At 47.6% G+C, this 71705-nt stretch overlaps 2 protein-coding genes, 1 non-coding gene and 2 pseudogenes across 4 annotated transcripts in view; 1 reads left to right on the top strand and 4 right to left on the bottom strand.

The window, feature by feature from the left end:
• The window catches only part of LOC136457376 (uncharacterized), an 11452-nt gene extending 974 nt beyond the window's left edge, over positions 1–10478 (bottom strand). The window contains exons 1-9 of one of the 2 annotated variants that reach the window (XM_066457404.1): positions 10076–10478; positions 9515–9704; positions 9348–9410; positions 9149–9251; positions 8806–8910; positions 8651–8724; positions 8439–8568; positions 8188–8281; positions 107–298 (exon numbers count right to left, since the gene is read on the bottom strand). In XM_066457404.1, the coding sequence (XP_066313501.1) occupies positions 107–298; positions 8188–8281; positions 8439–8568; positions 8651–8724; positions 8806–8910; positions 9149–9251; positions 9348–9410; positions 9515–9704; positions 10076–10149 (1025 nt within the window). In that variant the 5' untranslated portion in view covers positions 10150–10478. The remainder of the gene's footprint in view (positions 1–106; positions 299–8187; positions 8282–8438; positions 8569–8650; positions 8725–8805; positions 8911–9148; positions 9252–9347; positions 9411–9514; positions 9705–10075) is intronic. The other variant, XM_066457405.1, reaches the window with a different exon arrangement.
• Positions 10479–48011: 37533 nt separating this feature from the next.
• Positions 48012–48085, bottom strand: TRNAI-UAU (transfer RNA isoleucine (anticodon UAU)). The gene has a single exon. It is a non-coding gene; the product is annotated as a tRNA-Ile (tRNA).
• Positions 48086–53009: 4924 nt separating this feature from the next.
• On the bottom strand, positions 53010–54314 carry LOC136457326 (protein ALP1-like; annotated as a pseudogene).
• Positions 54315–54602: 288 nt separating this feature from the next.
• LOC136457325 (uncharacterized) lies at positions 54603–56206 on the bottom strand (annotated as a pseudogene).
• A 4198-nt stretch (positions 56207–60404) lies between these two features.
• LOC136457375 (zinc finger protein NUTCRACKER-like) lies at positions 60405–62198 on the top strand. The gene is made up of 3 exons (XM_066457403.1): positions 60405–60612; positions 60754–61150; positions 61274–62198. Exons 1-3 carry the CDS (start codon positions 60432–60434, stop codon positions 62196–62198), a joined length of 1503 nt encoding a protein of 500 aa, XP_066313500.1. The 5' UTR covers positions 60405–60431.
• Positions 62199–71705: the final 9507 nt, after the last annotated feature.

Below are 71705 nucleotides of genomic sequence, written 5' to 3'. Positions count from 1 at the left end.
TGGCCCCCAGTCTTTCATGCCTAATTTAGTTACTCCCCACTTCCTGAGTTGCAAATGAATATACTACTTTATAACAGACAATCAGGCATCTACAGAAAAGTATTACCTCTGGGCGATTGATTCAGCCACCATCACACAGCTAGTTTCCCACTCACTTGTATCGAAGTATAATATAAGTGAATTCAGGCATTCTCCCAAAACAAGCAGCAACCCTTCAAGACGACGGTCCAAAAAGAGGGAAATGACAATAACAAGAAGTTCTTCTGCCTCAGAAGGTGAGAAGATGGAACGCACTTTTCTGCACATTAAACAAATCGAACAATGAATTAGAGTTAACTTGGTAAGAAAAATTGAACCTTTCTTAATATCACAATATTTGTCCTATTTCTCAAGGATCAAATGAACACAGAAGCAGGAATTGTTGTTACTGAGAAACAAAATAAATCATTATTAGAACATAGCGACACATTCCGTTCCAGGCAAACCTAAAGTCAAGAGAAGAGCAGGGGGGTTCCTGGCCAATCACAGCATCCACGACAGCAAAAAAAAAGGAAAAAAAGATATGTGTCCTTCGATTGGAGTCCTGCGGCAGCGAATCACCCTGCTGCCTTTCGGTGCTTTTAGGGAAACATTCTTGTACAGTGATTGGCTAGAGTCTGACATTGACACTATGCAAGTGGCTGCATGATTCCCAACCCCATGATGGCAACGCAAACGGACATAGAGGAGCTCTGATGATAGTTTACTTTGCGTGCTGTAGACTCTTGTTCCTTGTTGGTTTGAGTGGGTCGGGTTTTTTGCTCTTCTTGTAAACTGGTTTCCCCAGTTGTATGACGCAGACTGTTATTAGCTTTTAATAAAAGCTGAGATCTTTCTCCTTAAAAAAAAACAAGACTATTACATGGTGAGATACAGATGTTATTTACTGCAGTGCCAATTTACAAAAAAAAAAGTATAAGTGCTACTTTGACAGGAGTTAATTTACAAACAGCGTGTTGTTATATTTGGGGACTGGAAGAATGTTGTTACACTATCTCCAAGAGCGGCACCCAAAATACAAGACCCATTCGACGTTTGGGTAGTGCTACAGGCAAATAGTTCAATACCCATTTTTGGTCTTCAACAACACGACCCAAAACAGAACCCTTTCTGCAAAATGGGTTTCTAGGAGGGAGGATGCTCATATTTTGGTTGTGCCTCTCCTGCTATCAAAATAGGTCTCCTGTATAGGTACTCTATTGGGGGCCGAACTAGTACCATCGAAGACCCATTTTGGGTTTGGGTGCCCTTATGGGTACTCTGTTGGAGATAGATATTTCATAGTGTTGAGAGAAATGACAACATTCTTTCAGGTTAGTAGATTGAACACTTTAGCTTTGTCTGATATGCTGCTGCCATGTTGGCTATACTGATGGGGCCAACATGACTGTTCTAGAGTTCACAAACAACTATGGAGTCACAGAATATAGTAAGATTAATGCATATGCTCATGCCTTTCTAGATATCTGATTGGACCTGTTGCCAAATATCTACGCCCTGCCTGTTCTAGCATATTGTTTGATTGGACCAGTTACACATATGCATACCAGAAATTTGATTAGTATCCCAGTGATTCAGTGACTAGTCAGTTTTTGGGGTCTGCTGTTTATTTGCTTGATTGATAGATTTTTGGCCCGTTGTTTATTTTATTATTTGATTAGGTACATACAAATCGATATGTACCACTACCAAATGGAGGACTGATGAGAGGAGAGCAACCTACCCTAGATGCAAGATGGTGATGTCCTACTCCTACTCAATCCAGTCACACAGAATACTTAATTTGTTTTGATAGGCATGCATATCTGGTCTGGGTGGTTTGGATCTTTCAATTTGCCATTGCTTTACAGGAACAGATAGTTAAGTGTGCCTAATTCTTCCTTTTTTCATCCCATACCCATGGAGAAACCCCACTACAAACTGGGATAGCAAAGTTCCTTATTGAATCCGCCATGGAGAGTAGATTGAATGTCAGTAGGTTTCTAGCTCAAAGGCAATGTGTCCTGTACTGAAAAGGCGAAAATAAATGTTGAGTTGCCATTCATTTAGGGATAAAGAAGAGTTATATGTACCATTTCACAATATATTGTACTGAACTTACATATTGTTGCAGGATGTTTAGGCCAAGGATGTTTTTTGGGCGATAATCATATATGCAGATGAGATGGTGAGCTCAGTTATGTCGCCAATTCCAATATTTAGTCAGGTCTGGGTGACTTATGAAATATTAATCTGGTGATTATCTGATGATTCAAGCAAGTACCAGCTAAGGTTTCTGGGTCAGAGTAACTCCAGCAGGGCCCCTACTTGAGCCCTCGAAACCAAATTTGAGGGCTTGAGGCAAAGAACCAAGGTCCAGCAGGGCCCCTACTAGAGCCCTCAAATTTGAGGGGGCCCTCAAACCTCCACCTCCGGCCCTCATTCCTGGTGGCTCTGGTGCCGGCCCTCAAATCACTGTTTCCGACGGTTACTCCTCCCGCGTGCCGCTCGCCTGCTCGTATCTTCCGGCCGAGCGCGCGTTATCCTTCCCCATCTGCCCAAGCGCGCCCTTCCCCGCGCGGCGGCCTCCCGGTGAGGAGGATCTCCCTGGCAGAGCCACTCCCGACCACGCCCCTCCCCATGGAGCCCTGTCCTCCCTGTCGGAGGGCCTCCCCTCCCCGTGGAGCTGCTCCCACCCCGTGCCCCTCCCTCTTCCCGGCCGCGCCTCGCTGCCGGAGCCCTCCCTGACTGCTGCTAGAATGGCCAAGTTTGTCTAGGAAGAAGATATAGCGTGGCCGATATTGTCAACAGGGAGAAGATAGAAGATAAAGAGAATGACAAGTGGGTCAAATGTGTCATTCTCTCCTAGAATGATTTTGAGGGCCTGTTTTGAGGCCTCCTGTTGGAGTGCAGCCCAGAAAACAGGGCCCTCAAAAGTAGGGGAAGCCCTCAAATAAAAAGTAGGGGCCTTGAGGGCTCCTGCTGGAGTTGCTCTTAGCATATAGAAAGAAGAGTAGGGAATATCCCAAACATTATTCAGAGTATTCTGCAATTTGCACCAATGAAATACAGACTTTGTAAGGAATGAAATGGAGGAGCAGTATTGTAGCTTGAAGATTTCTGCGGTGCTTTGGTCTGGCAACTAAACATGGAGTTTCTTTGGGGCAAGGCTACCTATGCAGATGTAATTTATTGAAACAACCATTGCAACGATGTTTTGCTAAAATGATTATGCCACCTAAAGAATATATACAGGAATTCAGATCAAAGTGACAACCAGCTACCACATGTCCATCTCTTCCACTCAACGACTTGATGTAGTTAATAAGCCCTGCTTCCTAAGCATTTCCTAGATAACTATGCTAGTTAATTATAGTCTTTAAAGACCTTGGGCAGCCCAAGAGGTGTGTACGGCTGCCAAGGCACCTATCTGATTAGCTATGCTCTAGTGAGCTGTTTGTAATCAATGCAATGTCTATCTCTATATATAATCAAGGAGACAGCCTGGGGTTTTAGGGCTGTTCAGGTTAATCAAGTCTGTGTTACCTCCAACATTTGGTATCAGAGATAGGTTAGACACCAGAGAGCCACGAGGCCAACTCCTCACCTTCTCCACCCCATGTCGACCTCTACTGAGCGCGCTGCCAGGCTCAAGGCCAAGGGAATCGGCAATGGAGAGCTGGGCGACTCCTCCGGCCGTGCCGCGCGCTTGAAGGCTGCAGAGGAAGCAGCAGCGCTGGCAGTCCAGGCAGCAAAGCAGGCGGTGGCTGCTGCAGAGGCGGCAGCAAGGACGGCGCAGGAGCTGCGGGCCGAAATTGCTGCTGAGAAGGGAGAAGAAGAGGATGCAGAGGAGGAGGAAGAGGAGGTGGAGAGCAGGAATCGGGGGCTGCGGACTCCGTCGCGAGACAGGAGGCGCTCGCAGTCACCACTGCGGGACCGGAGGCGCGGCCGCGGCGGCGGTCGCTACGAATCACCGCACGGCAGAGTGGTGTACCGCGACTCCGGTAGCAGCACATCGTGGCCGATGCTGGACAAGTCGAACTACTACGAGTGGAGTCAGACCATGAAGCTGAGGATGCAGGCGCGCGATCTCTGGGACGCCATCGAGGGCGGCCCTGTCCAGTTTCGCGATGACAGGCGTGCACTGGAGGTGATTGTCGGGGCCGTGCCCAAGGAGATGGGCATCCCACTCCTCGACAAGGCTACGGCGAAGGAGGCGTGGGACGCCATCGCTGCGACTCGCATCGGCGTGGACCGGGTCCGTCGAGCAACGCTACAGCGCCTACGCCGCAATTGGGAGAACATCGGCGTCAACCCCGGCGAGCAAGTGGAGGATTTCGCCCTGCGTCTGTCAACTCTGCACCAGCAGCTTGTCATTCATGGTGACAAGGACATCACTGAGGAGCGTGTGGTGGAGAAGTTTCTGCGCACGGTGCCAGCCAAGTACGCGCAGATTGTTGTCGCCATTGAGCAGTTCCTCGACTTTGAGGCGCTCACTCTTGAGGAGGTGACTGGAAGGCTCAAGGCGGTGGATAATCGCGAGGAACAAGCGCTGACCGAGCCGGTGGCCATCAACGGCAAACTGTTGTACACCGAGGAGCAGTGGAGAGCGCGCTGGAGGAAGGAGAAGAAGGGAGATGATGCCAGTGGTTCTGGATTCAGGAACCAGCGCGGTGGCGGTGGACGTAGCCGTGGTGGTGGACGAGGACGAGACAGAGGCGGTGGACGTGGTGGCGGACGAGGAGATGGCAATGTTGCTGGCCGCGTCGGCCCCAACACCTGCCTCAACTGCAACCAGGAGGGCCACTGGGCACGTGAGTGTCCCCAGCCGCGCCGTGAAGATGCAGAGCGCGGCGGTGGAGGTGGAAACCGTGCTGGCCGCGGCAGTGGCAATCGTGGTGGAGGTCGTGGCGGCGGAAATCAGGCTGGGCAGCGTGGCGGGCAACCGTTATATCTTGTTGCTCGTCGATGACACCACCCGCTTTATGTGGGCTGTGTTGCTGCCATCCAAGGACGCAGCAGCAGAAGCAATTAAGAAGGTCAAGGTGGCAGCAGAGGTGGAAAGCGGGCGCAAGTTGAAGGTCCTGCGCACCGACAATGGCGGCGAATGCACTGTCGCGGAGTTTACTGCATACTGCGCTGATGAAGGTATTAAACGGCATTTCAGTGCCCCTTATTCACCGCAACAGAACGGTGTTGTTGAGCGCAGGAACCAAACAGTGGTGGCCATGGCACGAGCTTTGCTCAAGCAACGCCAGATGCCTTCTCGGTTTTGGGGGGAGGCTGTGATGACGGCTGTGCACATTCTAAATCGATCCCCGACGAAGGCGCTGAAGAATGCAACTCCTTATGAGGCGTGGCACGGCCGGGCACCAACAGTCGGCCACCTCAAGGTCTTTGGCTGTGTGGCTTATACCCGGCGGCTTACTCAGCTTCGCAAGCTCGATGACCGCGGCGAGGCTGGCGTGTTTATCGGCTATGCGGAAGGGGCCAAGGCATACCGTATCTATGATCCAGTGTCCCAGCGCGTGCGTGTCAGACGCGATGTGGTGTTCGACGAAGGCCGCGGCTGGGACTGGGCATCACCGGCAGCAGGCACATCAGAAGCAGCGGGCAGTGAGTTTACTGTTGAATTCCCATGGGCGGAGGAACTCCCTGAAGCAGGAAGTTCAGCGTCGCCTTCACTATCTCCTCCGCCACATCCTGCATCGCTTGGTTTCTCTCCGGTGAATGCAGGAGAGCCTGCAGCGGAAGCAGAGGAGCCCGCAGCGGAGGCAGAGGCGCCTGCGTCGCCCAGAACACCTACACCAGCTCCAGTAAGTCCTCAGGTTGAGCATGTGACCCCCCTGGAGAATGATGATGAAAGGGTGGATGCCTACCACGACGATGAAGAACTCCGTTATCGGAAGATTCATGACATTATTGGTGATCAGCCAACCCCTCCGCCGGCGCAGCGGCTGTTTGCAGAACTGAATCTCACCCATTCTGGTGAGCCTACAAGCTATGAAGAAGCCAAAGATGATCCAGATTGGCAAGCAACGATGAAGGAGGAGCTGAGATCAGTAGAGCGGAATGGGACTTGGGAACTTGTTTCTCCCCGTCCTGGTCACCGTCCAATTTCACTGAAATGGGTGTTTAAGCTGAAGAAGGATGAACATGGAGCTGTAATTAGGCACAAGGCAAGACTTGTGGCCCGTGGTTTTGTGCAACAGGAAGGAGTTGATTATGAAGATGCTTTTGCACCGGTTGCAAGGATGGAATCAGTGCGTGTTTTGCTTGCCCTAGCAGCACAAGAGGGATGGGCAGTACATCACATGGATGTGAAGTCTGCATTTTTGAATGGAGAACTCCAGGAGGAGGTTTATGTTACACAGCCTCCAGGTTTTGTAGTACCAAGAGAGGAGAAGAAAGTGTACAGGCTGCACAAGGCTCTGTATGGCCTAAGACAGGCTCCTCGGGCATGGAATGCCAAGCTTGACTTGACTCTCAAGCAGATGGGTTTTGAGCAGAATGTGTATGAAGCTGCTATGTACAGGAAGGGATCAGGTGACTCCCTACTGGTAATTGGAGTATATGTTGATGATTTGATCATCACAGGAGTCAACCAGCAGAAGATTGAAGCTCTCAAGGTAAAGATGAAGCAAACCTTTGAAATGAGTGATTTGGGTCTTCTGTCTTTCTATCTGGGAGTTGAGGTGAGACAATCAGAGGGGAGCATCACTCTGAAGCAAACCCATTATGCTAAGAAGATACTTGAGCTTGGTGGTATGGCAGGTTGTAATCCAGCCACCACACCCATGGAAGAAAGGTTGAAATTGAGCAAGGAAAGCACAGCAAAGGAAGTAAATCCAACTCAGTACAGAAGACTGGTTGGCAGCTTGAGATACCTAGTGCACACAAGACCAGATTTGGCTTTTGCTGTAGGGTATGTTAGCAGATTTCTGGAGAAGCCAACAACTGAACATCTTCAGGCTGTGAAGAGGATCTTGAGATACCTGGCTGGTACTCTAGATCATGGGCTCTGCTACACCAGAACAACAGGCAAAGCAAGGTTTGTGGGTTACAGTGATTCAGATTTGGCTGGAGATGTTGATTCAAGCAAAAGCACAACTGGATGTTTGTTCTTCCTTGGAACCAGCCTGGTCAGCTGGCAGTCTGTCAAACAGAGAGTTGTTGCTCTGTCTAGCTGTGAGGCTGAATATGTGACGATGACAACAGCTGCAACCCAAGCTTTGTGGTTGTCAAGACTGTTTGCAGATTTGTTGGGAAGAAAAGTTGAGATGGTGGAACTCAGAGTAGACAATAAGTCTGCTCTGGCTTTGGCAAAGAATCCTGTTTTCCATGACAGGAGCAAGCATATTAGAATCAAGCATCATTTCATCAGAGATTGTGTGGAAGAAGGTAGCATCAAGACAGAGTTCATTCCCACTGCAGATCAGCTCGCTGATATACTGACTAAAGCCTTGGGCAAAACCAAGCTGGAAGAGATGAGGAGCAGGATTGGGATCAAGGAGATCAAGATTAGTTAAAGCAGGTCTTAGGGGGAGAAATGTAGTTAATAAGCCCTGCTTCCTAAGCATTTCCTAGATAACTATGCTAGTTAATTATAGTCTTTAAAGACCTTGGGCAGCCCAAGAGGTGTGTACGGCTGCCAAGGCACCTATCTGATTAGCTATGCTCTAGTGAGCTGTTTGTAATCAATGCAATGTCTATCTCTATATATAATCAAGGAGACAGCCTGGGGTTTTAGGGCTGTTCAGGTTAATCAAGTCTGTGTTACCTCCAACACTTGAATCATTCAAACCTTAGTAGTACATGTTCTATCTCTCTTTACATTGCTATTTGCATTCTAGTTTCTAGTACAACTATTTATCCAAGAAAACCAAATCGAATGAAGCAGCCTTACACATGCAATGGCGTGCGCAAATTACTAGTATTAATACAGCATAAAAATGTCAGACAAAAACAAAGCACCAATACAAGTATCACACTGGACATTCTATTGTATACAGAACTTGACAGAACAAAATACCAAAGAGAGTATACTTTGAATTTCGAAACAAAATAATTAAAGGTTGACTTTACAGTGGTGTCTACCAGTTTAGGCTTGTGTGAGTGTGCAGGCTGAGATACTTAATAAAAATATCCAGTGTATTAAAGTTTTCATACCTGATTTTGCAGCAAGCAGATACAACTCCTAACCAAGCAATGATGTTATGAGGCAGACCATCATCAGAGCCACCTGGTAATGAATGGCCATAAGCTTAATTGGAAATATTCAAAAAAAAAAGAGCTGAATATTTCAGAATCTTCACCATCCCGAGGGTGACAATTCCAAAATGGAGTGCATTGCATAGTAGTGACAGGCTGAGTGGCTGACAGCTAATTAGGAAAGGAAGAAAAACTTGTATGGAACCAACCTGCAGCAGTGCTTCCAGAGGCTGAAGCCTTAGTGCCTGGAGTATCGAATAGATACCCATAGCTCAGCATAGCACGTTTTAGAACAGAGTAACTTGGAAGATACCCAAGGTTGACCAGCGGTTTACCAGCCTGCAATCAGTAAAAGGAAGATCTGCTTGCTGAAGGTTCAACGAAAGAGCAAAAGGAGAACATGTTTCTATAATTATATAACCTCATCCAGGGAAAGAATGCCATCCCAAAAGTCGGCTGCAGAAACTTGTAACTTCTCATTTGATGAATGCAACACTGACATGTAGTGGCATAAGGATACAGCATAATGAGAGAACAGATCACCGGTCTAAACAGAGTACAGAAACCAATACTTACAGTTGGTCAGTGTCCACGATGCTATAGAGTCTTCAACAAAACCACATATGCGAACCAAATTCAGAAGCCATCCATCCAACAGCATGCCTTCGAGGAAACCCTCTCCTACACAAATAGTATGAGGAAGACACTGAAATTAACTGCAAGTGACAAAGCAAAAACCTGGAACAGGAGATGAATAGAGACCGAAGACACCCATTAATGTTGATGACTAACAGATATAACCATACAGCGCATTGAAAGAAAACAAAAGGTTGAACCAATTCAAACACTGGTGAGTTTTATTTTAGTTAAAAATCAGAACATTTCACAGTGGGAACTGGGAAGTGGGAACAGAAGAAACCTTGATGCATCTCTAGATCAAAACCTAGATCTTCAATCGCAGAGAATGATTGCAATAGCTGACAATTTTCGACTCCCACATTGCTAAGATTTGAGGGGGGCTTCTGTAAGGATGAATAATTTAGTGGTTGGTAATCAAAAGGGAAAGTATCTGTAGGACTTAAAATAACAAACAGAAGATAAAGTTAGGGTCATTGGACCTGGCATCCAAAAATTTGCTGACCCCATGGGGGTACATCATCTCTAGCATCCATCACTTTGCCCTGCAAACTCATGAAGATGGAGAAGAAACATCAATCAATCAAATACGAAAAAGGCAGGACGGAACCGGTAGTAGTAGCAGAGGCTGAGGAAGACGATAAATCACCTTTTGCTGAACTTCCTCAAATATTTTGCAAACCGCAATCTCTTGCTGTGTAGCCTTGTCACCTTCCTCACCTGAATCATATCCTCCTTTGGGGCCATGCTTAGACTTGGCAGCCTTAACTTTGAGCTTGTCCTTTTTAGTAGATTGCAAGTAATCGAGTAGGAGATCATCCAAGCCGATAACCTTGCTCCTGAAAGTATTGGGGGAATCGGTAAATCGTCCAAACCGATATTTGGCAGTTGGTGCGGCACGGTGATTAGACAGGTTCCAGCTACATATTACTACATAAAACAAAATCACTACTAGTTGTCTGGCAATGGCAGGTATCAACCATTCCGCGGGGCACCAAAACCCTAAAGCGCAGCGGCTAGACGATGGGGGTGGAGTTGACACTTGACGACGATGGGGGTGGATTTGACACTTGACGAACACCGCGATTGCTCCAGCCGTAGCAGCGCCGGGCACCTAAAAGCACGGCATCTAATCGAACATCGCCATCCGCATGCCTCCGCCCGATGGGGAGGGGAAGGGGAAAAGAACGGAGCAGGTGGATCTGTGTACCTCTTGGCGGGGCGCGCTGTGGGGAGGAGGGGATCGTCCTCGTTCTCGAAGTCTAGGGGCTCGTCCCTCACCATCTCTGGAGCGTACCTGGCCTGGAGGTAGGTCGTGTGGCGGCGCCGGAGGGAGGGAAGGAGGGCGGGAGGTTTGAGGACCGGAAATGTTTTGCCTGCGGCGGCGGCGCGGCGCTAAAGCTAAAGGCAACCAAAGGGCGCGGCCTAGGCTAGTGGGCTGGGCTGGGCCGGGCTGGGCCGCGCCGCGGCCAGAGGGCCACGCCACTGGCTTTTTCTGGCTTTGCTATCGATCGGCATCTTGCGGCCTGCCCTTGTGATTGGGGACGATCAGGGCCAAATTAAGCAGCGGCGTGGGTTCTGTCACCGGCCACCCCTAGAAATAGCGATACGAGCCGCAGCAGGTTCAGGATAACGATGGTCGACGGTGGAGGCCGATTTCATCGCGAGGAAGAGGAAGAAGATGCCGATTGGGAATTTGGGATGAGCGCCAACTCGACGACGTGCTACCAATTTCAGTTGTGGCCTGGGAGAGAGGTCACTGTTCTTCCTTGCGGCTAATTTCAGTTTGGGGGTTAGTTTTTATTGATGGGTTGCTGCACGTTCCTCTTGTAGCGGCAGCATATGCTTAAAAAAAAATCTGGCAGCATATGCTTTTGCCTTTACTTGCCCTTGAACTTTACTCACGTAAACCTAAAAGATATTATTGTTAGATGCACAAGAATTTTCACGGTGACCCTAAAAGATACATATGTGGCGGGGCACCGGCGCCCGCAGCGCGTCTGGACGTATCTCCCAGTCCCCAGCCAACCGAACCGTGGGCTAACGTTATGGCCCACCAACAGGACCATCTCAGCATCCCAGAAGGGGACAGCGTGCGCTCACATCCGTGCTGCAATACCCCGGTGCGTACCATCCGCCGAACCCTAGCACACCCCCGTCGCCGGCCCTCGCTACACCCCATCCGCAGTTTGAGAAGGATGCAAGGCAATACAAGGCGAGGATGAGACACCAAGGCGAGGAGAGAGATGCAAACACCCGATCTACTTTTGAAACATCCAGATACAACACTTGCAACATCGTCTCGAGACAGATGAAACGTTTAAAACATGCATCTGAAACACTTACAAAAACACCTAAAAACACTTCAAAACAATTGTAACACATACGCAACATCCAGGTAAAACGCTTGCAACATATATGTGAAATATATATAAGATCCAGATAAATACACTTGCAACATACGTCAGAAGAAACATCGGTAATAGACATTTGCAACATGTGTGCACAACCATTGCAACATATGCAACATCTCGATCCACTTTTGCAACATCCATACGAAACCCTTGCAACGAACTTCTGAGACATATGAAACACTTGAAACATACACTTGCAACATACGCTTTTAGCGCATGCACAATGTCACCTTGTTGCTTGGATGAATGGAGCTCATCGTTGTGGAGCTCGACACAGACACGGAGCTTGATGCCACGGAGTACGCGGAGGTCGCGGTGCGGAGTTCATCGACAGCACGGACCTCGGTAGTGTAGCTACGACGGGAGGCACGAGTACAGGCGGCGGGCAGTGGCTCAGGCGGGGGCGGCGTAGGTGAGCGGCGCGAGCAGAATTTGTCCTGTGACCACGAGCGAGGGCATGCAACACAAAGCGGCATTGTTTACATCAAAATTTGGAAGAACAATTGCAGGGACTCGAAAGCTCCCAAGATCATGTCATCAAGGAGTCAATTGCGTGAAGACCGGTATCAGCTGATTCGAATGCAACACTGGAATCGGTTTTCTTCAGATAGCGCCAGCAAATAACGACAAGAGCTACTTTGGTTACTATATCATCAGCCTAGGAAATAAAGGCTATGGAGTTGGCAGCGCTGGAGAAATCGTCAACCAGGCGCTCATGATCCCCAGGGTGCACCGCGCCTGGAAAACCGTGGGGTAGAAATCGAAGTTCGTGGCCTGAATGGGCTTGTGCAGCAGCCAATGCCATGGCGGCACCATGACGAACACCATGCAAGGCGACCTTTCTAACATGGTTTGGGATGTCGTGTAGGCAAACCACCGGGACAGCGCCTCTAGCATTGACGAACCCCGCCACGTACTCCATAGCCAAGCGGAGGCTTTCTAGTTAAGCGAACAAATCTAAAAAGATTCAAAGGGGAAATGATCATAATCTTGAAGATGAAATTGAGAAGAAGCAAAAGTTATGACGGATATCTCACCTGTGATTCTGGCCTCGGCCTTGACCAACCTATCCTCCACCGAATCGACCTCAGGAGGCGATCGACATCGGACCATAGCCAGAGCCGATTTTGCAAGGGAAAGACAGTCGGCGAGATTCTGGCCATGCTTGTCGATGGAGGCGAGTAGGTCATCATTATTGACCTACCTCCTTGGATAGTAGGGGAGCTAGTGGTGAGCTATTGACGAAGAGAATCTCAAAGGCTGAATGGAGTCGGCCCTATACCTCAAAGCTATGAGAGCATCACAAGTTGCACCCTCCTGACGATGAAGGCGCTGGCACGATGACATAGCTCCGTGGAGGGCCTCCTCAGTAGACCTCTTGCTGTTCTCCATGATCTCAAACCTATGGGAAAGTAGAAATCGCACCAAAGACACGAAAGGTTTGAGATGAAGCGTGATGTTTTTTGATCCACCACCTGGCCCGTATATATAGCCCGGGAAGGTGAGGAGGTAGATTTCGCCGGGGGTGTGGAATTGAAGTCAGATGCGGAAACAGATCAACACTATGGAAATTCAGGGGTCGGATAATGAAGAGATAATAGATTCGGACTTATTGCTTCCCATAATTATAAAATATCATGGGATGGATACGAAAGATTTGCATTAACCAGCGATCGACCCACCAAGGCTTCTTTGGATTGAAGGGAGTCCAGATCCTCACAAGGACGAAGGTCATTATGAACCGAGTCACATCGGCCCATTGATAAAATTATGCCAGAGAAGGGGAAAAGCCGTCTGCCTAACAGATGCCCAGCTGATTTCTCGGTGACTGGGAAACTGTGGGAAAGAAGCCTGTGGCTTTCCCGATGGGCATTTGATGAAGCAAACAAGGGGAAGGTGTCCACACATTTTAGCCCTTGCAAACAGTAGAACAGCTCTATGAGCATAGAGAGAAGACTCAGGTGATATCATAAGAATTCTTCTAACCGCAGTAGCTGATTCTCTTGCTCAACAAGGCGCTAAGATGAGCGACACAATCACCCTATGCACAAGAATCCTTCTAACCACTCAAGGCCTTCATGGCAAAAAGATAGACCATGGAGGGTCTGGCGGAGTCAGAGGCACTCGAGGAAGCAGATGGAAGAGAAACATGGCTGAATTGTTGAGTTGCTCTCGCTAGAGTCGGATAAACATTTTATTGTTGGCCTAGAAAGATGAATCCAAGCGACCGTGAAGCAATGATGCTCTCGTAAAAGTTTTGAAGCATGAGCTCATGAGCTGACATAGATGATGACAAATAGTAGACCCTAGATCAAGATTCTCCACCCATGACTGCGGACCTATCGGGGGTACAGATGTGATAATTTTAGAATAAAATTACTTTTATCCTAAAATTGGGGGACATGTGTTTACACCAAAATTTAGAAGAAGAATTGTAGGGACTCGAAAGCTCCCAAGATCATGTCATCAAGGAGTCGATTACGTGAAGACCAGTATCAGCTGATTCGAATGCAACACTGGAATCGACTTTCTTCAGATAGCGCCAGTAGATAACGACAAGAGCTACGGTCAGCGTCGAGAAAAACATGTTGAACTCTACAAAAAGGGAAAGATTAGGGTCCAAGTTATCTTAAATTAGGAATGTTTTCTCTTAGGCCAAAAATTATGATGAGTCATGCTTAAGTAGGATTCATGCGTAGGTTCTGGGTATAAATATTAGACCCCGACTATTATAAAGGACACACAATCAATCAAATATAATTTACTTACATTTTTTGGCTCCAGCCACCCCTTAGGAGTAGGAGTAGAGTAGATCTCGATGAGTTCTTCAGTGAGCAGGGCTGCATCGGTTCGGACGACCTCTGGTTTGTTTGTAAGTACCATCATGGCTTATACTTTTGTTCATACGGCTGCATCGATCAGGGGTTTGAATAAGCACCGGTAAGTAAATTTATAGTTATGCGCGTTAGGCCTGGATGGTGCGCTAATGGACACAAGATTTATACTAGTTTGGGCTAAATGTCCCTACGTCCAGTCTGTTGCTGCTTATGTTATTAGCACCGAAAATGATTCGTAGTAGGGGATACAAACGGTCGAGAGAGGGACTGGTCCCAAGTCTCTGATGGAAGGGTCGAAAGGATGTCAAGAGCCTGATAGTAGCTTGACTGTGTGTGATGTGTGTTGTTCGTCAAGAGTCGGTCCCTTCATTGAAGGAAGCACATCCCCTTTTATAGATGAAGGGAATGACTTTACAAGTGAGAGGGCTCGGATGCGTACGCTACCTAGCCTTGTTGTTCACGTCTACCAAGCCTTGTTGTTCGATGTGAGGCGGCCCTAGACCCTTCGTTGGTCAGCCATTGAACCTCGGTCTCTCAATCTTGGATCGAGTGGCTCGAGCCCCCGAGCCCTTGAGGGTCTACTAGGGGTCGGCCGTGTTTTCACGCGCTACCCCGTCCTTGGTTTTCGTGGCTGGAGGGGCTAAGTTGACGACACTTGCCTCGATGGCTTGAGTGTCGCGCTCAATGAGCTCGCTAACGGGTATGTTCGTGTGAAATCCGAATCCATCATTCGCTGATGGGGTCGGCAGAGCCCTCATGTGGCATTCCACTACTTCTAAACCTGCCTCCCGGCAGATGCTCGAGCCGTTTGTTGGGCTCAGGTGGCCCGTTGGCCTCTCCTCAACGGAGATTCTATGGGTCTAGCTTGAGGTTCGAATTGAACGAGAAAGGTCAAGATGTCCCTGTCCGCTTCTGAATGGGGTCGAGCAAGGCCGCTGGGGCTCATTTCGGTTTTTCTCCCCTAGCTCTGTTTGACACGAGGCGGCCTCGAGCCCTTCACAGGCTGGCCTTCGAACCCTGATCAGGTGTCACTCATATTGAATGAGGCGGCTACCGCTTCGTGACGTGACACGAAGCGTTGAGATGCAAGGGTTTGTATACGCAATGTTTGAATGCATGAATTTAACATATAGTTTAATCGAGACGAAAGCGGGGGTCGATAACGTTACCTTGGTGGTATGAGCCATGGGAAGCTCCTACCAGACATGTCCATGCCAGGTTCAGGTCCGACATTTGCGACAAGGCCAGCGTAACCTGCATAAGTATCGTGATTTTTTGTTTTCGTCTCTCGGTGGCTTCTAAGCGATCTGTCAGCTTCCCCCCGAAGGGGGTTCTACAGGCGGACCCCTCCAAACTCTTTTCAGGAAGGTGGGAGCTAAGGTTAGTAGTGTGAGGAATTATGAACGCGATTATGCTGGTGAACCAAAAAACACCATAGCCGTCGGGGCATAGGGTCTGGTGGTTCGTCAAGTTGTACTCATCGTTGTATTCCCACATGCCGTGCTTTTGGTTTCCCAAACGTAAGGAGGGGTCGAGCTAAGAGGGTGTTTAAACAAACATGTGCCCCCGGCAGCCCCCGAGCGATGTTCATGCCCCTGCCGTTGCTGGGGTTGGAGGCCTAGTAAAGAATTTAATACTCAAAGTAAGTAAATAGGGGTACTTATCTTTCAATTGGTCGTTCATTCGTTGTTTTGCCTAGGCCGCCCGATCGACCCAGGAGGCCCGTTGGACTCCCCCTGGAGGGAGGTTCTGTCATTGGGTTGTTCCATGGGCCTTTCGTCTTTCCTCTGCTACTGTGCCCCTTCTTTAAATAGGGAGGGGGAGTGGAGTTCTCGCCCCATTCCTAGCCAGCCTCTGAGCCGCCACCACTTCTCCTTCCTTTCCACCGAATGCGGTGGTTCCTGAGTAAGAGAGGGTGATGCGAGGGAGAGAACAACTCACAGGTCTGCTTGTGAATCCGGAGCGCGATGTCGAGCTGGAGGTCGTCCCATGTAGATGAGATGGTGCGAGCTACCCTTGATGTGGGTGCACCACCGCCACCGATGGAGGAGGGGCACTGGAGGGCATGGAGCCTTGTCGACCTTACCATCGTTTGTTGCGGCCTTTCTTCAGCAGGAAGCGCCTCCTGTCCCAACGTCGTTGTCAGGGTTGGAGCTGATGATGATGGCGTAGTCCCTAAACGCCCCGGCGGAGGGGCACTGCATTCACCGGTGCGGTGCTCGACGTTGTAGATGACGGTGCCTTCGAAGATCCCGCGGTGCGGTGGGATGTTGTCGATGGAGAGCATGGTACGGCGACCGTAGTAGACGGATTATATTATCGATGTCGCTGCAAATACTTCTTGATGCTGTATGGGAGTTTCTAGCGGCCCCTTGTCTTTTTTTCACACGTCTTCTGGTTCCTTCCAAGTAGGGAGCCCTCGGTCGGATGGCTCTAGTCAGCCCTTAGTGCGCCGGTCGGAGAAGAGCGGTGAGCAGGCTTCCCGCGAGCCCTGGTCGTAGGGTCAGAGCACGAAGTAGCGTTTTGGGCCAAGGCTTCCGATTGGAGAGACTACTTGGAGATGGCTGGTGCCTAAAGTGAGTGCTCTGGTTAAAGAGGTGGGCCGAAGAAGCTGATGAGCGGGCGCCTGCTCTTACGGGTAGACCTTCCGGTTAACGACTGGACTACCCTTCTGGCCTGCTGTGTTTTAGTTTTTTTGGCCGTCCCATGGAATATCTATTGTTTTCCTGGGCCGAGCTTAGGAGTGGAAGCCAGTCCTCGAGGGACCCCGGGTCAAACATCATGCTACCAGAGAGCGAGCAGCCTACGCCTTTGTCGGTCGCGCCGTCAGCAGATGCAGCCGGGTCGGTTTAATACCTTTTTTTTAAATACAAGTAGTTAGTAAATGTAAAAAGTTTAAGTTAGTGGGGGGAACCCCTGTGTAAAATGTTCGTGTGTGTTTTAATGATTGCAATCGATTTTTGTTTTTGTGATGGAGTTGCTTCGTTCGGGGAAGCTTGTTCCCTTTCGTTCCTTAGTTCTCCCTTAGCATAATTTGTTTTAAATTTCTTTCTATCTTGTACCTGCCCATTTGTTCCATAGGTCACAACTTTGCGAGCCCGGGGTGTGGCCTGCGAGGCTCGGTCGGTCGTAGCCATAGGAAAAGGCAGGGTGCGATCAGTCGGAATGTTCTAAAGCAAAGTTACGTAAGGTAAAACAAAGAAATGAACTACCCTTCTATTCAGGTAGGAAGGAGTTTCTTCATACAAAACCAAAAGAGTACTTAGGGTAAAAACAAAAACAAAGAGGTAGTAGAGCCCCCTAGTGGAGCCCCAGAGTGCCTCAAGCCGAAAAGTGTTCGGATCGGGGTGCTCTTATAGGAGCATTCGCTAAGTAAAGGTAAGACTGAAACTTAGGAAAAGAAAGAAAGACATAGCTGTTCCAAGGTCATCGGAGAGAGCATCGTCGTTGTTGTCCTTCAGTCGGTAGGCTTCCGGTCGGATCCCTTCGTGCTCCAGTCGTCTGGATCCTTGTCTGCTGTGCCCCCTTCTTCGGTCGCTGTCTCCTCGCTTTTTTCTTCCTTTGGCCTGCCGACCTACCTTAGCAGGCGCCTGAGGAGCTGACAGTCCTTGTAGAGATGGTTGATGGGATAGTTGTGGTTGGTGCACGGGCTCTCCATGAGGTCGTGGAAGTGGCCCGGAGGGTCTTGCTGGGGCTGAGCGCCCGCGTAATCTGCCGCGGCGGCCAACGTGGAGTTGGCCAATCGGCGGTGATCCTTTCTGTTCTTCTTTCCCCTCTATGTGGAGGGGCCTTCGTCTTGATCCTAGCGCTTAGCTTTGCCTTTGTCGTGGCCCCCGTTGAAGCGCGATAGAAAAGGCGCTTGCTAGGGGTGTTGGACAAAGGTCCGTGGTTCTAGGCTATCAGGGCTAGGACTCCGACCGACACTGCACATGTCTTGGTTCGGCGCAAGCCGCGCATAGATAGGCGGTCGGCACGGGGTGGCTGTCAAGTCAAGACGAGGTGCGGTTGTGGCTTCTTGTGCCATAATTGGTGGTTGTGGCGATGACAGGGTGTAGTGCCCTATCTGCTACGTCCTTGTTCCCTAGACAAGGAGCGAGGTCATGAGTCGGTGTCGTGATACGGAGCACTCTGCTTGTTGAACGGTGGTGGTCTCTAATAGTGCTCAGAGGTTCTAGTGGATTGCTCGTCCATGAGGGTCGTTCGGCTCGGGCAGGTCACGTAGGAGCATTGCCGCGGCGGTAACGTTCTGGCTGGCCCGAGCAAACTATGGGGGGTTGCCTGTCGAGGTTGCCTCCTCTTCGGAGATGCTTTGGACGTGCCCCTCAGGGGTTTGCGCCATGAAGAATTCCTGGGAAGGGTGATGGCTCCCCCTGCTAGAGGACGACTCTGGTTCCTCTGTGAGGAGCCCGTGGAGTGTCTCTGGATCGTGCTTAATTGCCCCCATGAACTCGCTGTTCGTAGGCGACTCAACCATGCGTAGTGCCAGAAGGTGGCCAGCGGTTGCCACAGCGTTGTGGAGGCCGAACGGAAACATCGTTGAGGCATGCCGTGTGGAGCATTCCGGAGAGAGGGTGATGTGGCGTGGGGCCTCTCTAGATGACTAGGGTCTAAGGGAGACATTGGGCTGGCCCTCAAGCCTCCAGTAGCTGAAGTTGATGGGAGGGAGAGACTGGACGGCCACGTGGGCTAGTGCCAGCTCTCCTCCCAGTGTGATGATGAAATCTAGGTCACCAAAATGCACGTGTGTGCCTAGGACCCAACTGATTGCATGGTTAGCCATTCGAGGCCTAATTTGGAACATGCAAAGTCCCCTACCTGGCGCACCAACTATCGGTGTTTCGAATAAGCACCGACAAGTAAATTTATAGTTATGCGCATTAGGCCTGGATGGTGTGCTAATGGACACAAGATTTATACTGGTTCGGGCTGAATGTCCCTACGTCCAGTCTGTTGCTGCTCATGTTATTAGCACCGAAAATGGTTCGTAGTAGGGGGTACAAACGGTCGAGAGAGGGACTAGTCCCAAGTCTCTGATGGAAGGGTCAAAAGGATGTCAAGAGCCTGATAGTAGCTTGATTGTGTGTGATGTGTGTTGTTCATCAAGAGTTGGTCCCTTCATTGAAGGAAGCACATCCCCTTTTATAGATGAAGGGGACGGCTTTACAAGTGAGAGGGCTCGGATGCGTACGCTACCTAGCCTTGATGTTCACATCTACCAAGCCTTGTTGTCCATTTCGGTGGGTGCGAAAGGATGATAAGCGCCTACAATACTGTCGATGCCACTGTAGAATGTCAGGATAGCTACAGAGTACTGCCCCGCATAGGGTATGGACTCTGGTATAGTGGTTTTGACTTATGAGCTATGCCTTGCCTTTCTCCGCATGTCTTTTGGTTCCCTTCGAACAAGGAGCCCCTGGTCGGATGGCTCCAGTCGGCCCTCAGTGCGCTAGTCAGAGAAGAGCGGTGAGCAGGCTTCCCATGAGCCCCGGTCATAGGGTCAGAGTCGTAGGGTCGGAGTAGGAAGCCGTGCTGTGGGCAAAGCCTTTTGATCAGAGGGGGCGTCCGAAGGCTGAAGCGAATACTCTGATCTAGTGGACCCGAGGGGCCATGAAGCGGGTGCAACTCCCTTAGGATCATATCGTGGTGATAGCATATCCGTTACTTGTGGAGGACGTGAGTCTTTTTCTAGACCATAGTGGTTGTCGTATGTCTATGTTGCGTTTCATGCTCGAGGGCTTAAGGTGGTGCCCACAACTCTATAGGGCGAAGCACACACGCCCACAACACTATTTAGGCTCTGCTACGCCTGGAAGGGTCTGAAGCATCCATCCCGTCGTTTCGTGATAGTACTTTTCCTATCGGGGCATAGGGTATGGACTCTGGTATAGTGGTTTTGACTTATGAGCCATGCCTTGCTTTTCTTCGCACGTCTTCTGGTTTCCTCCGAATGGGGAGCCCTCGGTCGGATGGCTCCAGTCGGCCCTCAGTGCACCGGTCAGAGAAGAGCGGTGAGTAGGCTTCCCGTGAGCCCCGGTCGCGAGGTTGAAGTCATGGGGTCGGAGCAGGAAGCACGTGCTATGGGCGTTCCTCGGGCGAGACCGAGCTCGTCCCTCGAGGGTCAGGCAAGGCGGAGTCAATCCCTAAGCTCTTGGGCAAGGCGGAGCTAGCCCTTATCCCTTGGGCGAGACCGAGCCTGGCCCTCAGGGGTCGGGCGAGGCAGAGTCTATCCCTAAGCCCTCGAGCTAGGTAGAGCTGGCCCAAAGGCGTTGAGCGAGGCGGAACCAAACTCCCGTCATTCGGGCAAGAAACATAGCGGCGCCCTTGTCCGTCCAGAAGTTTTTAATGTTCGATGGTTATTGGTTCCACCTCCTGGGGTACCCCGATGTTAGGTCTTCGACAATGTGTTAGCCCCATGATCTTATTATTGTATTATGGCCTGCATGATTCTACCTCATGCCCCACTGATATTTGTAATAAGTTAGGGTCATCGAGTTTATCGCTGTTTCTACAGCCTGCATGATTCTACCTCATGCCCCACTGGTCATAACGATAGATGAGATCTAATATGTTCATTAGATTTATCTCTATTAAATGGTTAAATGATGATGAGCTGCTTCTTTTATATAAAAGGGATTCAGTTACTTGCAATCATTGGCTTAGTATAAACTAATTATTGTTGATATCCTATTGCCATTGGCTAACATTTGTCTAAATAACGATATAAATCCTAAATGATAACTGATTTTTCCCACAAACCCATGAGCTTTAACTGATTTATTCTTATGAGTATATTGGAATCGACTATTTAGTCGATCTTCTTCCATATCGGCTCTCAGAGCTGCACATCCGGGACTGGCTGGCAACACCGACATATTTCGCCTTAAATTACTGATTAGCTTTCTCTTCTTGTCAATTGCAGGGTCAAATTGACTGGCACATCTTGAGAGGAGTGCGCAGGATCGATAATCCCTGCATTGAAACTAGGCGGATCTCTAGCTTGCTCGTGTGCCCTCGGCATGGGACAGAGTGGTTGAACCTTCCAGCTTGCTCGTGTGCCCTCGACATGGGACAGACATGGACTAGAAACCGACCAAGATTCGAGGAAAAATAGAGGGGTTGAACCTTGCTATCCACCATACTTGTTTGTTATACACCTAGTACTAGGAACATTTTAGACCAGCAACGAGAACAAGTACTTTGGACTATAATTCAGCATAACTTTCTGTTACTAACTTATGTGCCTTCTAAGCTCCACAAACTCTTTAGATCAGTACAGAAAAAGGGCCTTGTAATCTCGATACCACTGCCTCACAGGTATCATGAACCAGCCACCGGTTGTACCGCACACTACTTGCGTTGGTAAGAACTTTGTAAGAGCTTGGTAAGACGCTTCCACTTGCTGTGAAAAGTGACACCACAGCAACCACATAGTCATTTGATAGGGATAATACTTTTGTGTTGTCTTTTGTTGTCTTCTAACAATGACAGGTTGTTCGTATCCACCGACTTATGATGGTATAGGTGTTGATGAGTACATGGAGTGGGAAATTGCCATAGATAACATATTTGCTACTCGCTTTATGTGTAAAAGGAGGAAGGTAAAAAATGCAGCTAGTGTTTTGCGACATTCTACTTTATCTTGGTGGGAGTCTTTAGATCCTTCTGATAAACCTCAAACTTGGAATGATATAAAACTCCTTATGCGAGAAACCTTTGTTAATCCACCTCCTGTTTTGACTTCATATGCTGAGGGGCACCATTTAGAGGAAGAGTCTGTTGTTACTCCTCTTGCTATAACTAACCTTCTATAGGATAATGTACATAAGCGAGAGGTTGACATGGAAGAAAATGAGGAGCTCACAACCTCATATGCAAATTCAGAACCATCACTTCACAATGCACCTATTACTCCTGCTGAGAACACAGGTAATGCCCATGGTGCTACACTCACGAAAGGTGAGAATTGTTTTAATGTACTAAATTTTTTCACAAACCATGCTATCATAGAGCAATTGTTAGTGGAACCCTCTCTTGATTTATCTCTATCCTATGATAATTTGCTTGAAGTTCCTTGTGATAAAGATGAACTGGTTGATGATGCTTCAGTTTTACATGTTTTGGAACCAGTCACTTGTGCTAAAAATAAACATGTTATTCATATTGCTACTAAAACTGATGAGTTTAAGGTAGACTGGTCCTGAATTCCTGTTGAGTTTAAGGCAGACATGTTATTCATATTTTTAGCACAAGTGACTGGTTCCAAAACATGTAAAACTGAAGCATCATCAACCAATTCATCTTTATCACAAGGAACTTCAAGCAAATTATCATGGGATAGAGATAAATCAAGAGAGGGTTCCACTAACAATTGCTCTATGATAGCATGGTTTGTGAAAAAAATTAGTACATTAAAACAATTCTCACCTTTCGTGAGTGTAGCACCATGGGCATTACCTATATTCTCAGCAGGAGTAATAGGTGCATTGTGAAGTGATGGTTCTAAATTTGCATATGAGGTTGTGAGCTCCTCATTTTCTTCCATGTCAACCTCTTGCTTATGTACATTATCCTACAGAAGGTTAGTTATAGCAAGAGGAGTAACAACAGACTCTTCCTCTAAATGGTGCATCTCAGCATATGAAGTCAAAATAGGAGGTGGAGTAACAAAGGTTTCTCGCATAAGGAGTTTCATATCATTCTAAGTTTGAGGTTTATCAGAAGGATCTAAAGACTCCCACCAAGATAAAGCAGAATGTCGCAAAACACTAGTTGCATTTTTTACCTTTCTCCTTTTACACATAAAGCGAGTAGCAAATATGTTATCTATGGTAATTTCCCACTCCATGTACTCATCAACACCTATACCATCATAAGTCGGTGGATATGAACAACCTGTCATTGTTAGAAGACAATAAAAGACAACACAAAAGTATTATCCCTATCAAATGACTACGTGGTTGCTGTGGTGTCACTTTTTATAGCAAGTGGAAGCGTCTTACCAAGCTCTTACAAAGTTCTTACTAACACAAGCAGTGTGCGGTACAACCGGCAGCTGGTTTGTGATACCTGTGAGGCAGTGGTACTGAGATTACAAGGCCCTTTTTCTGTACTGATCTAAAGAGTTTGTGGAGCTTGGAAGGCACACAAGTCAGTAACAGAAAGTAATGCTGAATTATAGTCCAAAGTACTTGTTCTCGTTGCTGGTCTAAAATGTTCCTAGTACTAGGTGTGTAACAAACAAGTATGGTGGATATCAAGGTTCAACCCCTCTATTTTTCCTCGAATCTTGGTCGGTTTCTAGTAACACAAACGAGCACCATGGGCATCCTAGCCCACGTTCGAGTCTTGGTCGGTTTCTAGTCCATGGTTTTTCCTCAAAAAAAGGCAACAAGCCCTCGGGACCTATCGAATGGACCCAAGAACTATATGAATTGGCCACTGAGAATCTAGAGTCAGTCTCTAGCTAACCCATGCTGGGCCCCCACTAACAGGAATCTGGGGCCCCACTCGGACTAGCCCATTAACAGCTCATCGAGCACCATGTTTTGTCCATCAAGGAAAAACGTGGCATGGCTCAACCGCTCTATTTTATCGAAAAAAACTCGTGAGGGATGATGATCACAAAGACGAGCTGACCCCTTGACCGGACCCCTACAATGTATGGGGGCTTGTGGGAAGTTGTACTCGCAAGGAGACTGAATGCGTGGTCATAGGATGATGGCTTGGATCTTAGGGAGGGGGTATGTATAAAAACTAAGAATAACGTTTCTAAAACAAAAAATGCTTTCTCTTACTAGTTTTGCTATCGTCTCCTCGATCTTTAGTGAAACCTAACCCTGGTAATGGCAAGGGGTCAGGCCTCACTTAGGGGCTGATAAGGGTATATATATACCCTTTTTGGAACAGTCATTATGCCCGACCCTTTCTTACGTTAAAAACCTAGAGGCAAGGTTTGCAGAAACGAACGCTGAGTAAAACCAGTCAGACTATAAGAAACCTACACCCCAGTAGCTATGATACTCTTGCTTACTAGCGTGATCAAAGTTTTTTGCTCGCACCTCGAGCACTACAATCTTAACAACAGGAAGGGTCAGAGCGCTTTAACTCTTTTTACACATAAAAAGGGAGAAAGAACAAATTTGTTCAACCGAAATGAAAGAACAAGCTTGTTTAGACGAAACAGAAGGGTTGGAACTTGTCTGCTTATTACATATGTGTCGCCTAACCTATCTGATGAAACTAACCCCTTGGGGGATGATTTCATCTTCTATCTTGGTAGAAAGGTCATGCGCTAGGGGGCCACCTCCTTCTCGATGTCGTCCAGCTCGGTGTCAGTATAGATGGGCATGAAGCCTTGGCTCATCATCACCAGATCGATGTTCTCATAATGAGAATGGGCAATCATGAATGATCAGTGAACGCCAAAGCGAAGTGTGCCCCTTGCCATATCACATGCCTGATCCATGATCCGGGTGGCATGAACCATGAGCGAGCTTGTTTCTTGCTCTGAGGCTAGCTCGAGCTCATTGTAGACCAGCTAGACGACGATGCGTAGGTTGTCGTGTTTGTTGCTCTCCTTCTAGAGGGTGTCCTTCACCTCACTGAGCTCCTTCTCTAGGCTATGGCTCTTCACCACCTTCGCCCTAAGCTTATCATTGAGACCTGCCCAAGTCACGTACCGATCATGTCAAAAGGCTTACCATGGACTCTAGGGAGAAAGACAACAAGGGAAACCAAAGATTTACCATCCATGTTCGCTCAAAGCTTACGCACCTTATCACGCTGCCGATTCACCTCGGCCTCTAGGTGCCGGACCTCTTCTTTGTGCTGACTGACCTCCATGGCGAGCCCGATAGACACGCCCTTGGCTGCAATCTTTAGGTCCCTTTCCCTCTATAGTCCATCCTCAAGGTGGTCTATCCACTGCTAAGCATCGGCGCGCTCCTGGCGAGCTAGGTCAATCCCCACGCGGAGCTCTTCTATGGCCTAGAGCAAATCGTCCTGCTCCTTCTATAGCCGCTCGGCCTCCACGGTGTCCGTGCGTGCCCTCTCGATTAGGGCCACGGGCTTCTCCTCAGCCTTACGGGCATCATCACAAGCATCCTTCTCCTTGACTCAGAGGTCGACCACCTCTCGGGCGGTAGGGGCAAGCTCAGCCACCTCCTGATGGGCGGCAATGAGCTATGTGGCTAGCCTCTCACTCCACTACATCTCCTTAGCAAGCAACTGGGACTTCTCCTAGCTATGGGCTATAAGGATCTATGAAGAAGACAAGACTTATAGGCATGGAAAGAGAACATGAGGGTCGAAAGTATAGTCATATCATACCTAGCCAACCGGGGTGACAATGTCGCGCATTGAGCTCAGCATGGTGGTCAGGGCACGAACTATGTCCCCAACCTCTGTGTGGATGCTCCCCCATTCCCTCTCCTCTACTGCTTCATTGAGGGTAGCCACCTGGACCAGAGACCAGGATGTCCCCATGCCGACCTCAAGCAGCGCCGACCTCTCTTGCGGCGGCAACTCCTCTAGAGTGGCTCCTCTAGCGAAAGAGGAGCCATGTGATGCGGACATGGAGGCCTGCCCTATTGCCACATCCACGAAGGATGCCTCAGGTATGGCCCCTTCCATCCATCCCACCACGAACATGGCCACCTACACGGACGATGGCTCTGGCTATGCCACCTCCGCCTATAACGTCTAGGACATGACCGACCGTGCCGTGGCCACCGCAGGCGTTCCAGACACGCCCTCCTCTGCCTGCTCTCCCATGGACGTAGCCATAGCTACGCCTCCCTGATCAACACCATGGCCACCCCAACGCCACTCACGCTCACCATCAACATGGTGCCAGTCGGCTCCTAGCACGTTTGCTAGAGGAGGATCTTCTTCGAAGCAAGCCGTAGGAGAGACCCACATCCTCCGACGCTGCTAGGGACATGGCGGTTAGTTCATGGCAAAAATTCATTAAGACAAAAGGATGAAAAAACTCTTGACTCACCCTAACATCATCATGTGAGGACATTTTGGGGCTGGCTTGCCTAACTCTGGCTTCTCCTTATCAGCATGTTGCCGCTTCAAGCCCTCCCTTGGCTCGAAGGCCTCGAACAAATTAGAATGGACGCCTCCCGCTGACTCTAGAGGCATCGCCGAGGGCTTGGATAGAGCGGGGAGACCTATTTTCACTGACTCCGGGGCCACCATCGAAGGCCCAGATGAGGCAAGGCGGCCTGATTCCATTGGTTCCGAGGCCACTATCGAAGGTCCGGACAGGGCGGGGCATTTTGATTCCGCTAGCTCTGGGGGCGTGTCCTCCCCCTCTTGCCCCATGGCATGCCGCAGGAAGGGCCCCACCTACGGCGAGGATGGGTCCTTGTCCCCGGTGGCTAGATCATCCCATGGGATGGGTGACATGGAGCCATCCTCCTCCTCCTCATCTTCTTCTAATGAACCTTGATGCCGCTTCCCTCGCTGTAGCCTCGCTCACTGCTTCGATCGTTGTTTCTTCTCCTCTTTGTCCTTCTTCTTCTTCCTTTATTCATCCATGGCATAGTTCGCCGCCCTCATAGCCGCATGCTTTGGTAGTGGTGCGATAGAGTCCTAGAAGACTAACCCCACTGGCAACTCAATGAAGCCCACGTCTGGCCACATCACGGGATGGCCCATGATTGGGAACACAACATCGGCCTCCCCCATGGCCTCCTTGATGCGCTACTCAACCTCACTGTCACAGAGCAGCCCCTAGGCGAGCATTGTCCTAATGAGCTATGTGCCAGGCATCATCCCATATAGTGGGAGGACATGCGGCATCAGCGGCGCCACCCTCCTCGTGTGATACCCCCCCTGCGATGACGCTAGCCCCGTGGAGGCCGTGGGTCTTTAGGAATGTGATGGCCTTGAGGAGGTCACGCATCCTCTTCTTCTCCTTGATGGGTGGCCCTCATGGCCATGATGGTGGTACCTCTTCGACCAGGTGCCTAGAGAAGATCGACAAGGCAGTGGTAGGGTCATTCTTTAGGTAGAACCAATACGAGTGCCATCCCTTGTTGGATCTAGAGAGCTAGCAGGGCATGTACTTGACCACCCACTGTCCCCAGAGGTGGATGCCCATGCATCCCATCAGCACTGGGGTCTCCTGGCCTCTCTCCTTCTTCTTGATCAAGGAGATAGAGAAGAAATATCTCCATAGCTCGAAGTGGGGCTCGATGCCCAGGTACCCCTCACACATCGTGATGAAGGCCGCGATGTGCTGGATCCTATTGGGGTTTAAGTGTTGTAGCTTGATCTGATAGTGGTGCAGCAGACCCTGGAAGAATGGTTGGGAAGGAACCATGAGTCCATGCTCATGGAAGAGAATGAAGGAGACGTCATAGCCATCGGGCAGCGCCGGTGCATCCTCACAGCTAGGCACAAGCCACTCCATCGCATCGGTCCTCCCACGGAGAAGACCATGCTTGACGAGGCCCTCCATGCATGCATGGGTAACATTGGAGCGGTACCATGAATCCATGGAGGATGGAGGCGGCTGTGGAGAAGCAAAGGCGGCGGTGGAGAAGCAAAAGCTATAGATCTAGGGCTCCTATGGCGGATTAGCAAGCACGGCAGATCCAAATGGCGATAGCGGAGAAACGGAGAAGGTAAGGCTATGGTTTTGGTGTGTAGAAACATGAAGGGGAAGGCCGCTATTTATAGGATGGAGCAGGGTGAGAAGGCGAACTGTCCGCCTAGATTCATGTGCTCCCTACGCCATGTCACGTCACCTCCCTCTGAAGATCACACGCATGCTATCTCTGGCCATGCCCTCAAAGGATACACCGGATGATGGTTCTCCCGATCGATGGGCCAAGAACCATCATAGGTAAGGAGGGATATAGAGCTAAAAACGCTCCTACGACCAATTCATGACCAGGAGTTCGAAGGCTGGCCCTTCGACGGGTTCACAGCCGCTCTGAGGCACCCTTAGAGTGAGGGGTGGAATGGGATGGGCCCACTAGTAGCTAATACCCAGGCACACAAGCACCACAGATAGCCCAACCCATGTTCGAGTCTTGGTCGGTTCCTAGTCCATGGTTTTTCCTCAAAGAAAGGCAATGGGCCCTTGGGACTAGCCGAGTGGACCCAAGAACTATATGGATTGGCTACCAAGAGTTTGGAGTCGGTCACTAGCTGACCCATGCTAGACCCCCACGAACGGGAAGCTAGGGCCCCATTCGGACAAGCCCATTAACAGCTCACCGAGCACCATGTTTTGTCCATTGAGGAAAAACATGGCACAACTTAGGCCCTCCATTTTATCAAAAAAATGCTTGAGGGATGATGATCACAAAGGTGAGCCAACCCTTGACCGGACCCCTGCTATGCATGGGGGCTCGAGGGAAGTTGGACTCGTAAGGAGACCGAACGTGCGGTTGCAGTATGACGGTGGACCGATCGGATCCTAGCGGACTGGAATCAAGAACAACCTTTCTGACCTCCCGAATCCTATGGTTACATGCCCCCTAGAAGGCCAACCATGACAAAAGGGAATCGCCATCCTACCAGGATACGCCGCGGGCTACAAAAAGAAGGCCAAGGCCCTTAGAGACCTCATGTCCAAAAAAGCCTCTAAAGTAGTATTCTACTCCTCCGTAGGCTCAGGGGCTACTGTCAGTTATCCATATTAGGTATACCCAAAGCAAGGAAGTTAGCTCCCCATGCCGACTTCCCTGAATGGCTTGAGACATATTAAAAGGTCTCGCCTGACCTCAAGGCCACGAGCTCTGTATCACCTGACCCCTTGGGTATGGGCTCCGTCTTGCCCGACCCCAAGGCCACGGGCTCCGTCTCGCCTAATCCCTTAGGTGTAGGCTCCATCTAGCCCAAGGTCATAGGCTCTGTCTCGCCTAGCCTTAAGGACACGGGTTCCATCTTGTCCGACGGAGACCCATACCATCGCCAACTACCCCAGGTCTAAGCGTATGGGCCTGGGTCAAAACTCTAATGCCAGGAAAGAGGCTGGCACACCTTGATGTAACCCGTGGCCATGATGGACCATACCTAGGGATTCACATCAAGAACAGTGTCAAGCATGCCGGTGCTATTTTGCCTAATCCTAGTACAGACGCTGATAGGCGCATCAGTTCACCACGACGTCCGCCGGTACGGATTGGAGCGCCATGACCGATAGATGATGGCTGCGCATGGTGCTAATGACGAATAGGACCATGACATGGAGCCGTCCCTGTTGACATCTATAGGATCGGTGGGACCCGCATGAAGAAGAAGAAGGACCCGACAACCCTGGAAGCCTTCTTCTCTCTCATTTTTCTCCTTTTCCTCCTCGGTAACCTGCACCTTCCCTTCATCTATAAAAGGGGAAGCAGGGCGCCCCATGCTTGAGGGGGACATAGAATCAAAATACAAGAGCACGACACGAGCACACGGCTGAGCGGCAAGCGAGCTCTCAGCACCCGTTCACTCCTTCCACCAGAGACTTGGGATCATCTCCATCTCTCACCTGATTGTAACCCCTACTGCAAACCAAGTGCCGGTAACACGACCAGCAGTGAACTGGACGTAGGAACGTTTCGCCCGAACCAGTATAAACACTTGTCGGTGGTCTGATAACACTAACACACTTATTAATTGAGGCATTCCTTGATCCCCATTGTTCCCGGCTACCTCAACTGCCAGGATGCACACCATGTGCCTGGCGGTATTTTTGCCTTTACAATTATTTTGATTACTATCCAAATGATCATGTTTAGGTCTGTGCAAAATTAAGAATGGAGGAGGCGCCTCCCTATTGTAGCTGATAACGAAGTTTTGCTTGATGATGATAGAGGGAAATGGGGAGAGAAATTCAGGCTGGTCTATGCTTGCCCAGGTCGTCTATGCAAAAATAGGAATGGAGGTAACAGTGATATCTCAAACATTAATCTTTTATTTTTAAGCAATAATCTCTATACCGATCATGCATCATTGAAGTTGAGAGCAAACCATATATATATTTGCGTGTATAGAAGAACTTTTTTTACCCTTGCCGATTAAGTGCTTAGATTCTTATGGCCAAGGTAGCATTCTCTCTTTTTGTGTGTGTGTGTGTTTGTGTTTGTTTGAAAAAGGAATATCAAGTAGAGGCAAGAAAGGCAAGCAGCTAGCTGATTAGCAATAAGAGGGAAATTAGCCTAGGAAGGAAGGTATCCTAGCAATTGGATCTAAATGAAGGAAATTAGCTCCTGATTAATAGCATTTGTCAATGTACTTAGTGGAGATCAAGCAATGAAATAATCTTTTCCTACCTCTCTATTCTCACTAACCCTCCTCTTCCACCATAGGGCACACCGCGCACGGGTGTTAAGCCTCAGCTTGAAACAGACCACTAAGGGCTACTTTGGTAGCACCAATTCCCGCTAGGATCCCGACGTCTTCCCGGGGCAAGAAACCCACGGGGACACCTCCCCTGGGGTAATATCCTACCGCGTTTGGAAGCTGAGGAGACGCGGAATCTCGCCCGCTTCCCTACGTTTTCCACGGGAGAGAAATCCATGAGGCAACAGGTCAGGGGCATTTCCCCGCCCCTCGACTCACGACGCTCCTCATCTCTCATGATTGGCGTCGGGAAGACCGTCGCCGCCACCGCCCACGCGACTTCCACTTTTGCCGTCGCATCCACCACCCATGGAGTTCCACTTTCGCCGTCGCATCCGCCACCAAAGTTTGAAGCCAGCAGGTCCGAGTGAGCCCGTCTTCCTCACCACCATAGGCCAGGCAGCACTCCCCAAGCAAGCGTGCTCTCCTTCCGCCCCCTGTTCGCTTCTCCTCCGCCATTGCCTCGCTTCTCCACCATCGTTGTAGCCTTTGCTCTTGGCTTCGATCCGGTGAGTCCATGTCCACTCGCATCTTCTTCACCACTAGGATTTCTCGATCCACCATGGTTTCGCTCGCATCTCTACAGGTGACACCATTGTTTCTTTGTAGATCTTGGGGGATGCTGTTCTCCGCATCCTTCTCTCCAATCTCGCGTGTGGACCTAGAAAAGAGCCATGTTGGGGAGGTGGGGCTCGGCCACTTTGGCTTCACCTACACTGCCAGGGCCAAGAAGGGTGAGCATAAGGTCTAGGACAACACCATCAAGTTCATACCCAAGGTCAAGATGCGAGCATCTATCTGTGTTTTCTTGTTTGCTTTGCTATTTATCCAAGATTACTTGTGATGGTTTTAATTTTTTGAGGGGATTACTCAAGATTTTCGGAGGCTGGCTGCCCATTTGCTACCTTTACTTGAAACATCATTCATTTAGGAAATAGTAGTTCCCCATCTAGAAATATTAGAATAAAAAAGTCATCACCGTAGGATCTTGATCATTCATTTATCTTCCATGGTATTATAAATTGCTACAAAATGGACATCATATATATATATGCTTAGCCACTAATAATCCTCAACGATTTTGCTGATAATATAATCGTGGATGGCTCATCTCGTCTAGAACATAATTGGGTATATCTACAAAGAACTAGGAGAATAATTGGGTATATCCCAACCAAAGAAAGAGATATCTTAGGAAAAGGACTCGAACTGGGTATATCTACAAAGAACTAGGAGAATAATTGGGTATAGTTGGGTATATCTACAATGTACGTAGTTATGTGTTTTATGGCTCAGTTTGTTCATCTAGTAAATGAAGGAACTCTTGTTTATCAGTTTGGACAATGGTTTGAACGTTTGGATTGACATTAAGTAAACTTCATGTTTTGCCTGTACAAGACATTTTGCTGTTAACTGAATGATCTTGAATGACATGTGCTGTTAACTGAGTGATCCTTCTGTTAACTGAGTTTTTCCTTGTGTTTACTTGCAGTGCTCTTGGTTGAAGCAATGCATGATTAGAGGCACTTGAATTCAAGAGTGTTTCTGATTCAGGTTCATTCAACATTTAGCACAGTTTCTAAATGTTTTTCCAATTATTGCTTTGCCTATCAAAACTATTACCTTCATTGTTTGGTTTGTTTTTCTGCTTGTATAAAGAATTTTTTACCCGATCTAGACGATGCTCGTTTTAAAAGTACTTTAGTTAGATTGTATCAGTAGCATTAGTGCACCATCATGTGTCCAAAAGTCTAGTTTGTAGCCAGCAGACCGGTGGCGACCTTAGATTCCTGTGGACATCACTTGCCCCGATGCAAACACTATATCAGAGCTTATATTAGGCAGCAGCAATGCCTTCCATTATCATTTACATATTACATATTAGTGTAGACTTATTTTGAACATCTTTTTGCTGTTGCACAATGATTGCCAGGTGGTCAAAATGCACTTTTGGTCATCATTGTTGGAGCAGATTAGTGTACACTTATTTTAGTGTTGGTAAAGTTAGTAACTTAGTATGAAGTATCGCATTCCTCTTTTTTCCTATGCCAGCAGCTAGCCAAGGTTGGTTTCCTGAAGCTGTCCAGAAAAGTAGTTGGACCAACTATTTTCACCCTATTTTATAGCAAGTATTGTAGTTTCTTTAAAATAAGTAGTAGGCTCAAGGCATACCTAGAGGCACGCACCAGGCCCATGTTTATTTGGAGGAAATACCCAAAGCCCATGTTTGATTTTGCAATCGCAATCACACCCTCTCAAGGTTAGAGTGGTGAACCCCAGTGAATTTTTATTATTCATATCGATCTGTAGGTCCTTTTCTTATTCATATATATACTATAGTATTGTTATTGTTTCTTGCTTTCTTTTAATGCTAGGAATCACTAACTTTGTTGGGTGTGCATCGTCTCTGTTTTAATGATAATGCAAGGCTGGGGTCTTAGGAATTACTTCTAGTTATACGAGATACTTACTTGAGTACTTGACATACAACCCCAGTGACTATTGGCACTGCACTGTCTCCACATTTTTCCTGAATCATCAATAGATGGTGGAATGGTAGTTTTCCTAGCTTACGACTGCTGAGTTTTTAGTTCAAAAATGTTCTTCAACAAATGTCCAATATTTGTTATCAAGTTTTTCTATGACTCGTAGGAATATATACTGAAGTACTTAAAAGGAAATTGGCCTATTCCACGTAAAGGGGAGGCGTCTGACGACTCCATTTGGCGCTGCAGTGAAATGAGGACTGAAACTTGCTTCTGTTCAATTAAATTGGACAGCCTTGGTTCAGAGATCTTCTAGAAGGTGATCTGCAAATCTGAAAGGGACTTCCTTGAGCTTGTGACACTGTTGCGCTACACAAAGAATTTCTACATAAGATGACCGCCAAAAGAAAAACAAATCATGAAGAGCTTACATCTTAATTATATATGTCCGGATCGGGCTTAAGCTCAGTACAAAGCGTCCATATCCACATATTCACCATGTTTGCTTGAACTACTTTTCAGCCAACGAACAATATTTTCTTCTCACAACAAATCAACATAAACCAAATTTCAGCATAAGCGAATAGAGTGGTTTTCTCAAAATTTACTCCAAATTACCATTGCATTATTAAACTTGCAGAAGGTAATAACACCATTTACACTGCGACATGCCATTCATGATAGGTGGTATTTCAAAATCAACTGAAAACCTTCAAGCCCGAGTGAAAAAATGCACGTATCTCTTTAAATCCACTTGCTTTAATTTGATGGTGGTTCATACTACATCTACTAATTGTTTATGACTTGTTAATTATGGCTCAGCCCTAATTGCTACCGTATTTTCATTGCTTACAAGTTAACAATATCATTTTTGTTCTAGAACACAGTAAGCTATTGTTGAGAAGGTACCACACCTGTTCGCTTGAGCTACTTTTTAGTTACAGCACAATGTTTTCCTCTCACAACATTTCAGCATAAATATCAGTATAAGCCAAATTTCAACATAAGCGAACAAGACCAAGGGGAAAAGTGATAAGTAATTTTTTATGTCAAAACCAAATGCTAGTTCTTCTCTCATTTTTTTGTTTGTCAATCAATGCAACTTACGCCTCGTGCCGCTGATACAAAATGTTCTGCATAACCCTCGATGGGAATGGCTTTTCTCTAACACCTTGTCGAAGGGTGGAGGGAGTGAGGGTCCATCATTTTCAATAAGTTTTCTAATAGATCGAGTCCTTAGGGTTAGGGTCTCTCCATGTCAAGTTTTTTGGTTTTAAGATTTATCTCCTCCTCCTTTCTGACGACGATAAGGGGGTAGGATAGAATCATTTTCTCCATCACAGCTCTGTTGAAGATGAGTATGACGACCGCAGTGTCAGCAACTTCATCAGCATGATGATATGGAGACTTTTCTTCCCAGACAGTGATATCAAGGTGGAGATGATGTCGCCACCGTAGAATAATTTTCTCCATTCTCTTCTTGTCAATGAAATATGGTCGGCAGTCTACCTAGGGGTATGCCCAAGGTAGTAGATTATCGGTAGACAGATGCGTAAGCTACAAACAAGATGGTGATGCAAGACAGACATGAGGTTTTATCCAGGTTTGGCCGCCGTGAAGGCGTAATACCTACGTCCTGCATCTGATTGTATTGTTGTATGTCAATGAGAGATATTTTTTAGAGGGGTCCTTTGCCCACCTTATATAATCCAGGGGTAGGATTATAGATCTAGAAACTAATTCTAACCAGTTACAATTACCATAGGTGGCCGGATAAGGATTCCTATTCTAACCGACCAGGATCTTGCTTGATCTCCAAATCTGCCTCGATTCCTTGCGTGGGACTCCGAACAGATCGGCCGGGCCGTGCGTCGTCTTCTAGTGGGCCAGACCCCCTGGTTCGGGCCGGCCCAAGCCTAGCTGTAAGGGTATAGGGGTTAATACCCCCACAGCTAGTCCCCGAGCACCATGTATTATGCTGCGACATGTCATTCGATCTCCTTTGGCTAATGCGATCCGTGTTCATGCAATCCGTCTTCATGTCATCTCCAACTGGTTGAAACATTGACCAAGCGAATGTGCCAGTATTCTAGTTAAAACAGAGAGCAGTAGACCATGATTATAGCCGAAGATTCCGGTTGTCCAAAGAATGCACGGTGCTCTAAAGAAAAAAGAAAAAGATTTCTTTCCTGATCAAGTGTGCCCACTTGTATTTCTAAAAACAAATGTAAGTGACCCTTGTACAATAGTAATTATGGCCAACAGTCAGAGCGTAGGGGTCAATAAAATAAACACATTCACCGTAAGGTGAAGTGTACCCACTTAGTTCCCGAGCCTGGTAGTAGGTGACGTAGGCACGTGGTGCCAGGGTCTAAAAAGAATTCCCACTGAAGTTGAGAATCCAATCGTCGTATAAGCAATACGAGATGCACCGGTAGGTGCATCGTATCGATGTAGTCCCCGAGCTTGCTGGAAGGCGAGGTATCATCCTTGTAGCAAGGTCTAAATAAATGCCTCTCAACTGTATGTGAGTACAAATCACATGTAGCCGAGGAGAGCGGTCTCCGAGCAATGTTCGGAGAGTGGTCGGAGCAGTTCCCGAGCATTAGAGTGGTCGAAATAGTCCCCAAGCACGATGGTGGTCTGGATAGTCCCCGTGCACGATGGTGGTCTGGACAGTCCTCGAGCACGATGGTGGTCTAGACAGTCCCCGTGCACGATGGTGGTCTGGACAGTTCTCGAGCACAAGGATAGTCGCGACAGTCCCCGAGCACGAGAAGTGTGTCGAAAAACCATATGCCTCTTGTACTATTATTTTTTGTATTTATTTATTTACTTGCTCTGTCAAGTCCAAACTGACACGTCTGGTAAAAAAAGTAGATGGGTATAGCACGTCATACTGCCTTTTTATCTTTTCAAGCAAACAGTTGCATGGCACCTGTAAGTAGATGCGTCAGCGTGGGCCCTCTCACACTGGCAATGAAGAGGCACATATATTGGCATAGATCTCGAGGCTGTGAAAACAACCGTCTGCGACACGTGCGCACGTCTCCCAAGAATCTCAGGTAGACAAAACAGCGTAACTCTTGGGTTAAATACAATATAGGATAGGTAAGTTACTTTTTTACTAAACCCCATTGCCATTCATAGCCGCAGCCATCTTCTTCCTCTCGCCAACCCTAATACCACCAAAATCACCACCAATCAATCCTCCGCGATTTCCTTATTCATCAGCAAGGCCAGATTCATGGCGAAGAGTGATGCACAGAAGAAAGCAGGAGTCATGGCGAAGGAGTGGTGGAAATCGCAAAGCAACGAGCAGACCATTGAAGACATCGTCACCATGGGGGTACTCCACAACAAGGAGCTCACAGGATGGCATGCGCTAGAGGGCGAGGGGTACCTCGATCCACAACCATGCGAGATCGTGGTGTTTGAAGACTTCTTTAAGCGGGGATTTGGGGTTCCGGTACATCCTTTTCTTTAGGGGCTCTGTCTTTCCTACAAGATTGGGATTTGCAATCTGCATCCCAACTCGATCCTCCTTATCGCCACTTTCATACGTCTTTGCGAAGCATATGGTGGCTTTCAGCCCCATTTCGATTTCTTCCACCATCTTTTTTGTCTGTGGAAGAAAGGAAGCGATGGTTCAAAGATAGCTGGGGGTGTGTACCTCAACCTCTGTGACGGCATGAAAGCCCAGTACCTGCACTGCCCATGGAACACATCACTAGACGATTGGTACAAGAAATGGTTCTACATCTGCTAGGAGCCAAACACGATTACACTGTACGATGTGGGGTACATTCCGGAGAAGAGGACTAGCTGGTCAGAGAAGCTCGAGCACCTGGAACAAATTCTAGAAATATTTGGAATGATCCCGTGGAAAAAACTAGATGGTCCGAGTGTGGTCGGGAACTTCATCAGCCGATGAATCCAGCCCTGCCAGAGGAGAGTACATCCTGGCTATGAATATCAAGGTAGCGTGGACCTGACGAGGACGAGGCAGGAGGCGCTTGACAAAATTGAAGTCAAAGCCAGAATTGGAGAGCTATTTAACTTAGCTGATCCAAATTATGCCAGACTGAATGACATCGAGCATGCTTTCAAGCTTGCCCGACCTCCCCCAAAGGTAATTGTCTTACCTCATACCCATAGTTTTATATTGTGGTAGGATAAGTAGAAACTTACTATGTTCACCCATTTTTGTTACCCAGGTTAATGATCGGGATAGAGCGATAGTGTTTGTGTCGCCACCCCCTAGAGTGGAGTGGCCATAAGGAGCTAGTCCCACCACCCAGACCAGCGTCGAGGATATTGACTAGGCGGTGCTTGGAGCTAGAGAGGAGGCAGTGGCCCTAGCCGCTGGTAAGCGGCCGGCTGCCCCCAAATAGCCAAAGAAGAGATCAGCAACCACCCTACTCACTGGGGGGGCACTAAGTATCAATGAGCTCGAGGGAGGCCCAAAGGAGAAATCGGCCGGCAAGCGTCGACAGGCGATTTTTGCCTGGTCGGACGATGACGCAGAGGAGGGAGAAGATGCAGACACCTTTTGACTTGTCCCTCGAAAGAGAAGGAAACAACTGGAGTTGATGGAGCAAGGTGTCTCCTCCATGCCTATGGGACCCACGTTCCCGACGGCGGTGAAGGATGCAGCTGGGTTGACCTCAGGAGTACCTGGGCAAGGAACACAACCGGCTACAAGAGCGACAATGCGACCGAGCACACCACCAGCCACTACAGCGTAGAGGACAAGTGGCGGAGGGGTCAAGCACCAAGGCCCAGTGACAATGCTGGATATAGAGGGAGACCAGGAGTCACCCGCACAGCATGTGGAGCAAGCACGGCCGAAGAGACGCGCCTTTGCCACATCATTCTGCGCTTCCAACATGTAAGTATTTGTAACCTTGATGTAAGCTAGCATTTTTCATTGAATATGATTGCCTTCTTGAACTTATCTCCCATGTACTAGCTCGGCGTCCACCGAAAGTCCAGACCAGCTAGCCAAAAGTGGCGTGGTGCCGCCAATAAGTGTAGAGCAGACTGCCCAGTGGCCAACCATTGAGGAACCCATAACAGAAGATCCGTCGGGACCTCAGCAAACAAATAGTCAGACAACCGTCCCTAAGCAGGGGGTTGAGGGAAGAGCCGAGCCGAGCACGAGTGCTCCGAGCGCTAACCCTGCTGAGGGCAACACCTCAGCGTCAAGGGTAACAGAACAGACCAAGGAGCAGTGGCCGGAGGAGAGAGCATAGACCACGTTTGTCGATGCTGCAGCCCATGGGAAGGCCATAGTGAACGCAGAAGCTGCTAACGCCGGACCAACACCGAGACCCAAAGAAGAGCCCGAAGAGGACAAAGTGGAGGAGGTCTTGGGCCGTCCACAGGACAAGCAGCAACATGTGTATGTGTCACATTGGCGGAACGACCAATGGATTGTCCATGAGGAAATCCCAGAGGTCGAAGAGACCAAGAAAGTTGAACGAGCGGTGAAATGGCTAGCGACGGAAGTGCAGGTAAGTTTCGCTTTACCCCCTGATCTTGCTGTCTAGTCATTGCTGTCTGACTTAGCAATCTGCACACAGGATTTAATGAAGACCGCAAGGTACCGCAAGAAATGCTTTGACCAAATCGAGGGGATCGCTGCCAGCAATAAGGAGCTGACGGCAGAGGTGGAACGCTTGCGCCAACGACTTGAAGCCGCCAACCATGAAAAGATGGTGCAAGAGTCCTAGAACTAGAACCTGGTCATCCATCTCAGTAATACAGAGCGGGAAAGAACAAGTAGCCACTTTATCACAACGACTACTGACAAGTGTTGTTGCATTGTTGGTAGTAACAGCTATAGTGCAGGCTTAGAAGCTAAAGTGGTCCGTCTCCGAGAGGAGAACAGTCGTGCGGTCGTGGAGTGTGATCACCTGAAAGAGGACAACAGAAAACTAGTGCGAGACTAGTCGCAGCTCTGGGACCACATGACCAAGATAACAGAGGAGCTGAAAGGTAAGTTTTCCAAACCCCTTTGCTCTTTTTTGTTGCCTCCCATAGTTTGGCGTAATATAGCATTTTAACAGCATGTACGGTTTGCAGTTATAAAAATCAATGCGAAGAAGCATCTGGAGGCCATGATAAAAGACCGTGACGGCTGGAAGACACAGTGCCAAGAGATCTCCGAGGATCATGATACCTAGAAAAACCGGTGCCAGGAGATGGCAACGGGCATTTTGCCCGTCCTTAACCTCATCGATCCTACGCTAACAGAGGATGTGCCAAGGACACCGCAGCTAGGATTGATCGAGAGATGCCGAAAGGCATGGGGATGGTTCTAGGAGTTCATGAAGGAGGCGGGTGAGTACATAGGTGCACATGTGCTAAGTATGGTACGTGCTCACTACCCCTTGATCGATCTCAAGCACCTGGAGGCTGGATACCTGAAGGAGGTAGATCTAGACAAGGCTGAGGAGCTATGGATGACCCAGCTGGACTTGTCGGTGAAAATAATTGGCAACATTAACCTGTGTGGAGGCGCGACACCACCTGTACAGGGAACGCCATCAACAAGTCAGCTGGAGGTGCCATCATTTTTAAGCCAACCGACGAAGCCTGCGGTCTCGACCAGCCAGGCATCGGTGGAGCCATCTTCTTCAGCTCGATCAGTACCAGAGTCCCCGAGACCCTTACACGATGTTAGGCCCAGCGAGCAGCAGGTGCCGCATGCCCCAACCAACCAATAGTATAGGCTATAGCTGTAGAAGAAGATGTAGTTGTGTTATTGTAAACTTGGGCCTTTTTAGGCAAGCTTGCAATAACATAACTGTATATCAGCATAAGCTTGTTTGTTTTGTAGAAAACATATTTAAGCTCGAATATCGTGTTGGTGTAACTGAGTTAGAACATGTTAGCATTCTGTTCGGTTGTACCCGTTTAGTCGACACATCATCCTGAAAGGTTTGTATGGCCCTAGTTTGTCTTATGGTCGGAGTGTGAGGTGCGTAGCTTGTGCACACGTAAAAACACACAAGTCAAACCAGAGAGCACCTACCGATCACCCGTAGCGTAGAGAGCGGATCCCATGCATGCGTTGGGAGGAACCAGAGACAGGGCCTGCTCTAAAAATCCGAGAAGGAATGGTGGTCGGTTTTAACTGGTTGAGTTAGAATAAGAGTAGAGTTCGAAGTGACACATTAGAGTGGTCGAAGAAATCATAATAGCTTTATTGAATTAAACCGAAAGTACAAGAGGGGTACATATCTTAGTAGTTAAGCATAGAAATGCCTAAGCTTATTGATGTGCCATGAATTGGGTACGTCTGTACCATCCATGTGAGCTAACCTGTAAGATGTTGGTCGCATAACCTCCTTGATCATGAAGGGTCCTTCCCATGGGGTTGCGAGTTTGTGGACGCCAGCTTGATTCATCTTCCACTTCAAGACCAGGTCCCCAACCACGAAGAACTGCTCCTTGACATTCTTGTTGTAGTACCTGCTCAAAACAGCAAGGTATTTGGCTATATGTACGCAAGAATCAAGCCGCTTCTCTTCTGCACTATTCACTTCTAGCTCCCATACTTCATTGGCCTTGTCTTCATTGAAGTTCTCTACCCATGCTGATCTGAAGGCTATATCCACTAGGAGCACTGCCTCAGCGCCATAAACCATAAAGTATGGTGATACGCCGGTATTACGACTAGGATAGGTTCTGAGGCCCCAGACCACGGCTAGTAACTCTTTGAGCCATCTTCTGGGAGCTTTGTCATTTTCTCTATACATCCTCTTCTTAAGTGCATCCAAGATCAGTCCGTTTGCCCGCTCGACCTATCCATTAGCTCTAGGGTGCGCCACCGAGACATATTTTACTACTATGCTCCTTTCATCGCAGAAGTCTCAAAAGGCGTTCCCGGTGAACTGAGTACTAGATCGGTAATGATGCTGTTGGGTATGCTGAATCGATGGATGACCTGGTCGATGAATGCAATAGCCTTTTCTAAAGATGCCTTGACCAGGGGCATGTACTCTATCCACTTGAAAAATTTGTCGATCAACACAAAGACGCATGTAAATTTCCCAGGGGCCGGTTTGAAAGGCTCGATCATATCTAGTCCCCAGCACACGAAGGGCCAAGAGGCTGGTATTGTCTGGATCTCATGTGCTGGTATGTGGATTCTCTTGGCGAAGAATTGACAACCTTCACAATGGCGGACTAGCTTCTCTGCATCGGCTACGGTTAACGGCCAATAGAACCCTGCTCAGAAAGCCTTGCCGACCAGCATTCTCGAGGCCACGTGGTTGCTATAGGAGCTAGAGTGGATTTGGTCTAGGAGATGTTCACCATCCTCCTGGGTTATACACTTCATCAAGATTTCCTCCTTCGCGTTCTTGCACCACAATTTGCCATCGACGAGCAGATACTGCTTACTGCGATGCATCAGGCGTTCATTTTCTGTCCGATCGATGTAACCGCTACCATCTGTTAGGTACTTGATGAAAGGTACTCTCCAGTCGGGCTCCTTAGTGGTCGGAGGTGGTTCGGTAGTGTTTGACGTCGGAACCGTAGCCACCAATGGCTGGTCTGGAGGCTTGTCGACCGCGAGATCTTCTTCTTCGATGGAAGGCGTGAGCAGGTCTTGAACAAATACGCCATGTGGGACTTTTGCTTGGGATGATCCTAACTTTGACAGCGCATCTGCTGCTTGATTTTTGTCTCGGACCACATGTGTGTACTCGATGCCATAGAACTTGCCTTCTAGCTTTCTGATCGATTTGCAGTATGCATCCATCTTTTCGCTGGTCGTATCCTAGTCCTTGTTGAGTTGGTTGATGACCAGAGCTAAGTCTCCATAGACATAGAGACATTTGACACCGAGCTCGACCGCAATGCGTAGACCATGTAGGCATGCTTCGTACTCGGTGGCGTTATTAGACGCTGGGAAATAAATTCTGAGGACATATCAGAGCTGCTCCTTGGATGGTGACACGAAAAGGACTCCTGCTCCTACACCATTGATGTTGAGAGAGCCATCGAAGTACATCTTCTAATACTCATCAGGCCCCTAAGAGGCAGGTGTGCTTAAGTCTATCCACTCGATGATGAAATCGATAAGTGCCTGAGACTTGATTGTAGTACGGCTTGCAAATTCCAATGAGAAAGGGCATAGCTCCATTGCCCATTTGACGATGCGCCCGTTCGCATCCTTGTTGCGAATGATGTCTCCCAAAGGGTACTCGGTCATGACCACCATATGATATCCATCAAAGTAATGTTTTAACTTTCGGGATGTTATCAGTATGGCGTAGATCAGTTTCTGAATCTGTGGGTACCTGGTCTTGGATTCATTGGGTACCTCACTGATGAAATAGATTGGTCACTGTACCTTGTAGATGTGGCCGGGCTCGTCGCGCTCGACCACCATGGTAGTGGAGACCACTCGATTAGTTGCCACAATGTAAAGCAGGAGGGTTTTGTCTTCTCTGGGAGCAGTGAGGACCGAAGGTGATGTAAGGAATTGTTTCAGCTATGTGAAGGCAGCGTCTGCTTCCTCCAACCACTCAAACTTCTCGGATGCTTTGAGCAGCTTGAAAAACGATAGTTCTTTTTCGCCTAATCTTGATATGAAATGACTTAGGGCAGCCATGTATCCGGTAAACTTCTGAACATCCTTCACCTTTTTGGGCGCCTTTATGTCCAAAATAGCTTTTACCTTCTCTAGGTTAGGGCGTATGCCATCGTGATTAACAATGTTGCCGAGCAATATACCAGATGGAACACTAAAGATACACTTCTTTGGGTTTAATTTCCATTGGAATGTGTTAAGAGCTGCAAAGGTACGTTCGAGGTTGTCAACAAGGGTGTGTGCTTCCTTGGTTTTAACAACTACATCATCAACATAAGCCTTGATGAGGTCGTCTTTTATCTCATCTTTAAGGCAGGCCTGTATAGCGCGTTGATAAGTAGCCCCAGCGTTCTTAAGCTCGAACGACATGGTGGTGTAGCAGTAGGCGCCGAAGGGCGTGATGAAGGATGTCTTGATCTGGTCATCCTTTTTGAGAGCGATCTAGTGATAACCAGAGTAGCAATTGAGAAAGGAAAGCAACTCGCAACTGGTAGTTGAATCTACGACCTCGTCTATGCGAGGTAAGCCGAAGGGGTCTTTAGGGCACTGCTTGTTGAGATCAGTGTAATCAACGCACATTCTCCATTCATTATTCTTTTTGCATACAAGAACCGGGTTGGCTAACCACTCCGGATGATACACTTCTTTGATAAATCCGGCTACCAAAAGCCGTGTAACTTCTACCCTAATAGCCTCCTTTTTTGTCACGAGCGAAACATCATAGCTTCTGCTTGATAGGTTTGGCCTTGTCGTTGACATTTAAGGAGTGTTCGATCAAGTTTCGAGGTACACCAAGCATGTTAGTGGGTTTCCATGCAAACACACTCACGTTGCTCCTCAAGAACCTGACGAGCGCGTCTTCCTATTTAGGATCCAGGTTGGCCCCGATAAGGGCCATTTTGCTGGGATCACCATCAACTAGCTAGATCGCTTTGTGCTCTTTGGACTTGACGTTCTTGCGTGGGGCCTCGAGCTCTGGGATCTCCAGGTGGTCGGCTGGGGTCTTCTTGGCATCGAGCGTGGTCTTGGCCATGCGAATAGAGAGGTCATGAGCCTCTGCTATTTTGAAGCTGTTGTCCTCATAGGTATAAGCTGCGTATATGTTGCCCCTGAGAGTGAGAACCCCTTTCTCGATAGGCATCTTGAGCACCAAATACCTGTAGTGAGGTATGGCCATGAATTTGGTGAGCGATGGTCGACCAAGGATAGCATGGTAGGTGCCGTCGAATTCAGCGACCACGAAGTTGATGTAGTCGGTGCAGAAATGGTCCGAGGTACCAAATTGCACAGGTAGCGTGATCTGCCCGAGAGGTGTAGAGCTTTGTCCAGGGAGAACACCCTAGAACTGTGCCTCGTATGGCTTGAGATCCGCCTAGGTTATCTTTAGGGCTGGCAAACTATTCTTGAACAGTATATCGATGGAACTACCGCCGTCAATCAGCACTCTGTCGAACTGAACCTTGTTGATACAAGGATTGAGGACCAGAGAAAAATGTCCTGGCTTAGGTATTGCAGCCCATTGGTCCTTTCTGCTAAAGGAGGTCTCGTGGTGAGACCAAGGAGGGAGCCATGGATCAACGATGAGGTTGTCGGTGTTGGCCACGTTCAAGCAAGCGCGAGCAAGCAGCTTGTGTTCTTGTTTGGTCTTGATGGACACTTTACCTCTAATGATGGTGTGGACACGATCGGTTGGCTTGACGTACTTGTGATGGGGATCTACGTCTTCATCGTCGTTGTCCTCGTTACGCTGCTCCCCGGCGTCGTTAGGCTTCTCGGATGTATCCAGAGCCTATTGGCGTGTGTAGATAGATTTGAGAACATGGCAATTCTCCATGGTATGGTTTGACTTGGGATGGAGCTGGCAGGGTCCTTTCAATGCTTTGGCGTAGTCTTCTTTGTAGTTGCGACGTCCGCCACCTTTTTTAACGGTGTTGACCTCGCCGTCATCTTCCCGATCACGCTTGCCCCTGTAATCGTCACGACGATTACGCTGCTGATTACGCTGGTCGCAGTGGTCACAGGAATCGTTGCGCTATTTGTGGCGATCAAAATTGTCGTTCTGACCACGGTTGCCGCGGTAGTCGTTGCGGTGTGGGGGTGGTCGGAGCGTGGAACCCTTGCTGCTTCTTTGATGATTATCTTTTTAGCATCATCGGCATCTATATATTTTTTAGCAGTGGCTAGGAGCGCTGTGACTGATTCAGGTCTCTTGCAGAGGAGCTTGTCCCTTAGGGCATCGTAGAAGCGGAGACCAGTGATGAAAGCCTTGATTGCCTCGTTGTCGGAGATTGACGGGACCTTGATGCGCATCTCCGAGAAGTGTCGGACGTACTCACGCAGTGGCTCATCTTTGCGATCTTGAATCCACTGCAGATCATATTTGTTACTGGGTTGCTCGCAAGTAGCAATGAAGTTGTCGATGAATGCTTGCTTGAGCTCTTGCCAAGAATCAAAGTAGTTCGCCGGCAAGCTGATAGCCATTGGTGGCCTGCATGGCCGATGGTGACTGGGAAGTAATTAGACATGACATGCTCGTCCGCCATGGCTGATCTGCACGCGGTTTCATAGAGCATGACCCATAATTCGGGGTTCTCCTTGCCGTTGTACTTCTGAAGTTTTTTGAGCTTGAAGTTCTTGAGCCATATGACTTGGCGAAGGTGTGGAGTGAACTGCTTCAAACCTGGAGGGCTGTGGGTAGTATCATATTCCATACGGTGATAGCTTTCATGGGATGCACGATCGTTGGCTCTTTGGTTAATGCGATCGCATAGATCGCGTTCTCTAAGGTAATGTCGTAGATCGTTATTGCCATCACGGCGATCCCGATTGGCACCTTGGTTAACCCTATGACCACGGTTATCACGACAATAGTCACAGTTGTCTCGACGGTTGTCGTCTTGGTAGTCGCGGCAGATGTCATCCCGACCACCATCATGGCCGTCGTTTCTGCCTTGACGGTTGTCTGATGGGTCGTTGTTGCGCGAGCCACGTTGGTTGGGTGGCTGTGAGCGACTTGAGTACTGGCGGCTGTGGCTTGATTCGACTAAGATGGATGGAGCTTGGGCTTGATTTACAATCTCAGTGGTCTAGGCCATAGCAGCCGTCAAGTAAGCTTGTATATCATCACGGACTGCCTGGGTTTCTGGGGTATTGGATAGTCGTTGCATTGTTGCCATAGCAACAGCTACATTAGCGCTTGGAGTCCTAAAGACCTGCTTGTCCCCCACCCTGTCAAAGGCATTGTTAAGGTCGCGTGGCTGGACCCTTATGCGTCGTGCCTCCTCTTCTGCCTCGACTTCGATTTGTCAATGATTAAACCAGTCAATATTGCGTGCTTCGCATGCTAGCCTTTCTTGTTCTATTTCACCAACTGCCGGTGGTTCATCATTACTGACAACATTAATCAAGTCTCCTCGCCTTGGTGGGAAGGATGGGAATCGTGGGAACCCCGGGGCATGGTTTGGGATATCCAGATCGTATTCAACGCCTTCATTGTCATGATGCTGGAGCTCGGTGTGGATGGAGTCATTAGATGCGATGCCGAACGAGGAGCTTGAGCCACCCTCTTGAACTGTGTGGACCGATCCTTCTTGATAATCCTCAATCCGGACCATGTTGACGAAGTTGCGCAGGCTGTAGGGCTAGGCCTGGTAGTTCTCCATCGAAGCTTCGTACTCGGAGAGCCGGAGACCCGTTGCGGGGGCTGGCCGGCGATGAACAGAGCGCCCTTCAAGAGTAGATGTGACCACGAGATCCGTACCGAGTCGTGCAGGACGACTGGCCCGAGCTAGTCGGGTAGATCTATTGTGGGTGGTGGTTACCTGCTCATTAGGTTGACTTTGAATCGAACTTACCAGAGCTAGGGTTTCAGCAAGTTTGGTGCCGACCCGATCGATGGAGTCGAGCAGGTCAGTGTTGTTGATCTGCCTCCCTTTGTAGCGAGGAAGCGGACGACGGGTTGTCGGCGTGGCTGAAGACGATGCTGTCGTGGCCAGAGCCAGATCCACCGTGGTCGGAGCCGTAGCCGATGCAGGTGAAGCAGTGGTCGACGCAGATTGAATTCGTGCCTCCTCCGTGGTCATGGCGATGAAATCGTTGGAGCCAGTGGTCCAGGTGATCTGGCCGATGGTGAACGTGAGGCCGTTCAGCGTAGCCATGGAACCGGGGATGATGACCATCTTGTTCGCCTAGAGAGCAATACGCACACCCCCTACCTGGCGCGCCACTGTCGACGAAATATGGTCGGCAGTCTACCTAGGGGTATGCCCAAGGTAGTAGATTATCGGTAGACAGATGCGCAAGCTACAAACAAGATGGTGACGCAAGACAGACACGAGGTTTTATCTAGGTTCGGCCACCGTGAAGGCGTAATACCTACGTCCTGCGTCTGATTGTATTGTTGTATGTCAATGAGAGATATTTTTTTAGAGGGGTCCTCTGCCCGCCTTATATAATCTGGGGGGCAGGGTTACAGATCTAGAAACTAATCCTAACCAGTTACAATTGTCATAGGTGGCCGGATAAGGATTCATATTCTAACCGATCAGGATCTTGCTTGATCTCCAAATCTGCCTTGATTCCTTGCGCGGGACTCCGAACAGATCGGCCGGGCCGCGCGTCTTCTAGTGGGCCAGACCCCCTGGTCCGGGCCGACCCAAGCCTAGCCGTAAGGGTATAGGGGTTAATACCCCCACACTTCTCCGTTTTGTTATGGTTAGATCTAGCCACAATGAAAGACTAGGGAGAATAAGTTTTAGATCAGTCTTCCTTATTCTTCGGTGGCAGAAAGAAGAAAAAGGAAGACACAAGAAAGAAGTTCTCAACTCCACCTGTAGGAATGTTGGCCGTCGTTCGTCGGGTATCTATTCTCAGGCCTTTGCCGAGTGTTTGCCTATGCGGTCATCCATACAAAGCGTCATGCAGGTTTGGATTTGAGATCCGGAGCTATTCACAGCATGGGTACAATTTAGATGAAAATCAGTTTCTGGACATATGTAATATAGTCCAGAGTGCTTGTAAAGTGGTGATGTACCCAGTTATAATCTAATAGTATTCTTCTTTCGTCTCAATTTTATTTTTGTTTTTTTACAAAAAGAACAAACTTGAGTAAAATATAGGAGGAGTAAAAAGTGTAAAAAAATGACCAATGTGCATTTCTCTATTTTTTCTTTAATATTTTTTTGGCAAAAGGAACAAACTTGAGTGAAATACAGAAGGAGTATAAAGGGTAAAAGATGATCACTGTGCAAAAAGAGCAAAAGAATCTGCCTGAGAAAAATATAGGAGAGGTTTTTTGCAAAAAGAACAAACCTGAGTAAAATATATGGAGTAAAAAGGGTTAAAAACAAACCAATGTGCATTTCTCCGTTTTTTCTTTAATATTTTTTTTTGGCAAAAGGAACAAACTTGAGTGAAATACAGAAGGGTAAAAAGTAAAAAAAGGGTAAAAAAATGGTCCTGGCGGGGCTTGAACCCGCGACCTTCGGCTCATAAGACCAACGCTCTGACCAACTGAGCTACAGGACCCATTCATGCAAAATTCTTTTGAAATTTAAATATAGTAATATAATAGAATGATGCAGCTGAGAGGCTCATAGACCTAGGACTGCAGTGTAGAAACTAGTAAAGGATGTTCTCATAGTGATGCAAAGTAGGTTTTCAATGAATTCACAAATAACCTTAATATTATGATATGAGTTACCCGCAAAAAATAAGCCTATATTTTTAGATTCGCGGACAACCCCCTTGCATCTCTACCTCTTCAGACCTATCAACTTCATAGTTTCAAAATTACATGCTGTCTTGATGTTTCTTTGTCTCGAACCCCATCATCGTGTTATTTTTATACTCGGATGTGGGCGATAAATTTGAGGGTTTATTTCAAAATTAATCAAAGGTGGATAGTTAGAAGCGAATAAAATCCAATGGCTGTGAACAATATTTGAATGTGTAAAGTCGATGGTAGAATGTTTTGTTCTTTTTTCCTAAAAAGATTTCTATATTTTTCTGTAGCATGTTCAGGCTGCACAAGAGTTCTCCGGTTAGTACCATTACCAGCTTTTGCCGAAATATGTGGTAATGAAATTCAGGTGGTGATAGTTCATCCCCCGGTGACCTTTCAAAAAAAAAATAGTAGGCTCAAGAGACTACCATTAAACACTGGAGGGGGAGGGGGAGGGGGGGGGGGGGGGGGGGGGGGGGGGGGGCGCACAACAAAAAATTGAAAACAAAAACTACTAGCTAGCTGTTGTAGTTCCACACATATGTACATAGACAGTTAGACACCCTTAGTTTTTAGGGGGTGTTCTGCTCACCGCCACACTTCGCCTGCCAAAGCTGCGGCACGCCACAGAGCAAAGGCAACTGTTTGGTTCAGCTTTTACATGGGGCAGCCATACTGTTTTGCAGTAGAAATTTACGCCAAGGTTTGGCGGCCATATTCTCCGCCACAAGTGTTGGGCGACGCCGCAACTCAGTGGCTGGTGGGGGCTAACCCCTAAGTCATAACATTATGGAAAGGTAGGATAGAGTTAGGTAGGGGACACCAGAATAAATTGCTCCTAGTTTAACATGAAATGAAATGGAATTTATTATGTATGCATATGCATGGTTGTTGGAGCCTAGTCGTCCTAGAAGAAACAGCCATGGTCCATGCATGCAGTGGCCAAGGTCAATCCAAGCAATTCAAGCAAAAGCAAACATACCCATGTTGACAAGGCTTCTCTTTTTCCCAAGCCTCCATGTTAGTTTTCTTTTCCCAAAGCATCATATCTCACTTCCCTCCTTCCTAGCAAGGCACAAGGGCAGGGCAGGCAAAGGCCAAAGGGGACCAAAGAGCCAGAGAGAGAGAGAGAGAGAAGTAAAGAAAGCGAAATGTTTTTCTGTGGACTTTGGAAAGGAGGCTGTGTTTAGCTCGCGAAATTTAAGAATTTAGTTACTGTAGTATTTTCGTTTTTATTTGGCAATTATTGTTCAATTATGGATTAATTAGGTTTAAAACGTTCGTCTCGCGATTTCCAATCAAACTGTGCAATTAGTTTTTTTTGTCTATATTTAATGCTTCATGCACGTATCGCAAAATTCGATATAATAACTACTGTAGCACTTTTTAGGAACTAAACACAGCCGGAATCTTGTGTCCCTTTGGAAAGGCTGTGTCTCCGTGTGTGTAGAGAGAGGGCTGGCCGGCTGTGGCTAGCCTAGACTAGTCCTCTAGGGGTGTGCATGCACACTGCACAGTGCAATGGAAAATTGGAAAATGGATGCACCAGGAAAGGAGAGGAGAATATCCTAGGGCCTGCTAGAGTTCATACGCTAGAATCCAAGGGATTAGCGCTAAACAAAGCTCAAAGGCAAAAAGGCCAATTATCACGGATCCTCTCAGCTCATAGCTTTTTATATACATATAATATGGAGTGTTAGATTAGAATCTCGATCAATCAGCTCAGCTGGTTACGTTATATTAGTATTAGCTAGGGCTAGCTGGGCTGACGACTAAAGTCATCTCGCAAGCAGACGCCTTCCCACACTTCCAAATATTCACCTGCCAACTGACATGCATTGCGATTCGATCGATCCATTCAGGTCTTGTTTAGTCGAATGTTTGAAACATGCATATAGGCTAAAAAATAACTAATTATATACATTGCGACTACTTTGCGAGACGAATCTTTTAAGCCTAATTAGTTTATGATTTGATAATAAAGTGTTACCTTACACATATGCTAATGATGGATTAATTGAGCTTAATAAATTCGTCTCGCGATTTACAGACAGTTTTTTGTTAGTATCCAAACACAACATACGATACCTCCATATAACACCCGATGTAACAACCTAAAACTTTACGCCCTGGAACTCACTTTACGCCCTAGAAGTCGAACTAAACCAGGCCTAAACTGATTGATTCTCACTTGCTCTCGCTTTGGATTTCGCATCGCATCGCATCTCTCTGGCTGCGCCTGCAGTCATGCACTGATAGTGTACTGTAGTATGTGGACTAGTACACTGACAGTCGTCAACAAACACACGTTGCCACACTGACATTGCATGTTCATGTCACCACCCACTTCCCATGCATGCATTGGCTATATATGTGTATATACGTATATACTTACTCCCTCCATTGTCTTCGTTTTTCAACTTAATTAAAGAGCAAATTTGCATGTTCCCTCTTTATTCATGCCTTTTTCAATTAGTATACGATACGGAGTACAATATTTTCCATGTCGCGCGCGCGCGTGTGTGTATATATATATATATATATATATATATATATATATATATATATATATATATATATATATATATATATATATATATGAAGAGTATATTCAGTAGCCAGCTATAAAATAAGTTATTCTGTAGCCACCTCCATTTACGATAATTTTATATACTAATTTACGATAGTTGGGTTACTATAACACATGGGGATATTTACCACAACGTTATAGTAAACCACTTAGTAAGGAGTTACTATAATCTTATAAATTAACATAGTAATTATCGTAACTCAAAGTGGCTACAGAATAAGTTATTTTGTAGCCAGCTACAGGGTAGTTGTTCTATATATATATATATATATATATATATATATATATATATATATATATATATATATATATATATATATATATATATATATATATATATAATGAGATTATAGTAACTCCTTACTAAGTGGTTTACTATAACGTTATGGTAAATATCCCTATGTGTTATAGTAACCCAACTATAGTAAATATATATTGACATTATCGTAAATTAGTATATAAAATTATGGTAAATGGAGGTGGCTACAGAATAATTTATTTTGTAGCTGGCTACTGAATAGCCTCTCCCTATATATAGAACAACTATATATATATATATATATATATATTGTGTAAGAGTATACCAAAACTATGTATTGCACTGTTCGATCATGCATGCCGTCGGTATTATTTTTTCTTCTTATTCTACTTTTCTACGTGATGAAATTAATATATATAATCCTAACTATTCTAAATTTTGGGATAGATCAACTATATGCAGCATGCATGCATGGTTATATTTGACCCTTGCTTGAGTAAGATCATGGGACGACGTAACTGAGGAAGCTAGCTAGCTAGCTTCCGTGAAGGCTGGACAATCAAGACACGACAGTTCATCACTTATATATATGCACTGTCACTGCAAGCATACATATTATATTATATTATATATATAATATAGGTCGAGCTCGTTCCATGATTCGATTCCTTGATGAATATAATCGCCCTTGAATAATATTATTGGAAGGCTTGATGCGTATTACGTGCATGTAACTAACAAGCTACTCCGTAGCTAATTAAGCAAGCTAGCCCTGATATGAGCCAAAGCTCAGCGTCAGCTCGCGTCGTCCATGAGTGTTTGGTGTGGGAATCCATCATTTTCTCACTCCTCACGTTTTGTATTTGGTTTATGGAATGAAATGAGTTGATCTATAACCACCTAATTTATCATGAGTTGACACTTATATGCACGAGAAAAGAGTTAATTTCACCAAAATTCATATGATGAACTCGTGATGCATCACGTTACGAAGCCTAAGTAACTCCGCGGATCAAACACACCATGCGTGACCATGACCGACAGGCGACAGGACAGCGTCGGTCCAGCGGGCCGGGCATTGTACTATATATATAAATTAAATTAAATTAAATGACGCGCGCATCGCATCGCATGCAGTTTTTGGATGGATTGTGGTGCCTGCCATGGATCATCATATCGGACTTCACTTTGATGAGGCGACGATACATTACATATATACGACATGCATGCATGTGCATCTGCATGATACATATCATATATACATGACGTCACTACGTATTCTAGAAGCCGTCGATCGACGACATGAATAGTAAGTAATTCAGACAGACGATAAAGCACTTAATTACATGCAAGCAATGCAATGCGGGGGACAAATATTCCATTTCCTGTCGTTTGTTGCGTCGTCTATCTACGATACATGGCCGCTAGCTAGATGCTGCTGCCGTGCGTGCGTGCGTGCTTCCCGCGCTCGCTCGCGCCCCAACTCCCCAAGCATTTTATTGCGGCTAGCTAGGTTATTAGGTAGAGGAGTAGAGGACTAGAAAATGGAGTGGAGTACGTACACATATTGGCCCTGTTTGGATACTCTAACTAAGTTAGAGGTTAGAGTTACTCTCTAGCTCTGAGTAGCCCTAAACTAACTCTAGTGAAAGAGGTGTTTGGATGAAGGGTTAGATTGACAATAAATGTACTTTCCCAATCATTTGGCTCCTTCTCAGTCGGATTTGGTGTGGCCAGCTGTTGTGTGCCCTCCTCCCGCTCACAAATGACACAAACAAATCATCTTTACAAATCATGCATCCATAACACGATAAATTTTAATTTGTCCATACAAATGAGATGTCTCACTCAAACATGTCCTCAATCAAGCTAAAAAAAATTACACTCCATTAAACAAAGTATCAGCTAACTCATCACGGAAGGCATTCATGTTGATATCTTCAACAAAAGGTTCATCCTCTGGCCATGCTGATGCAGAAGAACTAGGCATTGGGTTATAATTTTCATTCGCATCACAGGCATCAAATTCCCTATCCGCAATTATGCTCTCTTGAATAAAATTATGAAGAGCCATACAAGCAACAATAATTCTAGTTTGCTTGTCCTCTGGAAATCTTGGCATGTTCAACAAAATCCTAAATTTCATCTTCAACACTCCAAAAGATCGCTCTATGACATTCCTAACTTTGACATGTGCATGGTTGAAGGTTTCTTTCATACCTTGTGGCGGCGGGCCGTTTTGCCATTGCTCCACATGGTACCTTGTACATCTGTATGGTGAAAGGTAGCCCGGCCGGTTTGGGTACCCCGCATCAACCACATAATACTTCCCTACATATTTTGAAAGGCACACAATGAGACTTAGATGAACAAGTGTAATTGGATTAAAATTGTTGCAAGACAGTTCAAGTAGCATACCTGGTGGTGGATGTGGAAATTTGTGATGATGAGTAGTTATGGCATCTTTGAAAACTCTCATGTCATGTGCTGAACCAGGCCATCCCGACAACACAAAGGTAAATCTCATGTTGAAATCACAAACAGCAAGCACATTCTGATTGGTTTCATTGTGCCTGTTCAAGTATGGAACCCTCTTACTCTTATCCACCACAACCTTCACATTGTCCCATCTATAGCTCCTATGCAGTCGTTGAAGTGTGGCCAGAATGTAGGATTTTCTAAGTTTGGGTGCACCTCTAAAAATGTTGGGTCCTTGGGTACAATTATGTCATGTGCTAACCTAAGGAGGCATGTCAAAACTCTGTTAAATGTTCTGCTTACTGTCTTCATAGACCTCCTAAAACGGTTCTCAGCCTATTACTGACTGTGGTGAACCAACAACCCATAAAAACATAGCAAGAGCCTCTACAGATGTCATTTTTGTACTGGACTTCAACCCATATGAATGGACCAAAGTATTATGTAGCCTATTAAATAAAGGTCTCTCAACCCTAAACATATTGTAGCATTGGGTATCTCGAGCTAGTGTCTCCTGCACCCAATCCAAACCAGAGTCTCCAGTGACCCTCCTAGGTAGTTTGACAAAGTAGTTATCAGAGTACATACCCAAGATAGGAACCAACTGCAAGATCAAATTCTGGGCCTCCACCAAATTATTGCAGCACATGGATATAATCTCATCCTCACTTGTGCTGCCTCCATCATCATCTTCTTCCTCAATCATGGGGCCCTGATCTTCTTCCTACTTCAACACATGTAACAAATTGTCAACACATAGCCTAAAACTTGAAGCAGTGTAAGCAAATGAAATTAATTCAACAAATTAATACAGCCCATAGATAAATAGGTTCAACACATAGCATTAAGTCAACACATCACACAGATAATAGTTCAAGACCTCACACACAGATGATAGGTTCAACACACATAATAGTTCAACACCTCACACACAGATAATAGTTCAACACATAGATAAAAGATCAACATCTTAACACACACATTTTTTGAAGAACTACTCAACACCTCCTAAGCTCAGATTGTTGTCCCTGCACCATTTCTTGAAGTAACCCAACCTAAGCTGAAGAGTTAATTTGCCACAGAAAAACTGCCTTTGGTACTCTGTTTCGAACATCTTGGACATAGCATAGACAGAGTCAACGGTTTCCTCAACGCCACACTCAAATGCCAGCTCCTGACACCTCTCGACTAAACATGCTTCCTTGTCACTTGCACGTTTCTATATTTGAGTAGTGTTGACTTTGACAGAGTCTTTGAAGGTACTGGCTATGTCCTTCACAATCTTTACCATTGGGCTCTTGCTCTTCTTCACTAGACTGGTCAAAGTGCTTAAATTGCTGCTTAATGACCTCTTTCCCCTCTGACTCCTCTGGCTACTTCTACTTGTAGGTGTTGTTTGAAACTCCTCCTCTTCCTCTTCTGCCCCTACATCTTGCTCCTGATTCTGACCATAATCATCTCCAGGCACAAAGGCTGTGCTTCCATCGATAGTGAACCCTCTGAATAGTTCATCAAGCAACTCCTCGTTTCCTGGAGGACCCCACTGCAGCCTCTTTAGGTATTGTTTTTTCTGCATCATAGGTTTACATCATAAGGTGATCAGAAACTAGTAAAGGTGAGCACACTACACAATTTGCTAGGGAACTCAGACTCATGCATAGCTTTACCTCTGTGTGTGTTGTCCAGAACTCAGACTCTGCATCAATTGTTCCATCTGGTTTCCTCCCCAACCCTATGTGCGTTTGCAAGTAGCGCCAGAATGAGTGGGTGTTCTTGAGTACGCCTATTTGGTTCTTCACCTGTAGACGGGTATACAACAACCCCCTTCGAGCAAGTAAGCTGTCGACAATGGCTTCGTACCCTTCACCACTCATTTGTGCACCATTATACGTTCCTGCTCTATGTTGCTCTATGCACAATTCTAACAAGCAAGCATTATTTGCATCATTCCATTGGGCTCGATTGGCATGGCTCACCGGGGGACTGCTGGAGCTCGCTAACTGCTCCACATCATCCTCCAATTCTTCATCGATGTCGAAGGGGAGTGCCAGAGCCGGATGCTTGCCCATGGACGGCACTCCTCGGTGCCCTCGGTGCTCGGGGACGCGGTACGCGCTGGCCGCTGCCGCCACGGATCGCCGTGTTCGTGCGCTAGCCGCCGCCGCCATGTAACGCCGTGTTGGTGCGCTGCCGGCCGGGTACTGCGCCGGATGATTTCGCGCGCTGACGAACACTGCTTGCCCCCGACGACAACCCGCCGGGGAATACGCCACCGTTTCCTCCTCCGCGACCGGCTGCCGCCACCGACGACCTGCCAAAGTGGAGTTGCCGGGCGTAGGGTGAGGCCAGAGTTGCCCACACGTCTCCTGCTCCAGCTCGCGGTGGGCGATAGGGAGGGAGGCCGGCGCCCCTGACGCGGCCAGGGAGGAGCTCGTCGACATTGCCCTGGAGGATGGCTCCGTCGAGCCCAAGCCCCGGGAACACCTCCGCCGCCAGCGCTTGCGAGTTGAGGTCGAGATCCACGAGGCCAGCGGGAGCGTGGCTAGGGCCGCTCGCCGACGGCTGCGATCCCCACGCGTCGAAGCCGTCTCCGTCCATCGATGGGAGGCGGCGGCGCGGCTGGGGAGACGCGGCAGCGCGGATGCCGGAGGTGGCGACGCGCGTGTGGGGAACGGGAGGGAGACCAAGTGCGGGTGGGGAACGGGAGGGAGACGAGTGCGGGTGGGGAATGGGAGCGAGATCCCGTGCGGGAGAAAAAACACTTTTCCAGTGGGCACCACCTCAAATAGCCTCAATAAGCATCTCTTGTGGTGGATAGTTTTTTGGGTGGGTTAGATGCAAATAACCCCAATCTAACCCTCATGTTTGGATACTTTAAGGCTATTTGAGCCCCAAATAGCTCCAACTAACTCTAACCTATGGATCCAAACAGGGCCATTGATATTGGGCGGCGATATGATCGCGCACATCCATCAATTTTTTATTACTACGTTAATTACGTACTACACAAGCTAGTCCCTTACTATTAACCAATTAAATCTGTAACTTCACTAATTGATGCAGCTAACGATGTACTCCATTTTAATATGGATGAATTGTGTTGATGTAAATCTGGCCCTACACCAAAAAAACATACTAGGATCGCTTCGGAAATCGAATTCGCAGTGAGATAGAGAAAACCGGCTCTTAGCCAATTTGTTTTCGACAGGTCAACCATGGCAAAAACCTAAAAATCCCTAACGGGAAGGAATCCGTTGGGGAGATGGATCTAGGGTTGTTCTAAGTCGGTAAGGCCACCTAAAACGTATACAAATCTCGTCGTAGAACAACAAGTTTGAAGGTTCGAATGCATTATTATGACAAAAAGAGTAAAAAAGATAATATATTGTTTTTTTATTGATTGAATGTCTCAATTGGCTGTGGTCCTAAATATTTATATAGTGCGGTGCATTTATCCCGTGGGGGTCAAGATTCCTTACAAATCGTGCCAAAACCGAGCCAATTTTTCTGTGGTGAAATCTCCTAAGAGCATATGATTTATTCATCTAGACTTTAAATTGTATATTATGTATATGCATTTCAATCATCTCGATGGGAGGAACACACTGATGAAGTCCATATACAATTTGGAGAAGTTTACAAATTAAAAACCAGCTTAACCAGTTTGAAAATTTGGTTTCTACTGGGTGTGGTTTTCCCCCAAAGTTGCATTTTCTTAATCTGAAATCTAAATTGGGCGTTCTATATATAATTTTGGATCACCTCAAGAAGAGAATGCAATGGTGGAGTCTATTATGCATTTTGACGGTTGTCAAAACCATCTTAGTTTGGTTTAGGGAACTGTCCCATGAAACACTGTCGTTGTTGGCCCTCACCCAAGCGAGGCGGTCGACTATAGGCCATGCTGACCTCGCGCTCCTCTCCTTAGCGCTAGGGCTGTCACGTCCAAGACTTCTCAAGCCCTTTGAGCCAGGGCCAAGGGGAGAAGGGGGGACGAGTGTATATGAGAGGGAGCCAAGGGGGGAAGGACGAGCACATCAGAGAGATGAGTAGATTAGAAGAGGGAGAGACCAGTGGAGAGATGGGAGAGGCCGATGTGAGAATTATCTGGAAGAATGAGAAATAGATGCGGACCCGTGGGTCCATGACTTAACCAGACTTTTTATTAACTAAATTTTCAGCTTTTAGGTCCAGATCTAAGATAGACGGGCAAGCGAGTTGCATTATGAACCGATAATGATGCTATATTTTAACTGTAGTTGCTAATAGAGGCTGTCTATACCACTTATCAATGTCAGGTTAATATATTTCTATAGCCGGTTTCAATTTTTATTCAACATTGATATCTTATCACTGCCGGTTTTAGAAAACCTGCACGCGGTAGTGCTAGATGATTTTGTAGTAACGTGAATATGTTCGGTCGCATTGTAATTCACCCGCTCGGCCCTATATATAGCATATTATATGTAGCTAGCTTAAGGTATATTATTATTTGATCTGATTTGAGAAAACATAGTAGGTCGTCGTCCATGAGGTCGATACATATGTATGCATCGAGAGGACGAACTGGATGGTCCACGCACCAGGGCATCCAAGGCCGGCAAGCTGCTATGCTATAATTAAGAGATATACTCTGTATAGTGCACCTGCCTGCCCGGCCTATATATGTAGATTTTGACCTCTGCCCGGCCGTGCAGTGATATATTCTATCTATCTATATCACCTATTATGAATAAAATAATTTGAGCCATCGACCATTTCCTAGGAAGAAACGGGCAGATTAAGCCATCACGATATATGTATGTACGTTGAAGTATTGGTTAATAAGTGCTCGTCCTTGGCTTTTTACATCAGCTAATTTTTTCTAATTGAATTATTGGTTAATACGTGCAAGCTAGCTACCTTGTGTAATGATAGTAGCACTAGATCATTGATATATAAATGCACGGGTCATAACATATACTCCTCTGGTCCAAATTATAAATCGTTTGACTTTTTTTGGTATACCGATTTTACTATGTATCTAGACATATTATTATATTTAGATACATAGCGAAGTTGATGTACCAAAAAAGTCAAAACGACTTATAATTTGAAATGGAGGGAGTAGTTGATATATATATATACACACACACACACACACACCCTGTAGCTGGCTACAAAATAACTTATTCTGTAGCCACTTTGAGTTACAATAATTACTATGTTAATTTACGAGATTATAGTAACTCATTACTAAGTGGTTTACTATAATGTTATGGTAAATATCCTCATGTGTTATAGTAACCCAACTATCGTAAATATGTATTGATATTATCGTAAATTAGTATATAAAATTATCGTAAATGGAGGTGGTTATAAAATAACTTATTTTGTAGTTGGCTACTAAATTATCGTAAATAGAGAGAGAGAGAGAGAGAGAGAGAGAGAGAGAGAGAGAGAGAGAGAGAGAGAGAGAGAGCTAAAAACCATCAAAATGACAGGGTCAAAAAAATTATGAAAATGAATGAATTCAGGGAGCTATGCGTATAGTGATCTATTTAACTAAATATGATTTAGCATCTGCAATTTATATGTATCTCTATCTAGAAGTTACGATATTATTATTATTATTGTTGTTGTTGTTGTTGTTATTAGTAGTAGTACAATGTATATATAGCTTATATTTATGGTTTAGCTAGTTTTGGGAGGAAGCTCAGTTCCATGTTTAATTAGTTGAGTTGACCCACGGAATAGGGAGGACACTAGGTACAATTGAATTGAATGATACATAGACAGATTGACCGACCGAGTTTGCATGGTAAGCATGCCTGCCTACTGTGGGTTTGGGTCCTACTGGTCAGAGTAGCAGACCATGCACTGCAAAGAGAAGCAGAGCAGAGTGTGGCTGCGTGGCATGCATGCATATGACTCATGGGATCTACCGGGGAGCATCACATTATGGGCTAATGATGCCAACTGCAAAGGCAACAAGCCACAGCTTTTTACCTTTCCCCATCGGCATCCTAGCTAGCTTTCTCCTCATCATATGTGTCATCATGGTTTGATTCCATTTCCATTGCACTTGGAGTTGAAGCAGTGTTGGTAGTATCGCAGATTGCACACGCAGGCCACAATCTCTGTGTCTCTGTGCTGTCGTCTGCACAAACACCAAGCCAAACGCTACACCTTTCAACTTTCACCTTTTTTTACCGTACCTCTGTCTCCAAATTTTTATTTATTCCGATGCGATCCCTTCCCTTCCCTTCCCTTGCTTCATTCTCGCTCACCTATCGTTGCATCACTGTCTCACTAGTCACTAGCGCGCGCGGGCGAGAGAGAGCATCTCCAACTCCACCAAGTCCACAGCTAGTTCAGTTGTCCATTAGTACTAGTATATAATTGCCTTGGTTAAGTTCCCTCTCTTCCAGTGCCAGTGCCAGTGCCAGTGCCATCTCCTTCGCTCTATTTATCCTCTCCGAGCTGCCTTGTTGCTGCCGGCGGTCAGTACCTTAATTAGCTTGCTTGCTTGCTTTAGCACTACTACTAGTACTAGTATAGTCACCCATAGATAGTATAGTACCAAAGAAGAACAACTTGTGTCCACAACAACAGACTACGGTCGATCGAGAGGTAGCAACTCATTTTGTTGCTTTTGGTAGAGAAGAGATTGATCGACAGATGATAGAAGCTAGCTAGGTAGGTCACACGTACGAGAGATCGATCAAGAACAGGAGTTATATCTATCTAGGTGCAAGTGTGCAACTGCAACTAGTCAGATCATCAGATCAATCCCAAGCACAGCAACAGGCTAAGGTACGTTAGGGCAAGAAGATAAGTAACAATGGCAAGTGAAGCAGCGGCGGCGGCATCCATCATCTCCAACAACCCCTGCTTATTCGCTCCTCGTCTCACCAACCACCAACAGCAGCAGCCACCGCCGTCGTCTCATCAAGAACCGCAGCAGCAGCCGCCGCCTCTCCCTCCTCCCGCCAAGAAGAAGCGCAACCTCCCGGGCACACCAGGCAAGTATAGTGCAGTCGAGTAGTGCCTCTTTTAGCTTCTTGTTGTTGCTCATCGTCATCTCCATGCGTGCTGCGGGACATACACACGCAGCAAGCAAGCTCGCTCATGGCGATGATCGATTGAATAATTGGTTGGTACAGACCCTGACGCGGAGGTGATCGCGCTCTCGCCGCGGACGCTGCTGGCGACGAACCGGTTCGTGTGCGAGATCTGCGGCAAGGGGTTCCAGCGCGACCAGAACCTGCAGCTGCACCGGCGCGGCCACAACCTCCCCTGGAAGCTCCGTCAGCGCAGCGGCAAGGAGCCCCGGAAGCGCGTCTACGTGTGCCCGGAGAAGACGTGCGTCCACCACAACCCGTCCCGCGCGCTGGGCGACCTCACGGGCATCAAGAAGCACTTCTGCCGCAAGCACGGCGAGAAGAAGTGGAAGTGCGACAAGTGCAACAAGCGCTACGCCGTGCAGTCCGACTGGAAGGCGCACGCCAAGACCTGCGGCACCAGGGAGTACCGATGCGACTGCGGCACGCTCTTCTCCAGGCATGTCGTCTCTTCAGTTCCTTCGTTGTTGTTCCTGCTTGCTTGTCCATAATCCATGTATCGTCGCGTTGCGTTGCGGCTGCTTGCCGACTGACCAGTGACCACGTCTGTACGTACCAACAGGAGGGATAGCTTCATCACGCACCGCGCCTTCTGCGACGCCCTGGCCGAGGAGACGGCCAGGCTCAACGCCGCCTCCAGCGCCGCCACGTCGTACCTATGCGCGGGCTCGCCGGCGGGTCTGCCCGCCGTGCGCCCCAACATGATGCTGCCACCGGCCCCGGCCGCGCACCTCAAGCCTGCTGCCCTGCCGCTCGGTCCGCATGTCGGCAGCCTCTCGCTGTGGGGCGGGGACGCGCTGCCGTCCATGGCGGGCCACATTGGTGCTAGTGGTGGTATCCTGCTGCCCGGTGCGCCAGCAGTGCCCCCGCAGCTGTACGCGGATCTCTTCGCGCCGGCCACGGCCGCACCGCCGCAGCTGGACGTGGCGCAGCTGGGCTGGCTCTGCGGGAACAACGGCAAGCTCGCGTCGTCGAACGCCAGCGAGCTGACAAGCGTCGCCGCTTCATCAGCCGCTGCGTCAGGGAAGCAGGACACGGACAGCGTGCCGTCCGTGTTCAGCGGGCAGCAGCACGCCAAGCCCGCGGCGCCGGCCGCCGACATGTCCGCGACGGCGCTGCTGCAGAAGGCCGCGCAGATGGGTGCTGCCGTCACGTCCGGGTCCGGCAATGCGATGTCGATGTCGATGGCGGGGCCTTTGGAGCCGGCCGATATTGGTCATCATCAGTCGACGGACGGTGGTGGAGGTCTGCTGTTTAGCGCATCAACCCAGCAGAACGCTACTAATCTCAGGGGTTCTGGAACAACAAATACGCTAATGAGCCAGCTCACGGCGGCCGCCGGGAACATGCCGTACGACGTGCTCTCTGCCGTGCGCCATGCCGGCCTCAAGGACGCTGCCGTCGCTGTCGGGAGGGAGGAGACCAGGGATTTCTTGGGCGTTGGCGTGCAAGCGCTGTGCTCATCGTCATTGAATGGCTGGATTTAGCTATAGCTACTACCTAGTTCATGATGAATGATATGATGAGCTTTCCTTATTAGTAAAACTTGCATGACATTCACGTTGTAGTAGCAGCCACTAAGAGATGGAGGATTATTGATTAGTGACTAGCTAGTGTGAATTTGAAGCACTGTAAGTTGCAAGTGAGCAACAATTTAAAACCGATCGATATGCTTCCAAGTTCACGTACAACTACTATCTATAGTTTTTTTTTTTTGTCATTTTTGCATGCCTCATTGTGTTATGTTTTCTTAGATTTGCTTTACCGGGGAGTTAATTAAAACTTGGCAATGCAAGAATGGATCGGATGTCATGGAGACATGCATGGAGGAGTTAGTAGATGCAATGGGATAGAGATGTGTGGATGAGCAAGGAGAAGGGGAGGCAATGCAATGGCAAGCAAAGTAAAAAGGATCGGAGAGATATCCATGCATAGTCTCAATGCAAGAACCACTGATGAAAGACTAGCCCCCCTTAATTTAGTCTACTACTTTTTTTATGTGCTGTTAATAACAAAATAAAGCATGGGAGAAGAGGGGGTACTTTACTACTCTATTATTGCATTGTCCAATTAAACCAGTATACTTATAAATAGTTAATTATTACCTTTTTAGTGCAGCTTGATCTATCTTTATTTAACAGACAGTGCATTTCAGTAAAGGAGGATCTTTGCTCCCAATATTTAAGGGGGAAAAATGAAGTAGCTATCTTCATGTGCTTGTCCAAATGTCAGATGGTCTAAGGTTCGAGTAGGTTAAAGGGAGGTTGCAGCAAGACAATGGGGCGCCCAATAACCTACCAGCATCAACATGGGAGGGTATGGAGGTACGGTGGCTATCCAATTAAGATGACGCGGCTAGTGGTTTTGGCCTTCCACAAATAATAGTTCTATCAGTAATTATATATTGATTAATGACATGCACATCCACACTACCACACACATTTGCATTGCTGTTAGTGCCAGTTAATTAACTTAATTGCATGCTCAGTGCATTTTGATTGATAATGGAAGGTGTGCACGCGCTGAAACACACAATCCAGGATCCTGTCTAGAGATATTTCGATTAATTTTTGGTTTTTTTTCGAGAACACGACTTGACGCGTATTTCATTAAGACGAAGAGAGCCGAAAGAACGGCATACACGACGCAACTATGAGATCATGGGAGATCACATAGTGCTGGTTACCGAATCACAGAGAGAGTGGTTAGAAACATAAACGACAACGGTACAGAAAGAAAGGCGAAAGGGGGAGACCCCCTACCACAAACATAACCGACTACACCTGCAAAGAAAAAAACCTCAACGCAAGGCTGCCAACATAGTAGACGAAGCCCCGGTGGCAAAGCATCCACCGATAAGAGACGACTGCGGCGGCAAAGTATCCGCCCGGCGGCAAAGCATCCGCTAAAGAACACGGCAAAGAATCCACAAGCGAGGGTGTCCATCACGCACTCAGCAGCAACTGCATGAGGGGGAGCCCAAAGCGACGTCAACGGCAAAGCATCCACCCAAGAGCAAGCGGCCAAGCATCCGCTGCGAAGAACCAAACGACTGCGGCAACACCACACCAGGCTAGACAGACCAAAGTGTTGAGTAAGCTGAAGCACACGTAGGCGCAGCACAGCTGAAGCGTTGAGTAATAGAAGTGCCCCAGCGAAGCCTCCAAGGAGGGGATGACATCCGCAGACACCAATGATGCTGGAAGGAATGCACAAGATGGACTTTCATCCCAAAGCCGCCCCCGACGACACACACAACGAACAGCACTTCAACGACACCTCCAAGAAGGTAGATGACATAGGGATTGCCACCACCACCGGCCCGATGCAAGAAGTTGGGCAGAGTTTTCACCTAGCGACTATTCAACCGCCACCTCAAGGGGCCTACCCGCTCACAGGACCCACCATGTTGGCAGACGTGCGACCCAGCAAGTCTATCGGCAAAGGGCACCAGAGTAGGCCGTCATAGGGCCGAACCAGCCGCCAGCCGCCAGTCATCGGTCGGCTGAAGCAGGCCACGGCCCCGTCCACTAGCTACTGACCGCAGCAGGCAGGCGCACGTTCTCGGCCACCAGCAGTCGGCCGAGGTGGGCAGGTGTGCGGCCGAGAAGGCTGCTTCCGTCCCATGGCCATGGCCAACCCCTGGCACCCCAAAAGGGCACCGGCCGCCAGCCACCGGCCGCCGCCGATGCCAAAGCCGGAGACGCCAGATCTAGAACCAGGGGGGCCAGATCCGACCATCCGGTCGCCCATCCTCATCATATATCGCCGCTAGGTGCCGGCTGCCCAGACCTGGCCACTGCCATACGCACCAGAGGCCGAGGAGTAAGGCATGAGTGTGGTGTATACACTAGATCTGGCCCAGGGGAGCCCTGATCTAGCCGGCCGGCCGCCCTACCTCACCATAGAAGAAGAGGGTAGGGGAGGGTGGTAGAAGCGAGGGGGAGGGAGGGGGTGCTGCGGGCGGTAACCTTTTTTCGGGCCCCCGTGGGGCGCCGCCGCCACGCACCGGAGGACGGCAAACGGTGGCCGGAGGTGAGGCGAGGAGGGGGTGACCCTAGGGCACCGGCGAGGAGACCCGTGAGTCACCCCTAGGAGCGCTCGGGTGAGGGGAGCGTGGTGGCTTTCCAAATAGTAGCTCCTCAAAGAGTCAAAAATATATCAAGTTGACTCGATTATTTTTTGTCGGGAGTGCTATTAGAAATAAAGCAGAATCAGCTTAGTTTCATTGATATATACATATCCTCCTAGCTAAACAAGTAACAACCTACCTGCTCCTTAGTACTAGATGTTTGGGTAATTGTTTCAGTACTTCTGATTTGCACATTAGAATTGTTGCACTTCGATTCATGGGTAAAATAGCTAAATCAAGGATCTCGGTCGTTAAAGCTAGCCTGTATCAACTTTCAAGAAGGGTCAAAAGCTCATCGCTATAATTAGGAATAGGCCAAAGGTTTAAGCATTGCTACTACAGTCTAACTTTTTAAAGGTTGTCTTCAAGTCCAGAACCGATAGCCCCCATGTCATATCTACTCAGGTGCAACAGGCGACTCGGGGCGGCTCGTCGGCACCACTCTAGCTTCACCCCTCGGCCTCCTCTCCAGCCGCCACCGCCACCCTCCGGTGCGTGGTAGCAGCGGCCCTACGGTGGCCCAAAAAAGGCTGCCGTCGCAGCCTTCTTCCCTCCCCCCACCCCACCCCTACCCCTCACCCTCCCTCCTCCTCCAAATTGACTCTTCCACGGCCGTCTCCGGTGAGCTCCCCGGGACTAGATCTGTGCTCCCTCTGGCCGGATCTACGGCGCTAACAGCCATGTTGGCCATGTCCGAACGAGCAGGCCTCGGCGGCGCCTCTTCCTCGGGCTCCTTCTACGGTCTAGCCGGCCGGTGGGGTTGATCCGGGCACCCTTGGCTTAGATCCGCGCTCTCCCTCGTCGGATCAGCATCAGCAGGGCCTCTCCTAGTGGCGCGGCGGCCGGCCTGCATGCCCTTCTCGGTGGGATGCGGTGGTGCTCTACGGTCGAGATGGCGGACTAGAGGGGGGCGAATAGTCCTTTCTAAAACTTAATCACACCAGCTAACTGATACAAGTGTGAAATTAAAACTATCGGTCTATCCAAGACTACACCCCTCTATCTAAGTTCACAAGCACCTTATAAAAATTCTAATTAGGCAATAAAGGTGCCGGACTAGCTAGATCTCACCTAATCAATTCTAGAGCAAGGTCACATAAACCTATGCACTAGTACTTTGGCAACTGAGAGAGATTCTACACAATCTAGTAAGCAAAAGCACAAAGCTCCTAAGCTCACTAGCAAAGTTCAATAACAAAGCAACACAAGCCAAATTATAGAGCGCAAACTACTTAGCTACACAAACTAAGCAATGCGACTAACAAGGTTACTAAAACTAAATTAGCCACGCAAGGGAGCTACTTCTATGCTACACAACCAAGAAGGTAATTAGCAAGCTACACAAGCTAACTAATTATAACACCCTCGGTGTTACGCCCTAAACTAACTACTAAATCATGTCACGAGCATCGTATATGTGTAATAATGCATGTGATAGAAGGTGTTGATAAATTTCTTGTAGCCTAAAATAATCAATAAAAATGTTAAATCAATGTTGATGCAATAGCTCATGTATATCAAGTAGGGTTTAAAAATCAATTTTTATTAAGCAAAAATACTATAGAACATGTGTGTGATACTTAAATAAAGTTGGAAGTGCAAACTTTGAAGATAGACAATGAAATACTTGCTGTTGAAAAATAATATTGCTTAGTAATATTTTTAATATCTTAGAAATGCAATTTGAAACAGAGTTCAACTCAAAAAACTTAGAAATTTTCAAGCTTGTGTATAGCTGGACATTGCTAAGTTTAGCAATTTATTTAGAGAGATTGGGTTAGAGGGTGAGGTGGTGTTTTAGCTCAGCTGAGCAGCCTCATGTATCAGTTTGATCATGGTGAAGTCGGTTTCGGTTTAGAGGCAATGGTTTAGTGGTAGTCGCTGCTTTAAAATCCGAGCACAGCATGTTCTTGGGCTAGCCCTCTGGGCTGGGCATGGTCACCAGGCCGCGGGGGCGTGCCATCGCGGCGTTGGCGCGCTCTGCGTGAGCACGCGCGCTGCCACGCTTGGCCAGCCTGGTCGCCCTGACCCGACCGCGAGGAGCCGCCGTTGCTGTGGCTTGCTCGGCTGAGCGGCGCTGCCCCTACCCCGCACGCTGCCACGCCGTCGACCCACCTCGCACCATGACGTAGCCGCCGCTGCTACTATCGCATCACGTCGCGCTCGCATCTACCCACTGCATCACACTGCGTCGCCTACCGCTGCACCGCGTTGTGTCGCTGGCCCGCTTTGATGCCGCACGCATGAGGCCGGACCGCCATCGCCATGCCATTTATTGCACTACGGCGCGTGGGCCATGCAGGTCACGAGCATGCACACCTGCCGGTTAGTGTTTGGCCATGGGCCACGCTAGTCACGTCAACCGCGACCCTCCAAGACTCGCCTCGTTGAGTCACTGGCCGCAACTTGTCTCTCTCTCTCTCTCTTTCCTTCTCTCTGCCATCGAGCCGCGTCAACACGCCTGCCTGTGAGGGGTCATCTCCCATCAATTCCATGCACCCACAGCTCTGTCCTCATAGCCTCTCATCAACCGCCCCCACCCTTCCTTGATTATGGCTAGGTCAAGCTCCAATTTTGGAGCTTTGCTCCCACCACCGCGCCCTTAATGCCCAATCCGCCTCACCATGGCTAGCTCCAACCTCACCATCTCACATCAAATGGACCGCACCACTAGCCCTGCCTAGAACCCCTCTTCATCATGCGCACCCAAGTCATAGCCCTATAGCTGCCTCCATGCCGCTGACACGGCCATGTCGTTGCGGTTCGACATTGAGCTCGCCGCGCGCACACGGCCAGACTTGCTCAGGGCATCTCTAGCCAGGCCACCACCACAGGTAGGATCATGGTGCGTCACTGATGCTTACCCATCAATTCTATTATCTGTTGCACGCTATGGCTCACCGAAATGTGTCAGCCCATAGGTGAGCATTGGTCCCATAGCTAGGTCTACAAGGGTCCCAGTTGGCCGGCGTAACGGGGTCGTATCGGTCCACGCCGCGCCAGGCGAGCGCGGGGGTTGCGGGGACCTCCCCGATGCAAAGACAAGCTTCTCTCAGGATTTTTATGCATAAGTGCTGACTGAGTAAATAGGACGAATAGTGGCTACGAGAATAGTAGGTAGCTCAGGGGTGTTTTCGCTAAAACGCCAGCGTGCGTGGGCTCTCCCATCGTGGGCCGCCTCCGCGCATGGGCCGCGCCCCATGTGGGCCGTGTTGGGCTAGTTTGGTTCATCTTTTTAGTAAAGAATTAGAAATAGTTTTGTATTTTTATTTAAGAACTAGTTTTGTGTAATTAATCTAAAATCATGTAGATGTCTAAAAATTGTGCAACAAATTTTGTTAGGTTCCTAAAATTGTGATCTATCTGCTAGTATATTTTGTTCACATGGTTTTATAATATTTTTAGGAGTTATATAATTAATTTAAGATGCTTAATATTGTAAGATACAAACTTGAAGGAATTTTTGTGATAAATTGGTGATAGTGTTGGCTCTGAAACTTTCATAGTAAATTCCTAACATTATTAGGTGCTCACTGTAATTTTTGTAGCACCATAATAATCATTTTGCTAGGGTAGCTAAATGAGCCCTAGTTCGAAAATATATATTTAATCAATAAAATGCCGAAACACCTTGAGAGTTTAGGACAAAAACACTTGTTGGGAAACAAAGCCTTACTTGACAACATGGAACGTAGCCTAGTACGTTAGTCGTTAGAGCTAGCTCATAGCTTGAGAAGTGTAATCAGTATTTTAAGAGTTACAGTTACTGTTGATTAATTGCGTCTCTACGTTGCATCCACGTATATCATAATAGGAACAATGATGGATCATGGAGTTGACCGAGGTAGTGGAAAAGATGATGTCTTGATGATCGTGTCACCATGATGGAATGCTAACTTTTGGTTATATCTTACCCAGGCAAGCCTTGGTGCATAAACCCTATTATTCTGCACTTTATCTTATGCTTGCGCATTAAGTTTTAACGAGTTGAATGAAAACCACTTGCATATATATATCCTTATCGTATGAGTCCTACTAGTATGTCAGGATCGTGTAGATTGCTATGCTATAGGATCCGGTAGAAGTTGAGTGATTACCTATCACTCATGAGAGATAGGAAAGATATTATTGTTGTTATTATATTACTATCACATGGAATACATATGGATGATAATTGGAGACCAGGCAGAATGGTACTTTGGATCTAGTCTTGGTTAGGCATTCGAGCAAGGCTTGGATTGCACTTGTTCCACCTATGTCGATTGAGAACCGTCCATTGCTGTGGATGGTAGTCAGGTCACAGACTTATTATCCTGAGCACATACTTGCTTATGGGAGCGAGAAGGCTCATTAAGTTCTTGTCGTGGGTTCCGGCTCTTTTCGGACCGACTGATTGGAGGCGGGGAAAGGTGGAGGTCTAAGCACCATATTGAGACCAGGTCTTAAGTGTGGGGGATTGGAGTTCAAGTTTGGATAGGAACTTGGACCTCATGACAGGAGTGGAATGGGTTGGTCTTGTTTATGCCTAGGGTACAAACAGGGCGTGTGTTTTGGGGTACCTAGCTGGGATACATTGATTCATGAATCCCTGTTTCTGTGAGACGGTATGACTTGGCTATGGTCTAGCACCATAGTAAGAACTGGAACTTGAAAGGTGATAAAATGGTTCTAATTGCCTACCACCTGCTTGAAAGTAGCATATGTGCTTACATAGAATTGATTAGTTAATGAACTAATAATGACTACTAATAAAATTGAATATAAGGATGCACATTTAGTAATGCTTTCGCAGATGCAATAACCCATAAGCCAAATAAGCCTTGCATATCCTTGGAGTCTTTTATTTTCCTCCTATCGGGTATGTCTTGCTAGGTACAATCGAGTACTCAGGGTTTTATTCCCCCTATTGCAGGTGATCAAAGGATACATAGAGCTGACCCTTATGTGTGGAAACCTCCTAATGGGCTCAGAGAGGATTCCTTTTCCGCTATGATTCTAGTGTTTATTTATAACCCTCACTAAAGGTTTTATAAGAAAAGATGTAAAATCTACTAGCATCTCTTATATGAAAATGTCTACTATGTTAATGCTCCACCATGTCATTAGATTAATCTTGCTTCCTCTGTACCTCTGATAACATTATTATATTCCACTGTTATAATAAATTAAGGTAATATTCTAGTACTATATTAAAGTGATGTAAGAAATGACTTAAGAATATTATATGCTTTATTCTCTCATTTACGATCCTGATGGAAAAATATGGATTTTTTAGTTCTCCCTTGGTGTGTGCTCGATGGAACTGCGTAGTTTAGTGTCCTCTCTTGGGAACTTAGTGTCTAATGGAAGACAAGTACTCCTGAAGGTGTTAGATTAGGTGGTTCTACCACAGGTGGTATCAGTTCATAAATGAGGAAATAAAGCTTCAAAATACTTTTCTAAACTAAAATTTGACAACCTATTTTTGCAAAAAGTTAGGGCATTTAACTATGAAGTATATAAGTAGCCCTATTGCTATAGTTGAACATCCGGAATAGGTTTAACTAGGTTCTCTTCGGTGGACTGACTCTCACATAGTATACGATCTTTAAGTCAGTTGCGCTAGTAATGCCTTAGTCGTCATGACCGTATTGCTAGTAGATGCACCCTTCATAGATGTCACGCGTGTCAGTATTGTGCACGACTGACCCGTCCTTGTTCCGAAGTTATTACTACACTATGACTTCATGCTCCGTGTTCACCTGTGGTTCACGCCTATCGTGACCCACGTCTCCCCGTGCTCTTTTCTACGCTCTTGTCAGACCCTTGCCCTATAGCCATATTAGTCATTAATGGCCTTGGACATCACTCGCCTTGAACACGCAAAACATTCGGTTGATTCATTTGTAGTGGCCCACGCTGGAACTGAGGGTGGACTATGTCAGGACCATTGACCGCTCTGCCATTATAAGCAGAGTCTAGCCTAGCCATTGGTATCACCACTCGGTGTACTCTAGCTCGCCTAGCTTTTCCTTTTGAGCAAGCTTTTCGCTCAATCCTTCTTTGCAACCACCCACCAGGAATGGCAGGAGCATGGGTTAGTAGTTACTACCTGAACACTGAAGGTTTCCCAAAATCATGTATGCCACCCTACAAAAACTCGAGGTCAAAGATCATTCCGAGTATGAGGGCCATGAGTATGAAAAGCATGGCAATGAGCGGTGTGAAGTTACCGTCTATATTAGAAAGAGTGAGGAGTTTCCCAACATCACTGATGCCTAGAATGTGACTGCAACCAGGGTTTTGCTTTGTTGACACCTACCAAGTTGTGGCCCGCAAAGCCTTACGACACCTTTGCTAGATCTATGAAGAGCCCATTGCTCGTACCCCCATGAGGTTCTTTCCACCTTTGGAAAAGAATCGACGGGTATGGAGGGCTCGCATGGAGGCTTTGCAAGGGCAAGATGTGCAAGAAGACAGCCCAACCGTGGTATACTTGATCATGTACCTACTTTCTCTAGATGAGCAGTACTGATCGACAAGCCTCAGGAGCTGAGGAAGTGCCTTCGGTGGGCCTGAGGAAGCCGAGATCTTCTCCAGGATGCTCCATGTGCAGCTTGCTAAAGCGCATGCCAGTGTGGCAACCATAGAGAGTCAAGAGACTGCCATGTTAGAAGCCCTAAAGGAGGTCAAGATTGGCATGCCCATCAGTTGGGAGAGGCCTATCTTGTCGCTAGGGCCAAGCGTAGGACGCTAGCCACTGAAAGGCAAGATCCCTTGATCTTGGAGGGAATCCCTGTCCACCCATCAGGAAAGAAGGAGAACTAGTGTTGCAGTACTGCCAGCACCCCACCCTCAGGAAGTGTCAAAAGTAGAGCCCTTG

The sequence above is a fragment of the Miscanthus floridulus genome, chromosome 6, assembly GCF_019320115.1.
Source record: "Miscanthus floridulus cultivar M001 chromosome 6, ASM1932011v1, whole genome shotgun sequence".
Lineage (NCBI taxonomy): Eukaryota > Viridiplantae > Streptophyta > Magnoliopsida > Poales > Poaceae > Miscanthus > Miscanthus floridulus.
Note: the sequence above shows the minus strand (reverse complement) of the source record. Positions and strands in the feature narration are given on the sequence as shown.

Excerpts from the sequence above, each read along its gene's own strand:
- LOC136457375 (XM_066457403.1), top strand. The coding sequence starts at position 60,432 with ATGGCAAGTGAAGCAGCGGCGGCGGCATCCATCATCTCCAACAACCCC. Across the intron at positions 60,613-60,753 it reads CAACCTCCCGGGCACACCAG|ACCCTGACGCGGAGGTGATC; the intron begins GCAAGTATAGTG and ends TGGTTGGTACAG. Across the intron at positions 61,151-61,273 it reads TGCGGCACGCTCTTCTCCAG|GAGGGATAGCTTCATCACGC; the intron begins GCATGTCGTCTC and ends ACGTACCAACAG.